Here is a 60,948-nt window from a genome sequence, read left to right on the forward strand (position 1 = left end):
TAGGTCATGGATGGACCAATCCAGCTGAAATGCAAACTGAACTTGTATTCCTCCAAGAGGAAACTTCCAACTAAATTTCAGGGCAATATCTGTATCAATAATAAATAAAAAAAAGTCCGGAAAACTGTTTGAGATACTTATAGCCCTAAAGTAGGTCAACGATGGACCAATCCAGGTGTAATGCAAACTCATTCTTACAATTCTTGAGGGAGATATTGTGCCCAAATTTCAAAGTTGTACATACATCCGTTACGGAAAAAAGTCCGGAAAACATGACCCGGGACGGACCGACGGACAGCCAGCCGGACGGACAGCGCCATAACATAATACGTCCCGTCTAATGACGGGCGTATAAAAATGATACTAAAAAAGACTGGAATTTTCTTTTATATCCAATGAATAACACCCACCCACATCCACCCCCCCCCCCCAAAAAAAACAATATTGTAAAAGATAAAATAATTTTTCAACAATTTCCCCCCAAAACATAGCTTTCTTACATCGAACTTCCTTTTATTCGTCATTTAGTTATACACCTGGTATAATACATGTATGTATTTATGTATCACATCAAATTCTAAAGCGAACGAGTCCGGAAGGTTTGCCTCATTTGGGATGAATTTATTTGAAAGTTCGTACATTTAGCCTACCGATATCCTGCGGATTAGTGTTCAACCCGAAGAGATACAGCGGGCGAAATAGATTGAAACAGAACAAATGAAAACTAAGGTGAAGTTTACGATTCATAGTATGAGGAATTAACAGATATGAAATACCTAAAAGGCTAAAGGACAATTTATGCTTGAATGGAATTAAATAGTCCTCTCATTATTAATTTAAATATTAAGATACAAGTATTTAGTTTAGAAATAAACTGCTAGAAGTCCTCCATATTTAGGAATGTAGTGCTGCGGTCACAAAGTCTGTTAGTAAAAAAATGATATAACAAACACAAGATATTCAACTAGCAGACTTAATAAGATCATGAATTGATATATACACTGTACATATGTTCACACTCACTGTGGAGTATCACATGTAAATGTGCGTTAATGACGTGTGTTCTTTCTATTATCTACTCATAGTAGGCCTCCGTGGTTTAAGCATAGCCATGATAGCGCTCAAAATCACACGGCCTCTCACATCTGTCGGTGTGGTTTCGAATCCCGCTCGCACCGGTAAGTGAGAAAGTTTCCCGACCGGCTGTTTACTTTCGGAAGGTCGGTGATCTCTTCGCAGGTACATGTACATTGTAAGTGGAGGAAAACATCAATCAATCTACTCATAAGTGTCCCCGCTCGCTAACACGGCAACAAGTCAATGCCGACATTTCAAATTTCTTGTAAAACGTTTTGTAAATTCTTGTACAAACATTTAACTTCTCTGAATCAATTCATGATGCAGAATTTTAAAGTAAATTGTTTCCTCGCTTGTAAACAAATTTCCAAATTTTTTCTTTTTAATCATAACAAAGTAATGTCTTCCGATTTTTTGGTGTCATCTTAGTTACATTAATCATTCTAATTCTTAACTTCTGTTCCGTTTCTCGTTCCACGTTTAACAACACCTTCATTTGTACAAAAAACATGTTTTGATTATACTATGTGATTTTCATTTGTTCTTGCTTATGAAAAGGTGGTTGTTATTTGTATTATAGGAGGATAAAAACTATGCAAGCACAGGGTACATGTAATCAGCTGATTAAGCTGCATGCTTCCAATACTCACATCTCCATAATACACTACCAGGCAGACATTTACTCCCCATAATACACTACCGGGCAGACATTCATTCCCCATAATAAACTACCGGGCAGACATTTACTCTCCATAATACATACATGTACATTACCGGCAGACATTCGGTCCCCATAATAAACTACCGGGCAGACATTCGCTCCCCACAATAAACTACTATTTGTTTTAAAAACATAGATTGATGTGTGTTATTGTTTACAAAGTTTTTAAAATAAATAGATATTGATCCAAGTTTATTATATATATCCCATCTCAAGTACACTTTAGGTAAAATGTGTCATTTAAAAGTTAAAATTGCGATTGTACAAAATGATGATGCTTTAAATTATAACATTTCACTGGTTTGTTTGTTTACATAAATAGACTCGCGTCTTTGTTTACATAACACAGAATCAAAGCTAAAAATTTTGCATTCAGATGGTCCAAATTTTTGGGTTGCCAACTTCTAATGAGTTATATTCTTAATTTGTAACATCAAAAATGAAAAATATTTCTTTTGAAAAACGTGAACCAATCCCTTTAAAAGAATGAGTTAAATTACTCAATATGAGGAATGTCATTTCCATTTGTAGTATTGAATACGAGCAGTATATCAGTATCTGCATTTAATACCATCTTCACTGATTATGCTAATTGATCCATGCTTGCTTTGTTTCTATTTTCCAATGCACATGTTAAAAAAAAACAGGAGACTACTTCCTTAAATAATGTGTTTCAAATTCCACACTTTAGTCAACAGTATTCAAACTCTGGTAGATCAATAAATGAAACATGAACCTATGTGCATATCATGTTAATTAACAGTGCACATTACCTATTAGATCAAGTTTTGATTAAACAGTATTTGCAAATTGACAAAAGTTTATTTTGATTTAATCTCATTTATCTATCATGTACTAGTATTAATACTACCATACACTGATAAATGCCACAAAATAATGTACAAGTACAAATGATGCAGATAATGAAGATTGGGAAATTGAACATGAAGACATTGGGAAATTAAACATGAAGACGTTGGGAAATTAAACATGAAGACGTTGGGAAATTAAACATGGAGACATTGGGAAATTAAACAGAAGACCATTGGGAATTAAACATGAAAAATTTGGGAAATCAAACATGAACACATCAGAAAAATAAACATGAAGACAATGGAAAACTGAACATGATGACATTGGAAAATTAAACATGAAGACAAAGGCCTGGAAGCCATGAACAGATCACTTGTTTTGTTCTCCAACTTCTATATGACAGTCTAGACTATAAGTAGAGGGTACTGTGTTTTGTATGCAGGTCCACAATTTGTTTCAGGGTTTCACTGGCTTTGGAATTTTTCTACAATTGATAATAAGTAACATCATTAAAGATACTAAACAAGTAATATACATCATCAAATTATAGCGTATCTTCATTTTGCTTGGTTATTCCATCTATGACAATAACAGTTCACCTTGAACATTTCACATTGAATTTCTCGTAAACTTTTTTTTCCAAATTAAAAAGCCCCATACCTCATGGATCAGATTGATGGGAGTGGCTTCAATGAGGGGTTGAAATTTTTTCATGGTGGCGAAGTCAAGATGAATGGAGTCTGTGTAACACACATATAACACAGCCTTGATTTTGTGTATGTGACAGTAAGTCAGCACTGCAAGATCAATTCAATTCCATATTATATGATTTATATACATGTGTTGTCTCCAGTCTAGTGGGTATCAAACAAAACTGAAAATGGATATTCCAGAAAAAAGTATTTTTGAGTAACGTTTTTCTTTCTTCTGAGATTCAGAATAGACATGTATAATCTTTCCACCCCCATCCCCTTAAAAGAAAATTCTACTGCCGAGTCTCAAAATCTACTAGTCCTAAGGATTTAATCATCAAACATTTATTTTGACCAATAAATAATAAATAGATAGTACATATTAATGTCTCGAAATATACTAGTCCCAAGTATTTAATCATCAAACATTTATTTTGACCAATAAATAATGATGGTACATATTAATGCCTGGACTGGTAAATCATCAAAATGACAGTTATGTATGAAACAGATTTTGATAACTCTACACTGTGATGCTGGGATCTGCAAAGTGTACAATGTAAATACAATTCACACCAACAAGTGACTGAACTTTCAAATGTTCCCATACAAGGTATTGATAATCATTATTTCCAATTCAAGTTTCTTAATTACCCTGATCTTTTCCTCATACATGTAATGACCCCTAGACTCTGTCTGAAGATCTGAGGTCATCAATGATGTTTTAATGATCACCAACGAAGTTTAACTGGTGACGATGGAGCTGGAATGACAGCTCCTTGTAAAAGTTAAACCAGAAATAATGACTTCAAATTTTAAGACAGTCACTAAATATTCCCCTGTTATCAGTATCCTGCTTGACTGTTATGAGTATTTCCTTCATACTTTGCTAAACGTGTAACAAAATGACAACTGACTTCTATGCTGTGATAACACATTTCTTCTGTGCATCACTTTTAAAAGCATTGCATCTCATCACCAGCAAACCTCGCTGATCAAAATCTAGATTACATATCTATTGCAGTAGAACTGTGTGTCTCTTACCTTGAGCAGGAAGTCCTGTTGCCACGTTTGGCTGTTCCAGATATGGAGCTAGAGGAGTCCCAAGAAATTGGACAGTTTTCAAAGCCCTCATAAAAGGAGGGTTCATGTCTGATGTGGGTATTTCCGACTTGTATTCACTGGTGAAAGCTGAACTTAAAACCAGAACATGGCCATCGTTTATGCTGAGAGAGGACATCAACTAAATAAAACATGTACAATCACTGACACTGAGAACTAGCTACAATCTGTCACATTGAGAACCAGTTTAATTAATAAAATACAAAGCAGTTTTGCTTAGAGATTTGTGGTAGTTGTACAAAATATTTGTTTTAAAAAAATTGCATCATGTACTTTAATCATATAATAGATGAACATATCAAAACAATCTTAATTAAGTTTAAAAATCTACCAACAGATTCATGAATTGAATAATAAAAATATATATCTCATAATGAAGATTTGATATAATACATGATTAAAGTATAATCCTCTTTCGTGGATTTTATACCTGATTAACGAACGAATGGGCATACTCAGGTCTTATGTCATAATTACACTCGCATACTAGAGCACTGTTGTAGTCACATTTTCTGTAGATATAACATGTCTTGTCTGTGAGGGAGTGTTGACTGAATGTGTTCACATCATTCTCCTTCATCCCACAAAAGAGAGCACCAATCATCTCATAATTCTTGTGTGTCACATATGTTTGTGTGAAACCTATGGGAAAATAAAAACTACAACATTTTAGAATTCCATCATTGCCATGAAATTAAAATCACATGCTTTGATTCACACATTTATTTTGCTACTGTAATTAACTAGCGAGTTGATCAAAGGAGCAAATTTAAATTAAGCTATGTTCACATTCATGAATGGACATTCACATCACTGATTAAATATTCTGAATTATTTTGACTCCAATTAAGCCAGCGCAGCATAATTTTACAAATGCTCATATGGCAAGAGTCATGAGTAGCAAACTAAAGTGAATAAAAACATTTTTTACTATTCTTACTAAAATAAAAATTATGCCATCAAACACAGAAAGAATTTTTTTTCTCTTTTAGATCTCCTGAAAAGGTCTCTTTTTAGCTCCAAAATAATGCTGGTTTTTTTTTTCTTTCTTCTAAATATCTAAATATCCAAGCATACTCATACATTCATAGAATCCATTAATGGTGAATGGAGCAATTTTTTTTTCAGTTAAGATATTTTTTTCACTTCACATTAGTGTAAGCAATACAAATATTCTACATTTATCAGTTGAAATATTTTTGAATGAGCATGCTTCAAGATTCATGTGAATTACAGTTGTGTTCATTTGTCATCAACATATATTCAATTATTCAACATCTTATCTTATTAAGTACCAAGTTCAGTGATTCAGATTGGAATGCAATTTGATAGGACAGAGGGCCTACCGGTAAATGCTACAAAAATTATAGGCCATTTTGGCCTAACTCCATGAAAACTTTAGGCCCTCAAAAACTAAACTCAAAACTGTAAAATTAAACTGACTTTTTATTTTTCAATTCTTCAATTTAATTATCATGACTGCAGTCAACTGTTTCGGAATTCTTCTTGGTCGTTCCTGTGTTGCAATGTGTTGTTTGTTGTTGTTTGATCGTTTTTCATCCAGACACCATTTGTAGGTTAAGTATCACAAATTTAGACCTATGCTGAGTGCTCAGGGCCATAGCAGTGAGGGTTCTTTAACGTACCAACGCCTGCCGCGACACAGTACCTCCGTTTTTAAGGTCACATCCGAAAGACCTGTGATTCTCACTTCTAAATCTAGTAAATGACAAGCGTTTGGCAAAGGAGCAATCACTAACAATGTTTACTTCTTAGGTTTGATGCGGCTATGGCACGAGTGGGACTCAAAGTCACGACCTCCTAGTTACGAAGCATAAACTACCGCAATAAAAAAATATTATGTTTACATGTAATAGGGTTTGTTGCCAATCATGATCATCAAACCGGACTCTCTTCTTTGAAGCCATCTTTTTCAACACTGGTTCCCCGCTGATTGTTGCAAACACAAGCGAGATCAACAGTTTATTTTTTTCTCAAAGTAATTTTGATTGGACGGGAAGTTTTTCAAAAACCAATTAAAATCTTCTTTACAAACAATCGATTGAGTACTTGTATTATGACAAACCAAGACGGATAGCGGTTATTTTCCTGTGGACGAAAAACAGTAAAAAACGATCGGCCGTACTGACCGAAAAATGAAAATTTCATAGGCCATGTTGGCCTTTCTGGGGAATTTTAGTCGGCCATTTTCAATATTTATCAGCCATTTGCCGATGGCCTACGCCAATCTGAATCACTGCCAAGTATAGCATTCTGTTTTATTCACTAGCGATAAATAAAATGCAGTGTTGGATTGCTAAATGTAAAGTGATACTACCATGTTAAAAAGTATTTTTAAAAGTTAACCTGTTGCTGCAGGACCAATAGCTAAAACAAAGGCATCGACAGGCAGTTTTTGGTCCTTCGTTAGCTCCATTTCTTCTTCGATTTCCTTTTTCCATTTCAGTTTCACGTACCTTGAAAATAACTACTTGATATACTCATTGCAAGTTAACTATACGATGTATCGTAATGCAAAAACATATCGGAGTAAATTCGCGTTCAACATCCATGTTCTCATTTGTTGGCTTTAATTCATATTCATTATTGTACAGATTAATTTATTTTTTTGACAGTGCTTCCACTTCAAACTATACTTACGTCTCTATATTTTCAAACGACTCCTCTTCGTCGTCATCATCGACAGCCCTAGATATGACTGGCAAAATTTCGCCAAAGTATGTTGCCATTCTACAACTAGTGTGAGCTCAATGTTAAGTAGGTGCTTACTTGTATTGGTTAATTCGTACTTTGAGTGTTCAAATTTAAGAGTATATATCGTCAGCAGTTTACTGATAGTGTACTATCTATTGACTTAAATTTCACATTTCCAATGAATTTTGCAATTATTTTATTTGTTGCAGATTTTGTTTCATAAATTCGAAAAATGTTTCTTCTCGAATAAAAATGAAGTGAATTGTGTATAACCTTAATTTCAAACGTCATTACGACTAAGATCTTTATTTATAAACATACCCTGCATCACTTCCGGTCTGGGTTAGTGTAGAGAGAAAAAAAATCAAAACACAGATTGATAGACTGCGCATAAACATTACGGAGCAATGTTTAGCTCTGTCACTAGTTGGTTGGGGGTTGTGAATAACAAAGAAGAGGAAGAGAAAGACAACCCGTCAACGGAGGAGGAGAAAGGAAAGACTCCGTCATCGCAGACTGAACAAACAAAAGAAAAAGAGTCCGTCTCTGAGCCAAAGTCCGATAACTCACAAGAGACAGGTGGGGATGAACAGGAGGAGGAAGAATCCCTTGAAAAGAAGCTAGAAGATGCGTCAGCTGCTGCAATCAATACGGCGAAAGAATGGGGCAGTAAGTATGGCAAACATTATTTAATATTGCGTAATCTTTTACATCAGCTGTTCAGATTTAGGATATTTCAGTGTGAGGACATAGCTATATGAAGCCACTTTTGTAATGTTAGTTTCCAGTTTAGTCACAATTGAGCACTGGATGGTAGAAAGTGTCTAAGTATTTTATCGTCATTTGATAATGTGAGTGCCTGAGGCTAGATTGGTGAGCTTGAGGAATTTATTCTTGCATGTACATACAGCATGGCTCCTACTAAGCTTACGTTTCTTTATCATTGTCTACTTTCCACGTGTTCTTTGGCCCAGCAAGGAAACGTAAAACAGCTGTAAAAGGCAGGTATACTAGAGTTTCTGTTTGTATTAAATTAAGCTGTATAGACTATGCTCATCCATGCATGACGTACAATGTTGGCAGTATTACATTATCCTGTTACGTGCAGGTAGTAAACATCACATATCAAATATTACATTCAAATCGAACATAGAAATCAATGTTTAAGATGTTATAGCTCAATTTGCATTTCATGCTGATAATACGACGACATCATGTGTAATGTATTTAGTCTCTTGTTCTCATTTAACATGTTTATTATGAACCACGTTTGTCATGGTTTGAATTAGATATAGCAAAATGCCAGTTTGTTTTTAGTACTTTTTACATTTATTTGGTTCTTAGCTGTTTGTTTTTTTTTGTTTGTTTTTTTTTTTGGGGGGGGGGTTATCAGAGGGATTTGTATGCTTGTACAGAAGTTCTCCCAATCATCTTTTCATACATTATAATAAAGCATGTTAGTAACATGTCCATCTATGCCATCCATATATATAATACTTCTTTATCAAAACTAACTAGCCCAAAGACCAAGACTACCAGATTTCGAATTAGGCTGGACAATTTGATTTTAAACATAAAAATGGCTAGAGGGCTAGTAAAAATTTGGTAAATTATATGCAGATATCTATTTATGGTTGGTGTTTAACATTTGTTAAGCTTGTACAAATACCGTATGAACTCCATGAGCCTGATTGAACAATGAAAACAAAAAGAGTTGTAGTGATGTCTGCATTCATATATTTCTTCACTACAGCTGTAACCAATCTTTAGCTCACCTGAACCTAACGTACATCAGCATCATAATTGTCTCCATATGTATAGTTGCACACAACCTTTCATGATTCAAGTTCAGCATGTATGATATACATTCTCAGAATAAGTGACCAGGTTTTTAGTTTTTCTAGCAGGTCCATTCCATAGTAACTAGCTCTGGTTGATGCATCTTCAAATATCTTGTATCTGATTTATATTTTCTTGGTGAGTGAGTATGTGAAATTTTTGAACCGGTTCATCCCTCAATAATTGTAACTTGATATTCTCTGTATTGCAAAGATAGTGATCTTAGGATCAGATCCACAAAACCATTCGGGATTCAGACACTACATCTGGCCTCTATTTTCTGGATGAATGATTTGGTCATTTCTTATTTTAGATTTTTTTAACTGTTTGTTTACTTACATCCCTTTGAGAATTTTTCACTATTGTAGAGACATCACTAGTTGTAGAGACATCACTAGTTGTAGATGGAGTGCAAGGAAAGATCAGTTAGGGTTCTTTATTGTGCCAGTGCCTGCTGTGACATGGGGTCTCCGTTTTAAAAGTCTTACTTTTTTAGATTCCGAGGCAGAGGATCGGTCACTGCCTATATTGACATTTTCTAGCTGTTTGATGTGGCCAAGGCATAAGTGGGTTCTATCCCACAACCTCACAGTCACAAATCAAATGCTTAAACCATTGAGACACCATGATCACTGGCACATGACATTTTAATTTTAGACTGAAAACAGAAGTTAAGTGCCCATTTGCTTTGATATAATAAAGACCTATGTGCATGTGTACATTTGTAATGCATAGTGTTAATATCAATTGAATATTCAATCCCATTCTTTATAAAAAATTACAGAACACTTGCACTAAATTTCTGCTTTGATTATAGTGACTCTGTTTTTGAATAGCATTAATAGATGTTTTTGCAGCAATTAAGTGACATATACAATATCAACAACACTGGCTTCTTGGCTACAGATGCTCGAGGTTTGTTTTTATCTTGTTGTGCCTTGATTTGAAGATATATCATGAAGTTCAGTGAAAGTAATTCACAATACTTCAAGGATGAAGATTTGGATTATGAAATGTTTGTATATATATGCTGTGATTTTGCAATGTGTGTGTTGTAGTTTACAAGTCTTGATCAAAGATGTACATCTCTTTAGATATTCTTAATTTTGGGTGTGTTTCATGGATGTATGAATTAGGACAGCTCTAGATTTTTTAGGCATGAAAGGGACAGATCATCTTATGGGTATATCTCCATGGTCCAAATATTAATCATGTACCGGTATGTTAAACAATCTTTGAAAATAAAGTGGTCTGAAATTTTGATACTGTAGAAGAGTGTGTTGACTAGCAGGAAGCAAGTCTGGATATATTAGCTCAAACTAGCCCCATACTGTAGATCACTTTCATTTTATGAGACCTTAGTTTTGAATGGATACCACGGTATATATATTCATGAGATACAACTTTCACAAATTATTATTATTGCTAAAGTCTTCTCTGTGTAAGAGTTTATTCATGAGATTAGAACTAGATTTTCACAAATGGTTAGTCTTGGGAAATTATATGTGTGCGTAAATAATGTTCTCGCGAATAAAATATGATTTCCAGTGGTTACCACATGCAGCACTGAGTGGATATTTGATCTATCATTATAAGATAATCATGTTTTTAATATTATATGATGTGTAAAATCTACCAGAAAATTGTTGATGTTTTAATTCTAGGTTACCTGTACTCATTCAGTAAAACAGCAGGGAAAACAGTAGTCGAAAAAGCAAAGCAGATTAGCAAAGAGGTGGAAGAAAAGGTACAGTCAGACATGCATTAGAAGCATGAACTCAACACTTGGCATATCATGCATATGTCAGACATGCATTAGAAGAATTAACTCAACACTGGGCATATCATACATATGCCAGACATGTATTAAAAGCATTAACTCAACACTGGGCATATCATACATATGTCAGACAGTCAGACATGCATTAGAAGCATGAACTCAACACTTGGCATATCATGCATATGTCAGACATGCATTAGAAGAATTAACTCAACACTGGGCATATCATACATATGCCAGGCATGTATTAAAAGCATTAACTCAACACTGGGCGTATCATACATATGTCAGACATGTATTAGAAGCATTAACTCAACACTGGGCATATCATACATATGGTTATTTCTGCTGTAGATATATTTTAGCAATTTTATGGTCTGTGAAATAAAAAAAGAAAATTCGTGAAAAGCTAATCAAGTCTTTTAGCAACAGTTACGAAGAAAGATTAACAAATTTATATATCTATACATATATAGCAACCTGACCCAATTTAGCAAAAATACACCAGCTCCAAAATTGTCTTTGATTGGCTGATAGTGTGTGCCATGATGCCTGTGGCATTTTGGACATCATCATCACTAGCCACGCTTATTGAGTCCGGGAGTACCTACCCTACCTCAAACCATGGTTGTATGATCAGTGAAATCCTCCATCCTCTTGAATATTTATGAAATGACAAAACACATTCACGATGACATATTTTGATATTTTATTGACTGCACCCACAGGTAAAAGTTTCAGCTTTTGTTTACAAATAATAACCAAAACGATAAGACTTTTAGAAGCAGGTCAGGTATACAGTTATATACATTAAATGAAACCTGCCTTAACAACAGAGGCTATGCTTGCAAATTCTGCATCAATTATATTGATTTTGATTGGCTGCTGTGTCAGTTTTTCTGAATCAACAATCCTTGGATTATTTTTTTAAGGGCCACACGAGTGGGGTTTTTCTCCATCCAAAAAAATTAAGGGAGCTCCATGACTGGTTGATATATGAACATCAATATTCATGAAGTTGAGGACTTCCTTAATCATACAACCACAGCTATAGGACATAGGGTGAACTGAGACAATAGGTGTGGTTTGCGATGATAATTAGATACTTTACTGATTATAGCTGGTAATGGCAAGCAAGAATATCATCTCAGAGATCAAAAGCACTCAAATGCCTTATACATGTATTCAGGACTGAAAACATTACCTCCTTCATGGAGCTGAATTTGATAAGTAGAAGGACGTATGGTACAAATATTTCGAATGACAAAAAAGGTGTTATGTATTTTCAAACAAAAATATTGTGAACAATGTAATTCCTGAGTTTTAAAGAATCTTTTTACTACCTAACAATATCATATGCACATCGTTTAATATGCATACTTTCTCAGATTGAAAATTATATATAGGGAAATTATATTTATAGTGTAGGTTTATGATTATAGTGAATAATAAATGCATAAAATCATTATCATGAACAATGGTGATGAATGAACAACATGCACATTTGTTCATGAATGAAAAATACAAATCACAGAACCTCAAGCAGAGGCTTGGGAAAATGATATGTAATAGATATTATATTTATTTTTAAAATAGCTGATAATCAGTTGCTAATTGAAACTTGCATCTTCAGACATTCCTAGGAGATTTCAGTAAGGAGCAGAATAAGTTTGTGTCTGAGAAGAAGGAGAAATCCAAAAATGCAGAAGCTGCTGTGTCTCCCTGGGTGGGGTATAATGAGGAGGAGAGCATGAAGACACAGATCCTTGCTCTGTCACAGGTCAGTCTCACTTTCTCCCTCCACTCTCTCTCTCTCTCTTTCTCTTTCTGCTGTGTCTCCCTGGGTGGGGTATAATGAGGGGGAGAGCATGAAGACACAGATCCTTGCTCTGTCACAGGTCAGTCTCTCTCTCTCTCTCTCTCTCTCTCTCTCTCTCTCTCTCTCTCTCTTAAAGAGGCCTAATTAATCTTATACATGTATATGCATTTCTTTCCCTATATAGACTTTTCATTTTTGAACAGGACAAGAGAAATTTCCTCAGAAATCCCCCTGCAGGTGTACAGTTTCATTTTGACTTTGAGAGCATGTTTCCTGTTGCCATGGCAACTTTACAAGAAGATGAAAACCTAAATAAAATGAGATTTGAGTTGGTTCCTAAACAGTATGTATCATTTTATTACTTATATTTATATCATACGAATACTCTGAAGTGCATGAAATGAAATTATTGTTGACCTGTAAGTTATTTAAATATACTAGTTCACCTGACCTCCACTCTCTCCATACTTGGTAATCGTTTCCATATTTGAACAACAGTAAAGAGACATAGTCCACGAGGGACAAACTCTAAACTCATAAAGTAAACCATCATATAATATAGGTAAACATTGTTTATTACACGAACTTCAAGTAAAAGGTAAAAAGTAAACGAAAACATATTTTACAACAAATCCAACAATGCTGCAAAGTAGGTCATGGAGTTCGTGAAATGTGTATATTCACACACAGACAAAAACTAGATCTGACTAGACTTACTCAAAATCTATCTTCATACACTGTAGTTTCAAATTACAAGCAATAAAGCTCGAATGCAAATAAAGCAGAATACATACAGTGAATTTGTATATAACAATTGTGTATTATCTCAGTCAGTTCCTAATTTTTGTTAATGAAAGAAAAAGATTAAAATAATCAATTTAAAACCATACAAAATAAATTTCTCATAGAGTATCTTGCAATGATTTTAAGACGGATGGTGTTAGGTGCAAATTCTTTCATGTATTTGACCCCTTTAGTACATACATTTGAAGATCAGGAAAACATGGCTGCTGTGTACATATATTTCAAGAATACTTTGGCATTGTATTTCTGTTGATGTTTGATTGTAAAGTCCACACTTACAAAGATAAGTTTATCATTGAGAATATAAACATAGAACAAATGTGTGTTCATAGATGACAATATTGAGTACAAAATGAAGCATAAAGCCCTACATTTGAGTTATATATCATTATGTTATGTGATTTTACACTCTTAAGATTTTTCTCTTTGGTTTTTTTTTTCAGAATTAAAGAGGAAGCATTTTGGAGGAACTATTTTTACCGAGTGTCTCTCATTAAACAGTCAACACAACTTACTTCACTTGCACAAGAAACAGGTTTGAGAATTGAAGTCATTTATTACAGCATTTTTATTGATTTTATCAATAGATTCACAATTATCGAACATTTCTGTATTTCAAATTGAGTTAAAATCAGTTGATTTTATACGATTTTATACGATTGTTGGGAAATTGTCTTAAGTATGAAATATTTAAGCCTATGCACATATACATTTACATGCATATCAGGTGCAGATACAGAAATTGCTTATATATATATAATCATTTTCATAATTGACAGTGTTGATTATACATAGCTTGTGTGATAGCTAAATTTATAAATGTTCAATAATTTAATGCTGAGTAACTTTATCAGTTCATATTTTCCTGAAAAAGAGTCTAGAAATCAAGTGCTATAATGTTATTTACATCTTATAAGGGAAAATCTCCATGATAGATTTTATTTAAGACCATTAACAGAACATAAATAAAAAAAAACTTTTGTAACCAGTTCAGGGATAGACATTAACTTTTCTTCTTACTTTCCCTTCGGGCAAGAAAACTCAAAGTTTTACTTGTTTGAATGGAAAACTTAGTTGTCTGAAATATTTTAGAATCTATTAAGCCTGTCAACCAGTAACTCTTATCTCTCTCTGTCAATTGGTGATACAGTACCATCTACTAGAATGGGCCTTCGCTATAAAGAAAAAAGCAATATATAGAGTTGGACTTTATGTTCTAATATTTGATATTCATCAAGCTTAATACAATTATTATAATAATCACATTTCCTACTCAAATAATCACTTGCCCCATCGGGCAAGTGTGTGTCGAGTTTCACTTGTCCGAACTGGGTTTTCACTTGCCTCGGGCAATCGGACAACCGTTAATGTTGATCCCTGCAGTTGGGGGTTAAATGCAAACACATTATTAGAAACAACTAGTAATCCTAATTGTTCGCGAACAATTAGAGGTCTTTCCACCTTTTCAGACATTCAAACAATGTCTCTGAATACAAAAAAATGTGTACTTTATATGCTTTAGACGGTATAAAAATTGCTTATTTTCAAAGTTTCCAGATGACCTTTGACCTTGACTAATTTTCAAGGTCAAAGGTCAGGGATGTCACTTCAGTTGGTCCTGTCTTCCTACAACAAATACTTTAGGAGTTGTAAATTTCTACGCTAAATTTAAAATTTTTAAGGGCATTAATTCCCGTTAGGGATCAATGAATCATCAAAAACAGGAAGTCATCTTTTACAATTGATCAGGCAATAAGTTTAGTGAACATTTCGTGTTCGTCCCATTTACGGTTTCCATACTGAAGTGATAACAATGGTTTTTACGCAAGTCGCTGTAAATCGAAGAAAGGTCAAAGTTCAGAGTCGTAATGCAATGCATTGACTTAAGTTGCTTCTTGACATATTGTGCATATTATACCTAATCTGCACTTTATATGCTTTAGACGCTGTGAAAATTGCTTATTTTCAAAGTTTTTAGATGACCTTGACCTAATTTTCAAGGTCAAAGGTCAGGGAAGTCACTTCAGTTGGTCCTGTCTTCCTACGACAAATACTTTAGGAGTTGTAAATTTCTACGCGAAATCGAAAACTTTCAAGGGCATTGATTCCCGTTACGGATCGAGAAAGCATCAAAAACGGAAGTCATCTTTTACAATTGATCAGGCAATAAGTTTAGTGAACATTTCGTGTTCGTACCATTTACGGTTTCCATACTGTAGTGATAACAATGATTTTTATGCAAGTCGCTGTAAATCGAACAAAGGTCAAAGTTCAGAGTCGTAATGCAATGCGTTGGAATAAGTTGGTTTGTGACTACTTGTGCATACAACACTTTATCTGTACTTTCTATGCTTTAGACTGTATGAAAAGTGTTTATTTTTAAAGTTTCCAGATGACCTTGACCTGGTTTTCAAGGTCAAAGGTCAAGTATTCCATTCCAGTTGGTTCCGTCTTTATACGACTTATATTTTAGGAGTTTTGAATTTTTCCGTAAAAATCGTAAACTTTCGGGGCCATTAACTCCCTTTAGGGATCACCGAAAACTTAAAAGTAAACACTACAACGCTTCAGCTTGATGGACTAAAGAATTTAGTGAAAGTTTCATGCTCTTATCATTTACGGTTATCGAGGTGATCCGATAACAAGGGTTTTTTGCGTAAAGTCCCATAAGTTCGTTAGGGGTCAAAGATCATATACGCAGGGTGAGATCTGAGCATGTTTCGAGATGTCAAATATGATGGTCTACATTGTTTTTCGATAAGTCTTAAAACGTCAAGAGCTTCTCGCGGCGGAAAGAAAAGAAGACAAACAAATAATAAACAGAACAATATCAAAAGGTCTTTCCACAGAAAGGTGGAAAGACCTAATAATGCACAAAAGTTTAGGGTGGGTTTTTTTTGTCATAATGAGTTACCTCTCTTTGCTCCTGTCCTTCATTTACCACACGGTACTCTTTCCCTTCATTAAAAATTCAAACAGGTGATTTTTAGTTAACCTTTTTACATAATTTTATGTCAAACCCCCTCACTTTACACCATGTGCACCACAGGTTTTCGCATGTGCACCAAGACGTAAACAAATGTTTGTTTTATTTAAAGGTTGCTTAATCCAGGAAAAGTATTGAAATTCTTCAAAAAAGGGTGGAATATTGTTCATTTGTCGATAAAAATGTCACCAAAAAAATGTAGATAACTCTTAAAATTAAAATACTACGTCTATGCACCTGCTGCATGTCTTCCGCCACAGCTATTTAATGGAATCAGTGCATGCCATCTTCTTTTACATCATGGAATCGTAGAATGCAATAGATATTGGCTGGAAATATAAAAATATGAAAATTTCTGATGAAATCAAATGACCCTGTAAAATTGACAAAGAGCATCCTTGGGTGAAGGGTTTTCAAGTTTGTTCAAATGAAGGCCCATGCCTTCTCCAAGGGGGAGATAATCACGGAAATGTAAAAATTAGATGAGGTCATTTAAAAATCTTCTCGAGAAACACTGGGCCAGATGAGCTGAAATTTACACAAAAGCTTCCCGACATAGTGCAGATTCAAGTTTTTAAAACCATGACCCTTGAGGGTAGGTTGTGGCCACAATATCTTCTCAAGAACCACTGGGCTAGAAAAGTACAAATTTACATGAAAGCTTTCAGACGTAGTGCAGATTCAAGTTTGTTAAAATCATGATCCCAGTGGGTAGAATACAGCCACAATAGGGGATCAAAGTTTTACATACAAACATATTGGAAAAATCTTCTCAACAACCACTGAGCCAAATAATGCATTTCTATTATGCTCCTGACTGGTTACAAAAAAATTATCATTTTGATAGACGAAACATGTGTTCTTTATTAATACAAATAGTTCAAATACAAGGTGTTCTATTTTCATTGGTGTAAGATATGCATAGTTTGTAAAACTATTTTCAACATTTCATTCAGGGAACATGATTTCAGTATGTGGTGGTAGCCTCAAAAAAAAAATTGCCAGATTTTAAAAAAAATGTTGGAATTTGAATATGTGATATCCAAAAGTCAGCAATGAGATTGTTTGATAAAAGAGTTCTTTATTTTGAATGATAATTATGTCACACTTTACTAATCTGATAAAACACGTCATCATAGGTAGCACAAGTGAAAGCAAATCCAGTGATGGATCTCGAAGATCGTCGACAGGAAGCCAGGAGAAAGGTCAGGATTTCAGATTACAAATAGAAATCATATATTTATATGAAACTGAAGGATGGTAGAAAATCAAGACAAAATATGGGATCAACGGGTCCGATAATTAAAGTTTGGAAACACCCATCATGAAGTTTCAAATATATGATTTTTATGGCAGCTTACTTAAGCTTTACACTATCTGTTTTGGGTTAGTATAACAGGTGGTGAGTGAGGAAGTGTGTGGGATCCTGGTCCAAACTCTACTTCTGGCATATTTTAGAAGGATCAGATTACGATTTGTTTGTTATTTTTATGTCCCTTTCAATTGGACATCACCAGCTGTAGCTGGAGTGCCACAAATTCTAACCTTTGCTTAGTGCTCAAGGTCATACAGTACCCGCAATGTTATTCTTGACATGATAAACAATAGAACACGATACACGCACGATAGGATAGGATACATGCACGATACGATAGGATACACGCACGATACGATAGGATACACGATAAACCTGATAAACGCAAAACCTGATAAACGATCTTCACGACAGACCTGATAAACACAAAACACGATAAACGATCTTCACGATAAATGAAAGATTAGAAATGTTGTAAATTCAGAATCAATTTAAACAGAATGAAATTTTGATACCGACAACATAATTACATTATGTTGGTAATAATACTGAAGGATTTCAATATTCATTATACACCTAAAACGTATAATTTCTTAATACACGGTCGTACTTGTAAAAAAAAATTATTTCAATTTTTTACGCCATCACAGCTAAAATCAGAAAACTAAACTGTATACGGTATTTAATTCATTATTTGATATCTATTTGAATTTTCCCAGCCAATGATTCTAAAATTATATAATGTTTAATATATAAATCATACTGGGAATTAATTGAATGTAATATAATGTTGTGATATCATGCTTCAGTAGCTCTCTAATTATAATGTCTATTATCTTGAATGTGAAATAAACCAAGGAATATTTTATGTGTTGCGAGGAGGGGGTTATTTTGCATCAAACTCTAAGTTCAGGGTCTTTACAATCTCTTGGGGATCTCTACAGTCTCTCTTAGGTATCTCTACAGTTTCTCTCAAAGATCTCTACAGTCTCTCATGGATATCTATAGTCTCTCAGGGATCTAACCAGTCTCTCAGGGATCTAGCCAGTCTCTCAGGGATTTAGCCAGTCTCACAGGGATCTCTACAGTCTCCTAGGATCTCTATAATCTCTCAGGGATCACTACAATCTCTCCCAAGGATCTTTACAGTCTTTCTGATGGATCTCTACAGTCTTTTTGATTCAAGGATCTCTACAGTTTCTCTCAGGGATTTCTACATCTCTCAGGGATTTCTTCAGTGCCCCAGGGATCTTTCTCTGATGGTAGTTACATAAAGCTGTTTCTATTGATTTCTTAAGGTCTTTCAATAAGCCAAGGTAACTCAAAGATCTATATAGATCAGCATAAAACATGACGAAAATTGTATTTCTGATTGCTTAAGGATTTCCATAACAGTAAAACATAAAAAGTCTCCTTTTATTTTGAGGATTCTAAAGATTGATGAAAGTTTGAGCCACATTTTGGTTACTCATTGGTCACCAAATAATACCCATGTTAATAAGGGGGCATCAGTCCATGATCTCAAACTGAATAGTTAAATGGTAATGCTGCTTAAGATCAAGCAATAGGAGGAAGGTGTTCAAAATGTCCACTTACTGCAGTTAAACGTGTGCTGATAATGGAGTTACGCACCTTAGACCATTGACCATATGAAACAATTCTTTAACTGGTAATCAAATATGAATTGCTTGCTAAAAAACTAATTCGAAAGTAAAATATTGAGTATTGGAACAATATGTGTTAATTTTAATTATTGAAGGCCTGAGATAAATTCTTTCCATATTGGCAGAAATGTTTATGTACTAAAATAAATATTCTCTACATTGTAAAATTTATCAGTGTCATGGAAAATCCATAACTTTCTTGTGCTCTTTTAATAATAATAATTATTTATATAGCGCCCTATGTGACTATAAATAACCACTCTAAAGCGCTGCACACAATAAAAATGATACAGCATGTTATAAAAGTAGTAAAAGGAAATTATAATAGCTTTAAGAAGATAATATCAAAACAATGCTAGAAAAACATCAATAATGTGAAGTAAAATTACTAAAATCTGAAACATGATATGCATGAAAAAAGTTCCACGCCGTACAATCAAATGATATAAAATACAATAGTTGAAATAAATTATACAATTATACACTTGAAAAAGTCATGTTAAAATGATGGTAAAGAAACCATAAAGATTTAACCACCTATAATACTAATAATATGCAAGTCTAAAAAGATGTGTTTTTAAATGTTTTTAAGAGTGTTCAAATTCTGACAACGGCGGAGGGTATCAGGCAGAGAGTTCCAGAGTGTAGCTGCTCTTTTACTAATACTCTACAAGTACTCTATTATAGTTTTAAACCTTTGTGTTGTGATTTCATATAACATTAAAGTCTTGTTTCTGCATGTACTTGTTTTGAAGTTTTAATGAAAACACAATGTTCAAGTGTAGGGTGTCTCCCCTATTAAACATTCCAAGCAAGGACAGTCATTCATAATATCAGGAAATTAGGGTCCCGCCCTGTACCATAACACACCTTTGCATTTTTTTTCTCTCCTCTGTTAATTCCTATTTGATAAAGATGAAATTCCATGCATTCATAAAGAGACATTTTTAGCTGGGTTGCTCAATGTGCAAATGGCTTGTAGAATGGTGAATGATGGGCAGGTGTCCCTGTGAAAGGGTACCTACTTTGTGTAATCAACTCCTCTCACAACTCTAACTTGACATTCCTCAAACTTTCTACAATTGTTATGGATACATTGAAGGTCTGCATGTGCCTTTTTGAAAGTGATCAGTCATTTTTCAAAAAATTTGCATGTAGTTGAACTTTGTCATTTTTTAAGCATTTCTTGAATAGACGGTACACATTTTGTGTAATCAACTCCTCTCACACCTCTAATTTGATGTTCCTCACACTTTGTACAGTTGTTACGGATACATTGAAGATGTGCTTGTGCCTTTTTAAAAGTGATCAGATATTTTTCAAAAAATTTACATGTAGTTAAACTTTGTCATTTTTTTACCATGTCTAGAATAGACAGTACATATTTTTGTAATCAACTCCTCTTACAGCATTTATTTGACATCCTTCAGACCTTGTACAGCTGTTATGGAAGCATTGGAAAGTGATCAAACATTCTTTGAAAAATTTACATGTACATGATGTAGTTGAACTTTGTCTTATTTTTTTAAGCATGGTGCCTACTTTGTGTAACCAACTCCACTCACAGTTTTTACTTAACATTTTTCAGACCTTGTACATTATAAATGTTATAAAAAAACATTGAAGATATACATGTGACATTTTAAAAGTGCTTAATGCACTGTTTTTTGTTTGTTTGTTTTTTGGTGTGTTTTTTTTTGTTTTTTTTTGAAAAATTCCACATTTAATATGTCAATTCCAATATGTTTTGTACTGCTGTTTCTATGATATATAATATTTTAAAGTAACCCGGCCATTCCTGTTCTTGAATCGATCTTTCAGATCTATCATGACTGAATATTTTTCACTTACTGTGAACTAAATCCTGTTTGTGTAGTCATATTTCCTAGAGGGATGATCCAAAATATGTTTCACATTTTAAGTCAACTTCTTTAGATATTCTTTTTTTTAAACTTTTAACAAAAAAGAAAGTGTACTATAAGTAAACAAATGCACAATTTGAAATTTAAAATTTATATAGATTGACTTTCAAGCCAGAGGTGCATAAAAATCCAGAGAGAGAAATTATCTTTATCATATAGGATTCTTATAATGTGAATTAATTGTAGTTTTGAAATACATGCAAAATGTATTGTGTCAATCAATGGGAATGTTTTATGAGAATTCTAGTTGATCATGCTATATTGTCATGACCCAGTGTTGGTCATAATGCAAGAATAAGAATGTATTCTGGAGAAAAATTCATCATATATATGCATATACATATAAGATTTGGCAATGATAAAACATATACATTCTTTGAAATATTCCTTTAATATCCACTGTCCTTAACAGTTAAATATGAATTGTACAAAGTAACAATGGTGGATGTACTTCCCAGCTCATATAAATCATTCTGACGTGTTTCATACCAATTGTTAGGCCGTTCTATACACACTGATTTTGACCACCGATTAATCCGTATGGACTACGGCGGGTATGACCAGTCAATAAAGCATGTTAGGCACCTGATCCCACCTCTGCTGTTTCCAGGAGCCCGTGTTTTCCCAACTCTTCACTTTCTATTCCCTTATAGGAGTTGTAAGATTAATCACTGTTCGTTATCTTCATCTTTTCAATTAAGAAATATGGTGTTTAAAGTATAATTCAAAACTTGCAAAATATGGTAAACATGGATGAGTGTAATTTTTCACTTATATGAAGATATCACCATTGTCGGTGAAGAGCTTCAAAATTTAAGCCGATGTGCTGTGCTCACAACCTTTGAGCATGAAGGGATCTTTATCATTCTACATCTGCTGTGACACGGGGCCTCAGTTTTATGGTCTCATCTGAAGGACCACCCCATTTAGTTGCCTTGTACGACAAGAAAGGGGTACTGAGGATAATTCTAACCCGGATCCCTATGAAAACCTTTGACAGAGGGTGGTGAAAGAATGATGTTGAGAAATTTGTGATGTTGAAGTAGAAGTATACAAGGTAATTGTCAACAACTTATAGTTTTAATCTAAGAAAGAAAATATACAGACTGAGAGTTACAGAGGGTATGTTTTGGTAGATTTTGTTTTCTCCAAATCTGTTGTAAGAGTGTAAACCAATATCGTTTATAATATGATAATTTATTATATATTTGTTATGTAATACAAGATTTCTGCATGTTTGATATGAACACAGCCATGCTTCCTTTATCAGCACCCTTTATCAGCACCCTTTATTTTACCCCTTATCGTACGTTTCTGGAAGACCTCTGTAGTTTTCATTTGGGGTACCTTGGAATTTTTCCGCTTGGAAACAGACGAATAATTTTGTAAACAAATAGAGAAAGATAGGGGTGGGAGAGAGAACGTTGAAATCGTTAGCGAGGAGAATTGGAGAACTGGAGGAATTGATAGAGTTGGTCAAAATGTGTCGATATTTTTTTTTAACAAATACAAGTAGTAATGTTCAACTTTAAAGAATTTAAACAATTTATTTGAATTGGTGTCTTTTGTCATATACCGGTATATTATTAGATATCTTAAATCGTTCCAAAACAGTAATCGCTGTTTTTAACTTTTATCCGTTAATGAGCCCATAAAATTTACTTTTTTCAAATATATAATAAAAACAATAATGCATGGCAAAATCTGTATCACACTCCATATCAACCCTCGACCAATATCAGCCCTTAGGCCTACGACCCTCGGGCTGATATTGGAGTCTCGGGTTGATATGGAGTGTGGTATAGATTTTGTCATGTATTATTCTATATGTATTATAGGAGAGAAAGGAAAACAAACATTTCCCGCAGAAAATAGTCTAGACGTTTTATTTACACCAACAAATTCCCTGTAGATATTATGTAACAAGGACGCTTCTTTTTATCAAGTGCTTGTGTGTCTGCTCACGGATAGCGACAAGCAAGGCCAAGATCATAATTGAGCTGTGTGTTGAAATGAGATATGATTCTGCATTGAGAAGTAGATTGTTAAGTGAAGTTATTCTTTGCAGCTGGGAAGTTATGATTTGGCACCAGTTTTAAAATGAATGTATTATCAGTTGCTCAGAAAAGTATTGTCCATGGGCTAGCATGTCCCTTTCTCGCCCTTATAAGAAATTCCCTTAACGTTTTTAGCCGTCTGTCAGTAGTATTATATCTGAACAAGGCGTGATTTTTTCCAAGTCTCAATAGGTTTTGAGGCTGTGTTGGTGTATGACTGTCATATCTTGAAGATAGTTTTCCTTGCTGAATATCAGTTCAATACTGAAGGACTTCTCAGTTTGGGAAAACGCCAGTTTTCATAAGGAAATTAAGGGCTAAGAGCGAACAGGGAACTTGAAGTTTGTGTTGAAAGTTTTCTTCTAATTTCTTCATTTTTTGATAGAATCAATTAGACTAAGTGTGTACATTGAAACTAGGAGATCCAGGGTCCAAACCTTGACAACTGTGTTAGACCAAAGCTGATGACTTTTTCTGCGCCAAAGTCCAGCCTCTAGCAGTGAAAATTTCGATTCCTTTGGATGATATACCTTAAAAACCAAGGTGCTGTCTTAAATGGAACAACAAACAAACATACATGTATTTGATAGGTGTTTCAATTTTAGATTTTAGATTCAGTCTCCACCATGGTTTTGGATCAAAAACCTTTTTTATTATTATTTTCAAGTATATGTTTTTGGTTTCTAAGAAGTATAAATTTATGTAGTTTTTGCCTTTGATTTTTTTTTTTTTTCAAATTTTAATGATAGACATTTTCCTCATGAACGTGCTGCAGTTGTAAATTGCGCGTATGAGTAGAGAACTACTTGAAAAATATAGAGGGTCTGTTTCAACGAGTAGGAATTCAAAATAGAATAAAAGTAGAATGCATACATAAAAATAGATAAATTTCATTTTTTGAAAATACATGATGGTATGAACTGTAACATTCACGCCGGTATACTTCTCATGAAGCGCTCTATGAATTAAAAATGTTTAACATACTTCTAGTGCCACTCAAAATTATAGCACATTAAATCTTAATTGTGGCTGTTCGTTTTGTCAGTTAATGTTCTATGGATTTTTTTTTCTATTTTCAACCAATCATTTAGGCTTGGATTGTAATATACATTTAAATACAATTGGATGAAAACCATTATTGTAAGTAAAAATTGAATTTGAATGTGTTTCAAAACGTGTACTGTAATCAACCATTATGCAAATGTACACAAACGTCTTTTTTTAAGTCTCTCATTTGACCTATTATGAGCACCATCAGTAGTCATCCAACATACATTAAGATATATTTGTGAATTGCCTTTTCTATTTTAAAGTCCCTGTGGTGGACCATAATGAGCCTACTCTTTTCAAACACCACAGATGTATTTTGTGTTTTAGGAGATTGTGGTCTTGACAAAGGACCGCTTTGTAACGCCCTTTTCATTGGACTTGGAGTCTGAAAAAGAAACATTATATATGTAAGGCGTCGATGTTAAAATGATGCACACATTTGCTTTTAAAAAAATTTAAATAGTACGTTGTACTTGTATGCTAACGGGTCTTTTCCAAAACATCCCATGTATACCTGACAGAAGGAGTTTTTATTTCCTTATGAACAGGAGGAAAATCAATATCAAAGCCATTGTTATAAAATCATAACTTTATTCAAATCTCATATTTGCATACGATTCATGATAATGCACAGGAAGTTAGGAGTGATTTGTTGTGATTGCCTCTCATCAATCAGTTTTGATGTCCTAGATTTATGATATTCGGGTAGTGAATATGATGCATATATTGCCTTGTTCAGCTTGTAGTAATAAACGGAACATTTCATGCGACGTAAAACCTATATTTGCAATCTTCCGGTTTATAACATGCGATACATGTTTTGTCAATGTATGCTATATTTATTTTGACATGTGACTAATTAAATAGCATGATATTTTCACAATATATATCCAACTGTCTGAAAGTTAATAATCAGGTATTGTGATCGACTTTACTGATAGTATTTCATACATGTAAATATAGTTGATGTTTCCACTTTGCAATATTGATAAAGGATGAAAATATTCTTCGAGAATATGTTCATTAATTGCTCAGAAAATTTTCAACAAACTGCTATACTGTGGTGTACATGTCTATTTTATACCTCTGGTGTGTCCAGGGGTCCGTGTTTGCCCAAGTCTCTATTTTGTATTGCTTAGAGGAGTTGTGAGATTGATCACTGTTCGTTATCTCCACCTTTCATTGTTTGTGTGGTTGGATGGTTGGTTACTTTACGTCCCATCGAGAATTTCTTTCACTCTTATGGAGACGTCACCAGTTGTAGGTGAAGTATCATATAAAAATAAGCCATAAAATGTAATTTATCTTATTAAATGTATTGTTATATTTTCTAATAGTAATTTTCAGTATAATACTCAGTTACATGTATTATGGAGTTAATAAGAAAGTTTTAGGAGAGAGAGAGAGTAGAGAGAGAGAGAGAGAGAGAGAGAGAGAGAGAGAGAGAGAGAGAGTTAAATGGCAAGTTTAACATATTTCCCCAGGTGATATGGTAAAAGCAATTTGTGAATATTACACAATGATACCAAGGTTGTAGATCTTGTTATCAATATAAAACTCCAGACTTTAAATTCATAAATACAAACTACAAGACTGAGGTATCGTGTCTGATAGTCATAGATGAAAATAGAAATAACGCATCATGCACTTGAGAATAAAAAAAAAAAAACAATAAAACCTCCATAGTATTTATTGTATCAGAAATGTAACATTGTTTCGTGCCAAACTTTTGACCACTGGAAATGAAGATCACAACATTTAGCTGTGTTACAACGCAAATTTGAATAGTGCATAATAATAAATAATTCACCAAAATATGAGTGCAAATAAGAGAACAGTGTGGATGTTTTTAAACGTAGTTCTTAAATGCTTATCCATTGATTAATTTACCAGTTATATAAATTGCTATTTGGATGGTACACACCTTGTTGAAGACAATAATGAATACGGACAGTTTTGTATTTGACTTAGATGCTGGGTACATTATGCTTATGAACTTTACCCCACAATGTAATAAAATCAAAGTCTTGGAAGTGTTTATATATTTCATGAAGAAAGTGAAATGAAATGGTGAAGATTTTTCAGGTAATGCTAGGACAATCTTATCAGAATCAGTATATCTTATGGGATGTACATGTATGTCGAAAAATGAGTGTTTTGCTCCAAATGTGTAATTAGGATTATTAACGGTTCGTTGAAAAATATATATCCTGTATTTTTATGCATATACATGTAAAATGTGAACTGGTTGTTAAGGTCACAAGAAACTGTTCACCAACGTACTTGTAAATATAAATTCGTAGATAGGTCGGCTTAACATGTACAAATTTATCGATTTTGTAATAGGGGATGTTGAATAAGTTTTAGATAATGAATATCGCGCTTGTTAAAATGAAATATAATTTTGATGTAACCTGACACACAAAGTATTTATAACGTGTTCAAAGAAAAGCTGTAGTGCAGAAAACTAGCAAAGTATTTTATACCTATACATTCCTACACGTAATTTTCATTGACAGATTCTGCTGTTAGCTTCATATGAGTTATGCACATCGAAGTTTAGAAGAGTAATGGGAGACACTGTTTTTGTATCAATGTATTCTATTATTGTATTTGTTGAAATCATGTGACGATGACTAATTTTGTCACATGCACTTGGTGTAACATATGCTTCATATATTGATTCCGTTATCATTGTTCAAAACTACAGCATTCAAATCGTATGTCCACGTGAAATATGTCTTATTTTAAACTTAATCCATATGGAGGTCATCATTTCTACTCGTTATGACTAACTTGTGATTTGCTTGAACCCTTGGTCTCTGCTCGTATCTTTATCTCACGGAAAACTGGGTAGAAGTCCCATTGTAAAACAAACAACGAAAATGTTTCTCTTCATAATTATATGATTATTACATGTATATATAACTACCCGCACTTGCCTTTAATAAACAAAAGAGAATCACAATTTCTTGTGCAAAAAGATGAGAGAAATAGTGAGAAGTGGTTATATCTTCCAGTTGGTATCTATATCGGATAGCAATACTGGTTTGCATTGATTTGAAATTTTAGTATTTACTTCTCCGTGGAGAATGTTTATTATGAGATGGAGACACCAATACCCGCTTTCATAGTCCTTGACATCCGGTGCTGCGTAACATGAAGCCGGAAACAGACTGTTCCCAATTTGGCTGTGACTCATCCCCGTCTGTTGTCTGCAGTATTAATAATGTTTCATCTCACCCAAGACTTCATTGATCATAAGGACCCGTATTTAATCAGAAATCAAACGCTGGTGTTTGTTACTTGAAGCACGCAGCGACGATTAAACGAGGACACGGATTGAAGACATCCATCTATAATACATTGTTACATAACTAGCCTCGACGGTTGGCGTGGTTTAGTGTCATCCTTTTACTCGGTGGTGCGTAACAATAATGTTCAAACAAAGAGAGCAAAAAGTGCATATTCGTTGCCATATTGTCTTTGCCGTTTTCCTTTTCTGTGTTTATCTGTGCTGTGTAGAAGTTATGCCTCTTTGATTGGTTTATAATCCTGGTAGACAAGCCATAGAATCAGAGTGCGATGTTCAGTATCATTCCTCTAAATCTCATAGATTTAACCTATTCCCGAACCAAATTTGAAATATCAAGAATTCTTTTTTAAGTTTTGATTTATATTTGTACATAATGTACAAAAATTAAAATCCATTGCGGGAGAAGACGTATAAATATTGAACTAATCGCCCATGTGATTTTATGTTGTCATGTAGAACTGTCGATTGATTGAAATGTCTGTCGTTTCTTCTTTTTATGTTTGTACCGAGATCTGTAACCTCCATCACGATACCAAAAATGGATGTTGCCAATATTCAAAAAAGTTAATTTAAGCTTAAGTGTGCATATACCCCATGGGCACGAATTGTGCTCCTGTTTAGCTGCCCTGTTTTTATATAGTTTTGAGGCAAAATATTTTCCAAAGCCTCGTCCTTACAAAAGGAAAAAAATGTCTTGTTGTTGCCTTCAACTCAACATTTAGATACTTCGACGTTTTATCTATCAACAATGTTCATTTTCATACATATGTTGATTCGACATATCCCATTCAACTTTATATAAAAGACACCACATAGTCTTCCACATCTGCTTCATATTCCGATATTTATTGAACATAAGATGTTAACGACAAACTGCACAGACAACTCAGCTAAATGACAAACGGGTGGCTTCACCTTTCCATCGTCAACTTTCCATATTTATGTAGCAATAATCAATTATCACCTGTATATGATATTTATATCTCTAAACTTATTCGATACACGAGAACATGTTCTGCTTATGATCAATTTTTATATCGAAGTAAGCTACTGACAAATAAGTTGATGTTAAAGGGATTTCAACAGTCTTGTTTGAAGCATTTTTTAACGTCTATGGTCGTTATAATGATCTTATTTGCAAATACAATCTGTCATGAGGTCGAATGCAGTCTGATGTGTATCATACCAAATGATAGATCGTTCTTTACTTATTGATTTTGACTACGGATTACTTCGTTTTACCTGATCAAGATATATAGGGCTTTCGGTTGGTATGACGGGTCAGCAGGATATACTTACTCCTAGGCATCTGATCCCATCTCTGGTGTGTCCAGCGATTCTTGTTAGCCCTATTCTTAATTTTGTATTTTCATAGGATCCATGAGGTTGGTTGCTGTTCGTTATGTTCACATTTCATGTATGTATACATGTAATTTTGAAATTGCAGATTTTTTGAAAATAAGTCTCTGTTTTACTGTTCTATGAGGGATGGTATCCGTTTATTTGTCTCATACTTTGAAGTTGAGTTACAATATATGTATAGTTTGACTCGACACTAAGGCTCTATTGGAGTACTACAATTCACAAAGATAACGTGTCGCAAACCCAAGCTAAGAAAGTTTGATGACTGAATATCGGAAATTTTACCCGCCCGAGGTCGTTGCGCGGACAGAGCATGCGGGATCCGCATCCCCACAACGATCGGGAGCGGACATATTTCCCGATATTCAGTCAATAACCTTTTCTTCTAATCTTAGAAGTACATATTCGGTTAAATTTTCGGTGGTAGACAAAGCGTTTATGTCCATTATTGTTTGTAAACAAATGTGACATTACACTCGGTCGACAGGGGATGATTACCCCTCCTAGGCATCTGATCCCACCTCTGGTATACCCAGGGGACTGTGTTTACCCAGGTCTCTATTTTGTATTCCTTAAAGGAGTTAAAGAGATTCATCACTGTTTGTTATCTTCACCTTTCCTTATTAAAGACGTGTGGCGTCATATTCGAGGTTAAGTAGCTCCCGGACATTTACAGTGTGGCATTTATGGCTTAGGAAAATCCAGGTTACTCTATATAGAATCTATAGGGAAAATGATAAGATATGTAATAATGATTATAAATGTTCCCTTTGGCATTTGTATGATTAAAAAATCGACTATATATCAATACAGTTGGGCAATGCTGTAAAAATTTATTATTAACTCTAGAATCGTGTGAGATTATGTGAGCCGTTCAGACTTCTGTATAACTGGAAGGAACGTCTATAACTTTGGGATTTCAATTTGTTTCTCGATTACTTTGATGTGAGATGCAAGTATGTCATTTATTGATCAGACAGAATAATGCGTCTGTGAACTGTTCGGACCATTCATAATCGATGTAGTTAATGGTTTCTTCAGGCAAGTTCCCAATTATTATTTTTTTTATGAAATTCATGAAAACTCAAACATAATTCGATCATTGTGATGCATTAAAATGTAAGTTTAGTTACATTTTATCGAGGTTTAATTGGGTTTATCTTATCGTGAATAGTTTTTGTCATTTTTTAAATCAATTGTATAGTACGCAATCAAATTGCACACTGCTTTACCATGGGGATATTACATGGATGGTTCACAGTCTCTTACTATCAGTTTACGTTTTGCTTCATGGAGATGAATTGTATATTGTTCACGCATTGTAAAACATTTTAAGCTTGATTGTCCCTATATAAAATCTGTGTGCGTAAAAAAGAAAATAACGTGAAGGACAAATACAATGATTGTTGATGTATTAAATTAATGCTGGACTCCGAAAATAAGGCAATTCGAAGTGAAAGAGCCTTGAGAATTTTGTTGGCGTTGTTACAAGATTTTGTTTGACAACTGTGATAAGCTGTGGATCTGTTTAACATTCCTGCTTGTTTACAAATTTTAAACTCAGTCAGCCGCGGAGGAAGACCTCGTTTATTTTCAAATGACCCAAATAAAGCTAAGTGACCTATTGTGCGTTTGGTAAATGTTCTAATCCGTTGAATGACTGCTTACCTTGTCACCTTACATACACCTGAAGAATGGGGTCACGTGTCGATCTGGAAAGATCCCTTCGTCTTAATTTTTGACCATTGTTCAGTTATATAATTGTTTGTGTAATTGTCGATTCATTATTGGACCTTTATGTCTAGACACCACTGTTTACAGTTCATTCTGATTTTGTTAAAATAATGGACATTTTTGAAATTTTAAAGTCATATTCCTGTTGTGGATTTCATTTGTTCGTTATCCAATTAACGAGGCTGGGTGGTTAATGAAAAGTGCAATCCATGAGTTTTCAAATTCACAAAAATACTTCTTTAAAATCATAAATGAGAACTGGGGAAGATAGTTCATGTACAAAAAATCCAACTAATTCGGAGAAACATCAGCTGTTTATTAATTTCCTTAATATTTGCAGAATGTTTGTAACAATTATCAAACAATTGAAACATGAGCATTTTAGTTCAGTAATAAAAAATGCCGCCCAGGAACGTTTTAAAATGAAATGCAACATTGACTCTGGGGTACATTGTACATGAGGAAAACTGAGTTATTACTTTCTAGATCAATAGTCGCTGTATGCTAGCAACAAGGTACGATATGATGAAATGGGATTTTTTATTTTCAACACCCTCAGGTTGGGTTGCGTGGCTTGGGGTCAGTTTATGCCAAGTAAATATGCATACCCTCTCAATCCCATTGGTAGTGTATCAAAGAAGACCTTTTGATAGTGCAATTATGATAGACTTTGTAAGGGCTATTAATAGCCTTGCATTATTGATTGTCGCCTAACCCAAATTAGATCTAACTGGGAAATTATTCTCAATTGTTCTGTAATCGTCAACAACAGGACGTGGCATACATTCTGCTTGGCAAGATGCCATATTGAACATTGCTGGGTGTTTAACTGTTCGTGTAATTTGTATGAAAAGTTTACAAATTGACATTTGTTGCAATTTTCTGTTGATGGCTTTTGTATGCTTTAACGTTCATTGAAATAATAATTATGCCTCCCCTTCCCAGAAGGTGGACACATTTTAAGTGTGAATTCCCTTTCCGCTTCTTCTTTTCCTTCTTCTTCATAACCTTTTTTTTTTCTTTTTTTTTTTTGTCTTTCGACATAGACCTCTTATATTTGATATGTGGGTATATCATAAGACAGTATGCCGCGTGTTTTTCATTACCTCTCTCATTACCTTTGACCTTGTCCTTTTATATAAAGGTCAAATAATTGAATTTTTGGGCTAGACATTTATATTTGGTATGTTGGTATACCATGATTAGACAGTCAGTATCATTTTTATGACATTTACCTTTTATGTAGAAGTCAAATAATATAATTTGGGGCATTTTTGTCCGGACCATAACTCTTTTGTCTTTTGACATAGGGCTTTGATATTTGGTATTTTTGGTAAGTTTAATTTACTATCATATATTCACAACAACGTTCCTTGGTTGAAGCACATATACATATAGGTGACTGTTATGTACCGTAACTCTTAATTTTCCGATGATGCACTTTAAATATGTCAGATCCCTAAAATGTTTTCAAAACTATGGAAAATGGAAAGGGAAGGAACAGTTTTTAAATTGGTGTTTCCGAAGTGATATTTAAGAATTGTTTACACATTCCCTCAAATTTAGCATCTGCATTGTACAAATGATTCAACTTTTATTAGCTGTTTGAAAAACTTCATTCTGCACCAATGCATTGGCTGTGCTAAAAGATAAGCATGTCATCATGTATTGTAATTCATTTTTCTTCCTGCATAACAAGTGAAAACTGTCGATGTGATAGTAAGGACCAAGGCAGTCTCATTAGAATGCAAAGATGCATTTTGTTTACGTGAGCAAATTATATCCTTATCAACATTTTCTAAAGTATATACTTATCTTGTAGTGTAACCTCACATTCTTGAAGTTTTTGGTATTTTTATATATGCAGATCTTTCCAAGAAAGTGGATGGCGGATCCAGGGAGGAGGAGTTTGCACCCAGCAGTCCAAACGAGAATGAATTCGTCAGTGACAGCTTCCAAGGAGACGAAATCAGTCAGGAAGATTTGAAGAAAGAGATGCAAATGCTAGGTGTGGATGACAGTAAATCAGAAACGAAAACAGAGAAAGAAGAAGGTTTGCCTTTAGTTCAGACTTGTAGATTTCTGATGTGTGATGGGGTTATTTTTTTATTTTTTTTTTTAATTTCGGGAAGGCACTCAAATCCACTTGTTAGGTTTTTAAGGAGGAATTAGGAATTCTTCCACACATACATGTATACATTAGTAACTGTTGAAAACACATACCACTTGTTAAACCTTGCCTACGTTTCACTAGGCCTGAATAATTCAAACCCATTCATTCCCATTGTCCATGCTTTTCTAAAATTTGAATTTAATATTTTTTCTTGTTCGCTCATTATAAATGTATTATATCAGTGTTATCTGATGTCATCTCGGTCGCAAAGATTCCCACGAGTTTGGCAGGTGTAGGTATTACTTGCATCTAATTCGAAAATCCGCGACCCATTTTTGTAACTTGCAGAATTTTGACGAGCATAGTGATGAGACTTTTACATCCTATTATAGATATCTTGAGATGTTGAATATGTTTCATCTTTTTAAAAGTGTGTAAGACGTGCATTTTTCCACACATACATAGTACTAGTGAAATGAATCCTTATATACATGTATATACCCAGTGTGTAATTGTATGTGTAGTAATATGATGAAAATCACACAAGACATTTATATTCTCATTTCATTCTTTTGCACTTACTAATACTAGATACCTGTGTGATATGACCTTCTCTTTAGTGCCCAATAAATGATTTATGTAAATGACTAAATAAAATAAGATTGCCATTAGCTGCGTTTTCTGTAGTCCGTGAAAATTTCCTCCTGTTGCGTCATCAAATGTCTTGTTTTGTTGACCTCGAATCTTATTATTTGGTTGTCTTTTTTTTGGTTTTCTTTTTTCCTTTTGATTCAATAGCATTAGCATCATTTGTAAGCAAACTTGGCATGATCTGTATGCATGAATAAACAGGATAAGGGGCTCTGCTAACCTTTTCTGTAGGGGCTTTATAAATTTTTTGTTTTTAATTTAAAGGGGAGAACCATTGCCGTAAACCGTATGAAAGGAACTACTGGAAAGTGTGTTATGAGAAAGATCTAGACCCCAGTAAGATCCAGGCGACTGTTGTTACACATGTTTCTGGTGATGGATAGTGCATGCAGCTTTGTATCCTTGCTTGCTTTTCCCATAATTACTGTAAATTCCTTATTTTACGCGAGTACTTATTATCGCGAAATGACTCGCGAGTACTCTGTTGATCAAATGGGTTTTTTTGCATATGTTTTAGCAATATAAAGAATAAAAGCGAAAAATGTTTTTTCGCGAGTGATGTTTCTCACAAAATTACGCGATAATAAATTTCCCGCGTATATTTAGGAATTTGCAGTATGTCATTTCATTTGTTACAGGTTTTATTCGGGGATGCACTCAAATAACAATTAACAATGGTTTTTATTTTAATAATTTTTTTTTCCAGATTCATTCCTGTATACTCTGCATATATTATTAACACTTCTCGGTAAAACTTCCCGTGGGGATCCGGGTTAGAATAGGTCCTCAGTACCCCTTGTTTGTCGTAAGAGGCGACCAAATGGGGCGGTCCTTCGGATGAGACCGCAAAAACCGAGGCCTCGTGTCACAGTATGGTGTGGCACGATAAAGATCCCTCCCTGCTAAAAAGGCCGTAAGCGCAGAGCATAGGCCTAAATTTTACAGCCTTCACCGACAATGGTGACGTCTTCATATGAGTGAAATATTGTTAAGTGGGACGTTAAACAATATACAATCAATCAATAAATCTCGGTAAAACTTTTACATCACCAACAATTTTTGTTATGGAATAGAAATGTTTGGGGATTTTCAACTGCCTGTACATATTTAATTGTACTTAATCCAAGTATATGATAATGAACATGGATTATCAGGTCAAGGATGGCTCGACAAATATATCAACTTCCTTTTCAAAATTCGAAATTATATAAAATCACGCCTTAGTTTTAAACACATTTTAAAACATGCGCAACGTTCCTCAATAATATACTTGTTCGTGACATTTCACATACAATGCACTTGCATTCTATCTCTTTTATGCAAAATGTATCAGGGTATAGTACCGTGTCTGTTTTGTACTTTTTCATACTTCCTGGTTGTTTGCAAGTAAGAATGTAAAGTCAGCTATGTATTACAGTATTAAAAGTTGTATAAAAGGACATTATTACATGTAGAACTGTAGCAAAGATGGAGAGAACAATCTTTGTAACAATCGGATATTGAACCCGGTATCCTTGTATTACTAGTTTAGTGATATAATCACTGAGCTACTCGTGTCGATATACAAAGTATGGTAGTATTACTACAGCATAAAATTTAAACCTCGGAAATCATACAGTAACTCCTCATGTCGAGATGAAAAAATATTTGAGAGAAAATGTCAGAAACATCGCGTATGTCCTGATATGCCAGCTGCAGTTCCCGTGGGGATCCAGGTTAGAATAGGTCCTCAGTACCCCTCCCGTGGGGATCCAGGTTAGAATAGGTCCTCAGTACACCTCCCGTGGGAATCCAGGTTAGAATAGGTCCTCAGTACACCTCCCGTGGGGATCCAGGTTAGAATAGGTCCTCAGTACCCCTCCCGTGGGGATCCAGGTTAGAATAGGTCCTCAGTACACCTTGCTTGTCGTAAGAGACCAAATGGGGTGGTCCTTCGGATGAGACCGCAAAAACTGAGGTCTCGTGTCATAGCAGGTGTGGCACGATAAAGATCCCTCCCTGCTCAATGGCCTAAGCGCCGAGCATAGGCCTAAATTTTGCAGCCCTTTACCGGCAGTGGTGACATTTCCATATGAGTGAAATATTCTCGAGGGGGACGTTAAACAATATACAATCAGTACAATCCCAGCTGCAGTCAATGCGACGAATGGATTTTAGTTACCGTATTTACATTCGATTCCAAAACTTCATAGGAATCCTTTCATAGATATATTTCTGGGTCCAGTAAATGTTCTGTCAGTTCTTCGTTTACAATATCTTAAATCTTTGAATAAAAGACACCTCGGGGTCTTCCACATCTGCTTCATATTCAGGTGTTTCATCGAATGTAAGATGTTAACGGTAAATTAACAATTCAATTACATTATAAACGGGATAACTTAAGCTTCTACATCGTCAACTTTCAAAATTTATGTAGCACTGTTTCATCATAACTGTATATGTTGTGCATGTCTCTCAACTGATTCTTTACGCGAAATCACGTTCTATATTGTACGTATGATCAATATTTTAATCGAGGCAGGATACTGGCAAACAAAATGAAACTACAAAGGTTTAAACAGCCTCGTTCAAAATCAGCATTTCGCAAATTATATGGTCACTATAATGGTACAGCCTGGGTAGATCGAATGCTGTCTGACATGTACCATACTAATTGTTAGGCCGTTCTTTGACGACGAATTACTCCGTTTACCTGATCAAGATAATCATAATGTTCACGGTGGGGGAGACCGGTCAACAGGAGATGCTTACCCCTCTTAGAACCTGATTTCACCTTTGGTATTTTTAGGGGTCCGTGTTTGCCCTACAAAATGTAATTGTGTATTCCTTATAGGATATGTAAAATCGATCACTACGTTATCTTAACTTTTTTTTCATCATTAAGATTAGTGCTTCTTCTCATACATGATAAGCATATTATCCACTGAAAATTTACTTAGAAATTCTGCTAGGTATTATCATGATTTTGAAATGGGAAGTAACAAAAACATCGAAGTAGTAACGTTAAAAATAATCGTTGTATCCAATTGATGGAAGATGTTGAAGAAGTAGACTATATGGCGATGGGAAGGTATAGCAAGTAGCTGACTGAATTGGGTATTTCTTTAAATAATATTTAGGTTTCTCCAGCTCCGAAATTCATACACACGGTTACATATACACAATGACATACATACAGGTCTAAAATGTAAATGTTACTAAATTATGTATTTCAAACGGATCATTAAACGTATCGGTTCCTTTGACAGAAAATCCGGATATTTAAAATTTATGGTGCTAGAATCATACGCTGTATTTGTCGGTCGACAGATGCATAATTTTGATGAATATGATATTTTATCTATTGATGATCAAATCCAATCAATATATCGTATTTTTAAAATTTCATTTTAACCTATAATTACACTCTAATTTCACAAGCAATTCAACTAAGTTGTCGTTACTCTATACCATGTAGAAACTGCGCTACTACTTACAACCCCCGTAATAAGTTAATGCAGAATTATTATATGCATGTGAAATATAGACGTATGCTAATCCTTCAAATCAACACTCGCACACACAAATATGCATATTTGTTTATTTTTTTTCAATAAAGCATATATTGCAAATATATTTAGTTCATCAATAATGTATTCATAGAATTGTACATATGCCTGGCCTACTCTTACACAGATACAGAGGGAATACCACAGTGGGAACAAGAACTGCAACAGGAGCTTCAGGACTACGAAATGGTGGACGATAATGTGGACGATGCTGATATTGAGAACGAGATTTTACAACAGTTAGAAGAAGAAGCGACGGACGATAAGTGACGCAAATACCAGTTTATTGTGACTGTAGTGGGGACCAGCCAAGCCCAATGTAAAATTACCATGGCTAGTATCATTTCAATATATCGTTTATGAACATTTTGAAGTATAGTATCATTGCTTCAAAGTTTGGTACTAATGGGTGATGTAGTGGGAAATTGTGATATTTATGATTGATTTCATTTAAAAATATTTTTCCTTATAATTTCGCAGACTAGTATTGGAACATCTTGTGCAATTTTGTAAATAATGATGAATTCACTTTAGTACACACTTTTGTTTGCTTTCGAGATATTGTTAAGGGATGCAATGTGTTAAGTTTCATTAACAAACTAATCGGACAAAGATTATTTGTTCTGTTCTGTTACGTGTAAATATGTATTTATAAATGATTGTTAAATAAACATGTATATAATTTATATGTAGTTTTCTGTTATATTTTGAATTCAGTGTCAACTGCCTTTCATTCTTTCATTTGATAAGGTGTTGTGTGTACTTCTTGTACAAATTAATTGGTAACAAAATTGCTATTTCATTGCTTGACAGAAATGTTTGAGACGTTAACAGACGCAATTCTCCACCCAGCATGTCTTCAAGCACTATTTTATTAAGCCTCTTTGACACAATTTATCGAGAATTAGGTTAATGTTTTAAGTTTTTATCAGACAATCATCTAGAATCAATTTGGGTTTTAAATATTTACTTCAATCTCGCAAAACATTTCCCTAGACATAGAGCTTTTCTCTTTTTTCAAATACATAATTCATCACGATTATATCGCTTCTTTTTAATTTCAGTAGATCGTGAACAATTTTTGAACAATTCATAATTTTTTTATCAGAATCACTATCTTTATATTTAAAAATTGATTGCCTGCGCTTTAGCAGAATTGGTTCAAACCACTTTGTGTGATAACTTGCATGGTAGAAGTACTCCGATTTCAAATGCAATTTTTGTGTAGTTGCATTTGGTGTTTCCTTTATTTAGGAAACAATTTCATCACAACTCTACTAGCAGCGTATACAAAGGAAATTGGGAAACTACTAGTAATCTACGATATATTGCATTTTGTTATAAGTCATTTGCGAGATTTCCAGCGATTCAATTTATGAATGCACAAGCTAATCGATATCCGAATGCATTTTAGATTTGTTACATGATTTAAAGTAACTTGAAACTGAAGGCTACATTTTAGCGAAGCCTTGAGGCTTCAATAAATGAATTGGAACCGGACAACACAATGCTAGTATGCTTGGAAACATAATGAATTGCCTATTGTTTGTACAAAACTAATGGTGTCCTACCAGGACATTCTGAAGGTAACACGACGGAAAAGTAAGATCAGCAACGTAGCAACTTAAAGCCTGTTTAATTATTGACGAATTTACGTTTTAAAATAATTTGCTCTAACGGTATCATATATCTGGTTTCTTGCTATTTTGGTTCATTTACTAATCCACTTGAGGCCATGAAAATCAATGATAAAATCTTTTACTATTGTATTGCAATTTTGAGTTAATGAATTGTATCGGTTCAGCGTTAATAGCTTTTCGTTATACGGGCAATCTAATTCACACTAAGTGACTTGCTGTTCATTTGGAATGCTTTTGTATCCTTGACATTAGTCTGTACGAAAGTCAAGAAGGCAGCAACTGTATATTTTCGCCCTGAATGGTAAATCATCTGCAAGATAGTTCAGCAGGTGTGGTGACGGATTTAAGCATAATTGTTTAAAAAACCAAACTTTTGCTAAAAAATGAATTGATCAGATTGAATGCGCATATGGAGTTGATGATAAAGAGATGGTTGATTTAGCAATGCTAAATTCGGAATTCGTCAGATAAAAGTGTAAATTTGCAGTCGTTGACTGCTAAATTGAATTATACTTGTATATTGAAGACGTACTTTGGTGCTTTTTTAAAACTCATTTTATCTTTCTTTTTTCCCTTCTTTTTAAAAAGTTTTTTGGGCTTTTTTTTTTAGTCATTTAAAAGTTTTTTGGGCTTTTTTATTATTTGTCATTTTAAAATGGCTATTGTATGAATGCCACATGGCGTGTAGTCAAATTTTATACAATGTGTTGGGGTTTTTATTTTTTTTTTCAAAGATTCATTCAGCCGAAAAATTGCATATACGGTTCAGCAGGTTAATTAGAATATATCCCCATTGTTGGTGTTTAAAATGGCAAAAAAAAAATTAGATGATTTTGTAAATCGTACATTCATTGGCCTAGATGCCCAAAAGTTTGAAACTTCAATTGAAGTCTCTCTTATTTATATTTCCTTTACAATTGTGCATTGAATTCAAAGATTTGCGTAGTACATTACTTCCGTTTTAAATTCCCCGGATGTTTTCTTTGGATTTCCACTAGTTGTAACTATGTAAGTGATGGTTTTCCTTTATATAATGTTTCATTATAGATGCTGTAAGTGACGCTGATATTTAACATGCGATAGGTTGTTTAGTATATCGTTGTAATCAATTGATACTTAGCTGCACATCCTCTGAATCGAAACGATCAGATTTTTAACAGATATAAAATACCACGCCAGTCTCCAGGTGAGAATAATACAGATCTGATGTCAAATGTTATGATTATTGTCAATGTATTTCCGAATTAATACACAGCAAGTTTGTTTTGTTTTTTTTTTGTTTTTTTGTTGGGTTTTTTTTTTTTGTATACTTTACTTTAGACAACAGTAAACAGTCAAAACGGAGACAAATTTAAACATTGGAGCTGAAGGTGAATACCCTGTATGCTAATTATCTATTTCGCTTTCATGATCCCAAAAAAATGATCCCACTTTCTGTAGTATGTAATCACAAAATAAAAACATTCGACAATACCTTTGAGGAGAATAGATAAATTGGCGTATTGGATGACCAAGATGTCACAGGCGTTCTTGTGAGAAGGACAGTGGAAGGCCTTAACATGCCAAATTTCACAGAGACTAGCAAATGTTCTAAAGCGTTGGCATTGTCGGATTTTGATATCGTAGTCATAAATCAATACAAATCACATTTAATGAAAAGGAAACGTCACATTTACGATTCACTAATCCAAGAGTTATAATATTTTAAAACAATGATTGACGTCTTTTAGATCAATACGATGCCTTAGTTACCTGAGACGTTCAATATTTACCACAGCCCCCGGGCTTAGTGAGTATTGTACTACAAAGGTACAAGTCGCTAAGGCATCGTATTGACCTAAACTGTCAAGAATTGTATACTGCTTACCTTTTCAAATTTAAAATGTAACGAACTTTCTTATTTTAAAGTTTGAAAAATAATACTTTTTAATCTCTTTTCATATCATATACATCATAGTGTAACAGTCAGCTGTTTTATTAACCATGTGGTTATTGATTTTTAGATAAAGAACATTAAAGGTACTTTTTGGCCAAAAACTTAAGTGTTTACACGTATCTACATCAGATTTTTATACTACGTGTATTTGACTGCGGATGGCTCCGTTTACCTGATCAGGATAAGGGGCTCACGGCGGGTGTGACCGGTCAACAGAGGATGCTCACTCCTCCTAGGCACCTGATCCCACCTCTGGTGTGTCCAGGGGTCCGTGTTTGCCCAACTATCTATTTTGTATTGCTTGTAGGAGTTATGAGATTGATCACTTCGTTATCTTCACCTTGCATGTATTTGTTTTTTTATATACCGGTACATGTATATTAATAATCAGATATACATGTAGTTATTTTCCCTTTATGACGATGATGTGGAAATCATATAATATGTGCTATCCGTTTTGTGAGTAGTAAAAGAAAGTGTTTATAAAAGCAATTTCTTCAAAATCCTGTGGGGTTTTTTCCTGAGTAAACTCAGGTGACCTATTGCAATTGGTTTTCGTCGGTCGTTGTGCGTCGTCCGTCGTGCGTTAACAATTGAACATTTTTAACTTCGTGATAACTACCATTCCAATTCTTTTCAAATTCGGTATGAAGCACCATTGGGACAAGGGGGGACATCAAATGTAAATTTCAGGACTCCTGCACCCCTGGGGCCCTAGGGGCAGGGCAAAAACTGCAAAAAATTGAACAATTTTCAAAAATCTTCTTTTCAAGAACTACACACTAAATGCTAAATGCATGGTGATGTACAACAGGAAGGCCTCTACCAAAATTGAAAATTTCATGATCCCCGGGGTAGGGGTTCTGACCCCAGGGTGGGGTCAAACTTGGTATATAGTGTTTCTGTGTAAAATACTTAAATAACATCTTCTTTAGTGCTATTGATACTAAATTGAAAGTTAATATATATTTAGAAAGAACAAGTAGTCCTTTACCAAAATTTTAAATTTGATGATCCCAGGGGTAGGTGTTTTGGTATAGGGGTGGGGCCAAAATGGTCAGTTATCAAATCTGTGAACAATAGACATTTTTAACTTCTTCTTGATAACTATCATTCCAATTCTTTTCAAATCTGGTATGAAACATATTTGGAACAAGGGGGCATAAAGTGTAAATTTCAGGACTCCTGCACCCCTGGGACCTGAGGGGTGGGGCAAAAACTGCAAAAAATTGACCAATTTTTAAAAATCTTCTCTAGAACTGCACATGTGTAAGAAAACCTAAATGCATAGTGATGTAGAGCAGGAAGGCCTCTATCAAAATTGTAAATGTCATGATCCCCGGGGTGGGGATTCTGACCCCAGGGTGGGGCCAAACTTGGTATATAGTGTTTATGTGTAAAACACTTAAATAACATCTTCTTTAGTGCTATTGATACTAAATTGAAAGTAAATAGATATTTAGAAAGAGCAGGTAGTCTGTTACCAAAATTGCAAATTTGATGGTCCCAGGGGTAGACGTTTTGGTATCGGGGTGGGCCAAAATAGTCAGTTATGAAATGTGTAAATAATAGACATGTTTAACTTCTTGGCAACTACCATTCCAATTCTTTTCAAATCTGGTATGAAACATATTTGGAACAAGGGGAACATAATTTTTAAATTTCAGGACTCCTGCACCCTTAGGGGCGGGGTAAAAACTGTCCAAAATTGATCAATTTTCAAAACTCTTCTTCTCTAGAACTGCACACATGTAAGAAAACTAAATGCATAGTGATGTAGGGCAGGAAAGTCTCTACGAAAATTGTAAATTTCATGATCCCCCGGGGTAGGGGTTCTGACTCCAGGCCGGAGTCAAACTTGGTATATAGTGTTTATGTGTAAAACACTTGAATAGCATCTTCTTTAGTGCTATTTCTACTAAATTGAAACTAAATGGATAGAGCAGGTTGTCTTTTACCACAATTGTAAATTTGATGATCCCCAGAGTAAGGGTTCTGACCCCAGGGTAGGGACAAACTTAGTATATACTTTGCTGATACTGTATAAAATCCAAATGCATACTTGCAGATGTTTTAATGTTAATACACCTATTATTTAAATCCTTTCATCAGTGTATGCACTTTTGAGGGCAGTGAAGTTTTAAGAACACGTCCTGTTTTATACTGTTGCTGAACATTAGAATTTAGCTTAGATATTCAAAACAGGAATTTTTTTCTAGATTCCATAGCCCATGGAAGTAGTGATACTTTTTCACTAGTATTCAGGTGACCAATAAGGCCTGTGGGCCTCTTGTTTGCATATTTAGGTCATTTTAATAACCTCCCAAGAAGAAATATACCCATCTCTAACAAAACTACAAATACATTGTACATATAATGCTATAAAATTTATGTTTATGGATTTGGAAAGAAGTGGTATGGTTACTGTATGAATTTATACCATCCAAGGAAAATTGTGTTTTATGCAGCATTTCCAAAATGTACCAAAACTATGAGCAGACTCCATGAGATTGGCTGAAAGATAGATCAGTTTCAAATACGTGTCGTATTGCACTTTCTTCGTTCTTTGCATGATTTGTCAAAAGACTCCATAAATAAGATCACTTTTCAGGAATCCAGTGACTTTCTAATATCTTGGCAGGGCCGTAAATTACATGGAGGCGGAGGAGGCAGCTGCCTCCTCCAACTTTTGAGGCAAAAAAAAAAATAAAATTTAAAGTTCATTAGAATTTATGTTGTTTCCAATAACTAAGAACATGATACCTCCCTTAAAAAGCATTCCAAATCTTTCTTTTAGAATGAGTTAGTCAAGTAACATCTTAGAAGGCCCTAGAATCAAGGATTTTGCACGAAACGTGTTCAGCGTGCACAAAATGTGCTCAGGGTCTGGGGGCCTGGGTGGCCCCCAGACCCCCGCCTAATTCCCTGCCTCCTCCAAATTGAAGGTTAATTTACGGCCCTGCTTGGTTTAGATAATTTTTAAATTTACAAAGAGGGCAATCTTGCTAAATGATTGATATAATTAATAATGGACGTATCTCTACATTTATTATATAAATGCGGTTACAGAAATTGCTCAGTAGTTACGATTGATCAATATCTTTTGAAACTGATGACATCACAATACTTCAACGCAACCTTTTTATCAAAATTGCGCATTTCACCGTATGTCTGTGTTTTTGATAATTTGTATTACATTTACTATCTTTAAAATATGGATTTAAAAATACATAAGGGGTATATACTAAATTTATCATTACTACAGTAACTTGATCTGAAGCTTCGCGTCTCGTGTGATCTGATGATCTGCGCCCGTCAAGTCGACATGATCCGACTCTTTGGGTTAAGTTACTGTAGTAATAATATAGATTTCAAAAACAAGGAATGAATAATTTGTTAAGTATACCTCACGTTCAGTTGAGATTATCGTAATACAATGTCGCTGGGAGCTAACAAACTGAACATTGCATAATACAACCTGTCCAGGTCATATTTCATCAAATTAGTTCATGCATTATCTGCTGTATAATGTTATCATCTATGATCTATGTCGTGCCCGTTTTCTACCTTACTGGTTTTAGTTATTACAGCAGCCAGATCAATAGTCAGTGGCTAGGATGGAGGCGAATATAGCATTTAGAATGGAAGATGTCGACGAAATTTCACGTGTGTCAACTTGTCATTTCTCCTTCATAACTCAGAATTTGATTCCAAAATCCGTGGTAGGTTTTCACAGAATAGAAGCATTCGACAATAACTTTGAAGAAAATCAAGAACTAAGTGCACTGAATGATGATGATGTGACAGCTTTACCCGTAGGTAGTGCAGCAGAAGGCCTCAATATGCCGAGAATAACTCAAATTACTAAAGGATACCATAAACCGTTGGATTTGTCGGATCTGGATATCATGTTAGTCTTGAGTCAATACAACATCACATTTGATGAAGAAGAAAAGTCAAGTTTACGGTTCGCTGATCCAAAAGAGTTGTTTCCGTGGGAGTTTTTCGCTTTAGCAGAGACTTCGAACATCCATCCAGGATATGTGCGCCTTAATCGTTCCAATACAAAGTTATTAAATGAATATCAAGATAGAGAAATGCTTCTTCTAAATTTTCGTATGCATACAATGGAAAGGAAAGAATTCGTCGACGTGGTAGAAATAAATGGTCCGGCCTTAACCATTCCTGTTTTTGCTTCAGACCGAAACATTGGTGGAAAACCTTTACCAGTTGACAAAGTGCTTGCAATGCCTTGCAACAAATGGCCTCCAACGGCCAGATCTTGGATTGGCAGATCTAAAGAAAAAGGATGGCTCCAGGAAAATCTCATTCAGGAAATTGTTAAAGATGGTTGTCATATTGTTCCTGCCAATCATCGACAAGTAAGCAAAATGAAATCAAAAAATGAATGGAGGATATCTTTTGCCTCAGCTGAACGCAAAATTGCAAGAGAGGCTTTAAGTGACGTTCAAAGACAGGCATACATTGTGATCAAAACAGTATATCACCAAAGACTGAAAAACCTAGAACTCATTTCATCATACCATTTGAAAACTGTCTTCTTTTACACGTGTGAACGAATACATGGAACATGTTGGGAAGAAAATGTGGGTTCCTGTATTTTGTACTTTCTTGATATCTTAATCGAATGTGCTGAAAAGGGAAAAATCCCCAATTTCTTCATTCCAGAAAACAATCTAATTGACTATTTAACTGAAGAAGAACTTGCCAAACTTTTGGAATCTTTAAATGAAATTCGACAGAATCCAGTTGAACAGCTACTGTTATTTTTTGACGATAAATATATAGAGGAAATAGGTGGTAATGTAAGCTTCAGGTTTCTTTTTAAACCTGTATTTGAAGATATGGAAAACTATTTGCAACATCGAAATTACAATATTTCTGTAAAAAGGGCATTCAAACCATTTTTAGAAAAAATGTTAGCTACGTTTCTAGAAGCACGGAATTACAGAGAGGCTGTACGAACTGGAGAGGCTCTTCATTCTCTACAGAACAAATGTGGAATGACAGAAGAAACATTAGACAGATTTTTCCTCTCTGCAATACCGGAGATGATTTCTGAAGAAAATGTCATGATTGGCTTTTTTAGTTATCTTACAAATCTGTACCAGAATGATGAAAGTTTTGTATGCTGCAGAAATCATTTGACATATCTGCTTTCAGCTGTAGAAGAAGTAAGCGTTTCCAGTGAAGATTGGACACTGTGTCAGATTGTCTAAAGATTTCGGTTTTCATTGTACTCACAATTGACATTTTATCAAACATGCTGCTAGAATCGTACTATTTCCTGTAGTACATACATGTAATTACATTTTATTATCTCAAACATTTCTCAACTTTTTTCACTTTACGCCAATTATCGAGTAAATTATGTTGCAGCATTTTCCATGTATACAATATTTCTAATCTATATTTATGACGTCATTATTCTAGCATTTCGTTTCGTTGTACACTACTATCATCAACCGTCGTAAAATTTTCAACAAACCATTTTAAAAAGAACGTAAAGATAACGAACAATAATCAATTGCATAACTTCCACAACGAATACAAAATTAAGAATAGCCCTGGACATACCAGAGGTGGGATCAGGTGCTTAGGAAGAGTAACCATTCTCTGTCGACCGGTCACGCTCACCGTAAGGTAAACAGAATAATCCGTAGTAAAAATCTTTGATCAAAGAACGGCCTCAATTGAAAACATGCCAGACAATATTTTATCCAATGTCATCTTGTATTGGTAAATTAGATCGTTTTAACAACCATATAATTTGCGAAATGCTGATTTCAAAATGAATTGTTGAAACCTCTGTAACAACAACTTGTTTGTCAGTAACCTGTCTCGATCTAAAAACTGACCATACGCGAACGAGCTCTTGCGTATCGAATCAGATGAGAGACATAAACACCATATGTAGGTGATTATGGAAATATGGGAAGTTGAGGATGGAGAAGCTAAAGTTATCCCGTTTGTCATGAAGTTGAGTTGATAGTTTGCTGTTAACATCTCTGTTCAATGAAATATTTAAGTACGAAGCAGATGTGGAAGACTGTGGTGTCTTTTATTTCGAGTCCATTTGGAATGTATGCTTACTCCTCCTAGGCAGCTGATCCCACTTCTGCTGTGTCCAGGGGTCCATGTTTGCCCAACTATCTATTTTTATTGCTTGTGGAAGTTATGAAATTGATCACTGTTCGTTATCTTCGCTTTTCATCCAATCGATATATATGAATGAAAATAATTATTGTTGATAGATAAAACGTCATCGATATATTCAAGATATTTTTTTGTTCTCGTACACTAGCTTTTTAATAAATTCTCCCTTTTATGAAACACGGGTCAGCTAGTAAAGAACATAAGTCGAATATTGTCCGCCATGTTTCATACCAATTGTTAGGTCATTCTTTACATATTGATTTTGATCAAGACTCAGAGCTCACGGCGGGTGTGACCGGTCAACATTGGATGCTTACTCCTCCTAGGCAACTGCTTCCACCTTTGACGTGTCCACCAGAGGTCCATGTTTGCCCTATTCTTACATTTGTATTCTTCTTAGAAATTATATTCAGGTTTTTTTGTTCACTTAATGTTATTTTTGCATTTACATTTGATCATACCTGTCTCTTAGTTAATCCTATTTGAATATTACAAATGTATATGTTAAGCTAATTTGGCGACATTCCTGCAGAAAAGGTAAATACTGTCTGCATACGTGTGTTTCCTTGTAAACGTAATTATAGGATAGATGCAATCAGCATGCATGGTTTGTACAGTGTACGCTTACGTCCTTTTATTTTCATTTCTTATTCAAAAGGACAGTTTCTTAGAAAATGAGTTTTTCTTTCATATCCTATTTCATGTTTAATATCTTTGTGCAAGGTGAAGATAACGAACAGTGATCAATCTCATAACTCCCACAAGCAATACAAAATAGATAGTTGGGCAAACACGGACCCCTGGACACATCAGAGGTGGGATCAGGTGCCTAGGAGGAGTAAGCATCCCCTGTTGACCGGTCACACCCGCCGTGAGCCCCATATCTTGATCAGGTAAACGGAGTTATCCGCAGTCAAAATCAGTGTCTCATCATTTAATATGTGTTCCTTTATAGTCGCCTTGAAAATAATATAAACACACCTTTTTAAAAGGATAACATTTATATATGATTTATATCTCTTTATAGTCTCTCTCAAACAAAAATATTAATACAACATCTACCTCTTTCAATAAACCTTCCAAACAAGATTGAATCTGTCTGAAATGAAAGTATTTCTACGATTTAAACCAAATGAACTAACATTGTAAACATAGATCCAAGAATTCAACTCTCCTTTCCCAAGATGGTCGTGGAAGTTTTGTGGGACCTTTTTAATTATCCATTTTGTATTTATTTGTTTGTAATTCTTTGCTATGAATGATTCACTTGGTGTTTGATAATTTAATAGCGTTACTTGTGCTACAAGTGCTGTGTCTTTACCACTGTTTTGTATGGATGACGATACCTGTATCTATCATTTAGGCATTTTTTAGATTGAAACTAAGTTATTTTTAACTCGGAGTTTAAGTTTTAGTTTCCAGTTTAATATTGCAAGGCCTACTACAATTACAGACACAAGGAATTGTATGTTAGAAGACTACTGACCCGTGATGATGTTTTTCTTTTCTTAATCTGTTTTTCAAACGTCACATTTATCTATGTATACTATTCATGTTTCTTCATTACTTTCAAAGTTTACACTATACTTGTTCATGAAGACATTGATTAAAAAATATTATCTAATTATAACACCTATTGATTGTATATTTGACATTTATGGGACATCATTAGAATGTAAGATCATTATAAGAATAATTAGATTAAAATTATTAGAATGATGGACATGTTTACATTTGGTATATGTCAATAAATATATCATATTTACATCAATATTGTAGTTCAAATATGCGCATGACACCAAATATATGGCGGTACGGAAATCGCATGGAATGGCACCTTAATTGATTTGTGGTTTCACAAACACCATGTTAGGTAAATGAATATAAACAATTGTGGCTTCGCATATTCTTAGAAATCTTTAAATATATTCAATCTATCTGTAAGATTGGATAAAGTAACAGGACATTGTAAATTACTAACTGAAAGATAATTAGAATATATATTTCAATTATACAAGACCGCAAAAAAATCTCCTTTATTCCTGTGAATTTGTAAGGGATGCTACAGCATTTACAAACATATTTCACGGCGTTTTTTATGTATGATTTTAAGAAAAACAAGAAAATAAATCAACTATATTTTTATACACTTGCCCCAATTCCATACGAACATGTAGAATAAACTTTAAGGTTAATGTTGACGTAAATCTACATTTTTTACCTGTGAAATGTCATTATAACTATGTGTAAGAAGGAAAAGCGTATGATATACTGGCAAATTGTGTTCATTACTTATGCATGTCCTCCGTTGTAAAATCCCTAGGACATTATCCAATATACACAGATAGATAAGTGGGCGTTTTCGTGATGTAAGGTGAGTTGCCCACTCTTGTCTCATTGTCATCAGTTGCTGATTTATGTATCAAATGACTCCGTTTTGAATCTGAAACAAAGCACTGTTGATTGTAGGGATGCCGAAACCTGATCTTCCTCATTTGATAAATACATGTACTATAAGTGTAGCCCACTAAATATTAATAATTGGGACCTACGATTAGCATATGATGTTCATCCATCCTCTGTACAATTTATGATATACATTTCATTAAAAACTGTACAGTCGCGGTGGCTCATTGAATAAAACGTTCACTTCCTGACGGTAAGGTCGTGAGTTCGGGTCCCGCTCATATCAAGGCCGCGTCAAACCTAACACGCAAACATGGATAGAGACTGCTCATTCGCTTAAATTTTCGGTCTTGAAGTGAGGATTCCGGGTCTTTCAGATATGACCTTGACAAACGAGGTGGTGTCTTATGGTAGGCGTTGGCACAATAAAGAAGCCTCGTTGTCAGAGGCTTGAGTATCATTCATTCGTCTTTATTCGTGGTACTTCGCCTAGGATTCCTAACCTCTCGATATCAGTGAAATATTAATCTCGAAGGGACAAAAAAATCATAAAAATCAATTTGAATTATCACTTCAAATATATCAAAAATAACAGATAATATACTGTTGAAAGAGGAAGGGGATTCTTTATGCATGAAAACCTCTTTGCACTTTACTGAATCGATGCACTACTACTTTCATGCATTAACCATTGGCTTTTTATCTCTTTCAGTGGGCGAATAGTCATTATATATGTCGCGGTGCACTTTAAGACGTTTTTGTGTCTAACTTCAACAACGGACATCGATTTTTAATATAAAATATCTAATCATATTATGACAGAGTAAACAGATTGGATCTCACACACAGATATCTGTATCTATAAAGGGGGGGGGGTTTAAGGGGAAAAAAACAATTTACCGAGATCGATTTCAAACTGTGAATCATTATCATATCTATTGTAAACGTCATGGACGTAAATGAAATACTGATTATTGTTGGAGATGTTTTAAACAGTTTTTGATCAAAATTAGGTTCAAATTAAGTTGAAGATACACTATGCATGTATCCCTTGTAGCTAAACATTGTATGGTGTAAATTGCCAGTATTTCAGTCAGATATATGGTCCTGGCCTATATTTCTGCATTTCTTTAATGCTTTCTTTTGTTCAGATTCAAGAAAATATGCATACGGATATTGCATGCAGCAATTGTGATTAAGTACCATTAACAGTATATATAGTTACAATTCGGATATCAAATTGAATGCATCATGCAGGGGAAATGTCCTATCATAATTCATTGAATGAGATACAAATATTGAGTATGATAGTTACTATTATATCACCACACTGTAAAGCCTTGCAAGATTTGTTTTCTGACTTTGTGTAGTTCTACGTGTTTCAGGTGATATGATTATCCTAGTTATGTTCAAAGCAATTCCTGTCTGAATTTGAATTTCCAAAAGTAGAAATCAGTATAAAGGAGCATTATAATACATTAAGCCGTTCTTGGCACACTGATTTTGACTGCGGATAACTCTGTTTACCTGATCAAGATATAGGGCTCACGGTGGGTGTGACCGGTCAACAGGAGATGCTTACTCCTCCTAGGCACCTGATCCCACCTCTGATGTGTCCAGGGGTCCGTGTTTGCCCAACTATCTATTTTGTATTGCTTATAAGAGTTATGAGATTGATCACTATTCGTTATCTTCACCTTTATAGGAGTTATGAGATTGACCACTGTTCGTTATCTTCACCTTTATAGGAGTTATGAGATTGATCACTGTTCGTTATCTTCACCTCTGTAGGAGTTATGAGATTGATCAATATTCGTTATCTTCACCTTTATAGGAGTTATGAGATTGATCACTATTCGTTATCTTCACCTCTATAGGAGTTATGAAATTGATCACTGTTCGTTATCTTCACCTTTATAGGAGTTATGAGATTGATCACTGTTCGTTATCTTCACTTTTATAGGAGTTATGAGATTGATCACTGTTCGTTATCTTCACCTCTATAGGAGTTATGAGATTGATCACTATTCGTTATCTTCACCTTTATAGGAGTTAGGAGATTGATCACTGTTCGTTATCCTCACCTCTATAGGAGTTATGAGATTGATCACTGTTCGTTATCTTCACCTTTATAGGAGTTAGGAGATTGATCACTATTCGTTATCTTCACCTCTATAGGAGTTATGAGATTGATCACTATTCGTTATCTTCACCTTGCATTTAGCACAAAGTCATTCTAGTGTCATTCTTAACAACTATCCCATTCCAAATATAGCATTCGTTCCGCGGAATGCGTGTCGTTATTAATCAATACTTCCTCTGTATCTGGGTCTTCAAACACCAATTTTCTTCCGCTCTCCATCTTACTTTTTCATCTTTTGTCCTAGAAGCAGCAGTACGGATATAAGTTATTAGACTAAAGAAAATATGTGATTTACCCCAATATTCCCTGTGCTTAATCCTAATATTTTCTTTACTTAAGGCAGTTATGTTTATCTAAGTGTTCATTACAATCTTCGTGCTTTATAAATGATTGCAAATGCAATGTGTATTTTGTATGATATTCTTAAATCTAAGTCAAAATGACTGTATTCCATTTGCATCCCCAATGACCGTGTGTCACTCTCCCTGAACGAATAGAAGAGTTTTGCATAATTAAGATATGTACAAAAAAGCTAGCGCTAAATCTGCAAATGTATATACGATCCATAAAACGCGAAGTGATGATAATGGGTGACATGATTATTCTTAAACGGGGACGAGTTAATTTATGAGGTGGAAGGGGACAGTTCGTTTGGTTCTGAAACATGTGGGTAGGGGGTATACATCAAAGTCAGATTATGACAAACTAATGAAAAATCATGTTTCCCTTTTATGTCAATACTAGTATTTATATTGGTGTAGTTAATAAATTATGACCCTACATTACATGTAACCTATAAATACTGGTGTTGGTGCACAAAACATGCTCTGAGCAGGTGCCCCTTTTTTTGCTTTGATTTTCTCTCATTTGGGCTAATCCGCACCACCCATACACCATCACAGTATCAAGCGTGGGGATTTAGACACTGCACAGTCAATAACCCTGTCTGCCCTTCTTAAAAATCTACCTTTCATATGGGGCCATCCACCTTTCCTCTCAGCTACAAACATTTTGCTGGACCATGCATGTTTTCACCACGTGTCTTTGTTTCGTATTTGCACCCATCTATATGCTAGGAATCATGGTCACACTTACATATTGTATATCAACATTTTTATTAAGCACTCAGCTACATTTGACATGTATCCTAAAATTATTCTATACATTTTTTTTCACATGTAATAACACTTCAGATATGGGGTATTTCCATTTTTTTTTTTTTTTAAAGTTGCGGGCCTATATAGTGCGAAACTGCCCCCTGCTACCTGAGGTAGCAGGGGACAGTTTCGCACTATAGGCCCGGTCAACTTTTTCAAAAAATGGAATTACCCCGTATTTGAAGTGATATTACATGTGTAAAAATGTATACAATAATTTTATAAAAATTATAAACTATGACCCTACATTACATGTAATCTATAAATACTGGTGTTGGTGCACAAAACATGCTCTGAGCAGGTGCCCCTTTTTTGCTTTGAATTTCGGAGCAGTCCTTCATAATTCATGTCTGGAAATTTACTTTCAGCTTCGACCGGTTCTAGCAATTAATATGCACTTAGGTAACACTGCTGTTCGCATCAAATCAGTTATTTGACTATCAAATCAAATTTGTATCACTATTAATGCTGTATTACTTACCGTCTAAGTATGTAAATTCCATAAAATAAATCATCACTTATTTTTCCGTTCAAATGAAAACTTCTTTAACTCCCAAAATTGAAGAGTTCCTATGGTTTGTTTTTTAAATTAGCGAAATGCAAGTAGGTATGTAGAGATACAATGTATCAGTAATTAGATAAAGCAGACTATAGGAACTCTTCAATTCCAGGAGATAAAATGTTGTGCCATGGATGTCTTCATTTGTACGGAAAATTTAGTGCCTATTTTCATTTTGGAATTTTTATACCTAGACGGTAAGCAATACAAAATTTATAGTGATAAAGAGTTAGTTGATAGTCAAATAACTTATTTGAAGCGAACAACAGTGTCACCTAAGTGTACATGAATTGCTAGAACCGGTCGAAGCTGAAAGTAAATTTCCAGACATGAATTATGAAGGACTGCTTCCGAGATTGGGTGAAGGCGTCAGTCCAAATATTCACCCCAGCCGAATCTCATCTGAGATTAGCCCTCCAGTATTTTCAAAAATGAATTTTTTATCTTAATGATGACAGCAATATGGGCGTTCGGAGACGTTGAATAGATAGTACTAGTATCTGAATTGTTAAGTAGCAGTCCACGTAAGAATCATGCAGAAGGTGGCATACTGATAATCTTGGATTTTCCTGAAACTTTCCATAACTCTTCATAATAATGATATATGAAGACATGCAGAGTAAAAACATTGTGCATCAATGGTTGCTATGGAAATTAAAGCATTTGTGTTTCCATAGCAACCAATGTATTGGGTTTTGTAAAGTGCAGAAATACATACTTCTTAAAATTTGTATAAAAATGAAAATAATCATTTTTCAAACATAATGATAATTTATTTAGGCGAGGTAAAGGTTACTTCAATATAAAAATGTACAATACTAATGAAATACTATTATATGGTATCTGTAGAGGACTTTGGAATAGGCATTGTTTTAATATTTATCAATTTTCTGTAAATTCGACAATTTTAGGGTATTTTAAATACATATTACTTTAGTTATCTGAAAAGTGCCAAATTTTGATACATATTTTCTAAACAATCAATACTAAGTGTACACAAAATAAAAATCAAAAGAGTCGGAAATGCACATAGTAACGGTTGCTAGGCAACTCTTTCAGGCCCATTTCCAACACAATAAAACAAGAATATCTGCAATATATGCATTAAAATGATTCCATTAACTGAAAATAAATACAAATCATCTGGGTTCACTTTAATTTATTGACATTTCAGACCAATTGGAGAAATCAGACTTCAACCATATCACCATAGCAACTGATTTTCCTTAGCAACGCACATAAAATTTAAAGTTGTATGATTAAATTGCACTGGAATGAGAACCTAATGCAAATATACCAATATATGATTTTCTACTGATATGTTGAATCCAATGAAGACATCAGGTTTAACTATATCACCATAGCAACCAATTTTCCCTAGCAACAAGCAAACATTTCAAACTGTACAATTCCAATTGCCTTCAAATGAGAATATAATACAAATATATCAACATGTAATTATTTACTGACATGTCAGACCCATGGAAGACAATATGTTTACACATATCACCATAGCAACCACTTTCCCTAACAACACTTAAAATATTTATTTGTACAATGCCATTGCACTGAAACGAGTATATAATTGAAAAATATCACCATATGAATCATGATTCTCTACTGACATGCCATACCCATTCAAGACAATGAGTTTAATTATATCACCATATAATTCTCTCTTTCTCTCTCTATACTGTATCTTTATAATTATTCTACATTCATGCTTGAGTGAGTCTCTCTTTATGTACAATTTTGCTGCAAGTAAATTTTCCTGGTACTCCTCAAGCTATGCAAGGTGAAGATAACGAACAGTGATCAATCTCATAACAATCTCATTATCTGGTTAATAGGCCTCCATGCTTCTCAGAATTCCTATGAGGATTTCAAACCATGCAGTTCCATCTGCAGCCAGATTGTGAAGTCTTTTTAAGCTTGTGATGCATGACAAGTAGTTAAAATCCTAAATAACATGGCCCTTGGAAGATGATGAAATAAGTTTCTTCACAACAGGACTGGTAAATTCATATATGTACAATGGTTGAATGGCAGGCAGTCCCAATTTCTTGTCGAAAGGTTATAAGTTGTCTGCTGTGAAGGTACATTTCTTTTGTACTCAATGATGTTACCTGAAAATAGTTTTGTTGGTTCAGAGACATTGTTTTTAAAAACAAGAGGCCCATGGGCCACATCGTTCACCTGAGTCACCTTGGCCCATATCTGAAGACTTTCCATATATATTTGCATGTAAAACTTTAGTCCCTATTATGGCCCAAACTACCCTTTGCAAACTTGAATCTACACTATGTCAGAAAGCTTTCATGTAAATGTCAACTTCTTTGGCCCAATGGTTTTTGAGAAGAAGATTTGTAAAGATTTTTCCTATATTTCTATGTAAAACCTTGACCCCCACCCCCACCCCCCACTTGTGGCCCCATCCTACCCCCAGGGGGCCATGATTTGAACAAAATTGAATCTACACTATGTCAGAAAGTTTTCTTGTATATATCAGCTTTTCTGACTCAGTGGTTATTTAGAAAAAGATTTTAACTATATATTTGTGTGTAAAACTTTGATCCCCCTTGTGGTCCCATCCAACCCCCGGGGCCCATGATTTGAACAAACTTGAATCTACATTATGTCAGGAAGCTTTCATGTAAATCTCAGTTTTTCCGGCTTAGTGGTTCTTGAGAAGAAGATTTTTAAAGTTTTCCCCTATATATTTGTGTGTAAAACTTTGATCCCCCCCTTGGGGCCCCATCTTATCCCTGGGGGCCATGATTTGAACAAACTTGAATCTGCACTATGTCAGAAAGTTTTCATGTAAAAATCAGCTTTTCTGGCTTAGTGGTTCTTGAGAAGAAAATTTTTAAAGATGTTCCCTATATATTTGTATGTAAAACTTTGATCCCCTATTGTGGCCCCATCCTACCCCAGGGGCCCATGATTTGAACAAACTTGAATCTGCATTATGTCAGGAAGCTTTCATGTAAATCTCAGCTTTTCTGGCTTAGTGGTTCTTGAGAAGAAGATTTTTTAAGTTTTTCCCTATATATTTGTATGTAAAACTTTGATCCCCCCCTTGTGGCCCCATCCTACCATCGGGGGCCATGATTTGTACAAACTTGAATCTGAAATATGTCAGGAAGCTTTCAGGTAAATTTCAGCTCTTCTGGCCCAGTGGTTCTTGAGAAGAAGATTTTTAAATGACCCCACTCTATTTTTACATTTTTGTGATTATCTCCCCTTTAAAAGGGACATGGCCCTTCATTTGAACAAACTTGAAAGCCCTTCACCCAAGGATGCTTTTGGCCATGTTTGGTTGAAATTGGCCCAGTGGTTCTGGAGAAGAAGTCGAAAATGTGAAAAGTTTAACAGACAGACAGACAGACGACGGACAAAATGTGATCAGAAAAGCTCACTTGAGCTTTCAGCTCAGGTGAGCTAAAAATTGCACAATGTTAAAAATGCCTATTCATTGAAACAGATATTTTCCATAAATGTATGTCAGTTGCTATTAAAAATTCATTTTACATTGGGTAATCATGGGATGTATTTTTTTAGAGTGCAGTGCGAGTTATTTCAATGAATGTTAATCATATCCATTGGATGAAGACATAATTTGGCATTGTTGATAATTTATTGTGTACCTGATAAAAAAGCAGGATTTAAAGAAGTCTAGTGCATGCTCCAATTTTTCTTTATCCATCTTCCAACAAATACGCTTCCCCTTTTCCTGAAGTGCAACACCTATTTTGAAGAAGAAGAAAATATATAACATATTTCGAAATTAATTACAACTCATCATTTGTTGTCAAACAAAGGGGTCTAAAGACATTGAACAATATTTCTAATATCATTATTGATTTGACCTTTGTCTTGATTTTGTGGCCTCAAATACCATCAAGAGGCTCATGGGTTGCATTGCTCACCCGAGTCATCTTGACCCTGCTGTAGTGATTTTTAAAAGGTTTCCAATCTTTATTCCCATGAAAATTTTTAACCCTATATTGCGACCCAAATCTAGCCCAAAAAGTTGCGATATAGCCTACTTGAATTCACATATGGGGATGCCTCAAAACCAATATGACTAACATGATCTTGCTGTTATTGAGAAAACATCTTTTTTAAAGATCTTCTTTCAAGCATATATGTCCTATAAATGTAAATTATGATTCATTGAGTAACCATAAACCAAGGGTTCATTTTACTGAGGGAAAAAACTTCAAATGAACTTAGGAATGTTGGTATTATGATAGGATTTAGTGTGGCTCTGTGACACTTACACTGTCTTAAACATTTGTTTCAATCAATTTTCTGAATAGTCTAATATAAATCTCCAATTGTGTTTCACACCTACCCCTAGGGCCCAGAATTGAACACACAGAAATTTGAAAACCTGTTCATGCATGCATATTGATATGGCTAGCCTAATGATGGTCATCTGTTATTGAGATGAATATTTTTAAAGATGTTCCATACATATACCCAAATAAAACTTAGATCAATTATTGTGCCATACCCTACTTTCTAGGACCACAATTTGAACAAACTTAAATTGTGCAATATCTGTGAGTTTAACCTGACTACTAGTAATACCTGTCTTTTATGAAGATTTATTTAAAAAAAATTCCAGTATACTTAGATCCCCTATGGTGATTGAATCTACACTATGTTAAGAAAGGTCTTTAGGTAAACATTTTAAATTTCATCTATGTGATATGAAATCAGATATGAGATCAGAGACATAGATAACATGTTACTTAGTCATGTAAATATTCCATATTTCTTGATCATCTCCCCTTTGAAGGGAGCATGACCCTTCATTTAATTTGAACAAGCTTGAATCCCCTTTTCTCAAGGATGATTTTTGCTAGATTGACTGACAATGGCTCAGTGGTTGTAGAAAAGATTAAATTTTGAAAAGTCTACAAACAGATGGACAGACAGACAAAAGCTCACTAAAATGTTCAACTCAGGTGAGGTAAATAGGATAATATGCTCTGTGGTTTATCAGTATACCAAGTTTGTTGTCAACTAAGCAATTGGTGTGACTGACGGGTGCAAACTTAATTAATATTCCAACTCACATAAACAGGACAATATAACAACCTGAACAATACATATATTACATGTAAATATATACATGTGTATATTTACAATAACAACCGTTTTTCATTTTCATCCATGCAAAGCAGATATCATGATGTATACCTTTAATATTGCTACATGACTTTGCATGTATTCAAGTCTGACCCATTCAAGTTCTAATTCTAGGAATCACGTCCATATTCTGTTGTTTGTTGTATGGCAAGCAAGTCATGGAATCTTCTTGGAATTTCAGTGAATAGATTCCTTGTATACTGAAATTTAAGTAAATATATTTCATTCAATGAAGCTGAACTACCAACTATCAATTTGTGGTGATGGCAATGATCTCGATACCTGCAGAGGTGTCAATAATTAAATTTTCAATCAAGTTAACAAGTTACCAAATTCTGTAGACAACAAGTATAACGGACATTATGATCAAAGAAAAATGGTGATCAGGTAAGCTATACAGACTTTTGGTTAAAAGACCCGTGCTAAATCATTACATCCGATACATTTTTGCTGATAAGAAATATTCATTTGATTAAAAATTATGTTTGAAATTGTTCATCTTATGCAAAATTAACTAAAATAGATTCTTAAGGTCTTCATATTTGATGTGATAAAAATTACTAATGAAGAGCACTTTTAATATGTATTTTCATGTGGGTTGTGATTGAATTTTAAAAAATGCACCTATACTGGTTATAAGAAAATTAAAATGATTTTGATATAGAATCAGGTGTCACAAATAGTGTTTCCTATTTTAATTATTATTCCATGGCTAAGAAAATCAAAAATCATTAATTTTGAATTTCCACTGTGATGACATCATGATTAACAACTATGTGGAATCAACATTTGTACTTTTCTCAAAAATCAGATACAAAAAGACTCATGAAAATTCATGGGACTTGTGGATTTTCATGGGATTGAGGCTGCTCATAAACCATGAGTCTGGGGCTTATCTTTAAAAAGCCCTAGTAACAACCCTGATGTGTTATGAAATTTGAACCTGCGGTACATGTGTTAGATTAGAGTTGTGAGGATCAAGATACCCCAACATATCACCATGTGGCATATGTCATTGACTTGTCTAAACAATGTGTAACTGTTGACCCACCAGGTTCAGTAATCATGGGGTGGGGTTATTGAATCATTCATTGAAATAACATGAAAAAAGAGCAATGATTCATTAGTTTCATTTTAGCTGATGTGTTTTGATTTTAGCCTGTGGAAGAAAAAGTTACTTTCAACCACTGGTTGGCAGAGGGAAAACAGAAGTGTTTCTAAAATGGCCTACATTTTAAAGTATAATATTTTTACATAGTTTTCACCCCCCCCCCCCCCACACTGATACTATTTATTCATTAGTCGACAGCTTATTTATGGTACAAAGCAAAATAATTATTAAAATATAGTATGGTGAAATTAGCTTAAGTAACCAATACATATTTATGATTTATTCACACAAACTTACCTGCACCGCCACCCATACTGGCCGTAGCATTTTTCCACAAGCATGTTGCTCATCCCAAATGTTAATGATATGTGCCGATATCCGGTTCGTATATCCAATACAACTGACCGAGTGATCTGGGAAAACACATGTAGTATTCCTCATCCACTCTAAAGAACTCTGATGATATGAAACAACCGAAAAATTCCAACGTGTGATTGTGAAAATAGACACAGGCGCAGGCGGGCCTTGTGTCATGAATTTCCCGCAATGTGATTTGTTTAAGGAGCATAAATATCTAGCTACCGATTTCTTATAGTCATTCACATAAATTGTCTTTGAAACTTCTTCACATGGAGTATTTGTCCATAAAGAAATGTTACAAAACGGCATCGTCTGTATTCAAACCGCCAACTCGTATGACATGTTGTCATGTTTCCCCAAACAATCGTATCTTTAACACTAAAGAGTTAGCAAAGGGAGATAATAAAATCGTCAATCTGCTAGATCGTACGTAGTTTTTAAAAATCTGTAACTAATTTGTAAACATGTTTCCAAATGATGTTTGTTATTTCTTTTACTGTCCATACTATTGACTTTATGTATCTATTAATCTTTAATGACAGAGTGTCCGATAATTAATTTTTATGACCATTTTCATTAGTGCTCTTTATAAAGAAAACAACGGGAAAATATTTTTGAAACCGAATATCCTTTCAGCCGATTAAAAATCTTAAGAAGGATTCAAGGTGAAATTTTTTATTGGATCAAGTTCAAAACATGATTTTCTTCAAAATTAGCCATTTTTCAAGAGATTTTAAATTTATAGCTGTGCCACTTTTTTTTTCATTCTGCATGATTCTTACGTGGACTGCTACTTAATGTTATCAGCGAAAGGTGAAAATAACAAACAGTGATCAATCTCATAACTTCTATAAGCAATACAAAATAGAGATTTGGGCAAACACAGACCCCTAGATATACTAGATGTCTAGGAGGGGAAAGCATCCCCTGTCGACCAGTCACACCCGCCGTGAGCCCCATATCATGATCAGGTAAACGGAGTTATCCGTAGTCAAAATCAGTGTGCCAAAATCGGCCTAACGATCGATATGAAACGCGTCAGACGGCATTGGCAAACTAGATCATTATAACGACCATCACTGTGAAATCGAAATATAGATTATAAAATTGACTGGCTTCTCCAGCGGGTACTATTAAGACATCTCGGTATCTGAGATCAGTTGTTATAGATATGACGGCAGTTAGTCACTATTTGTACT

At 34.5% G+C, this 60,948-nt stretch overlaps 3 protein-coding genes and 1 long non-coding RNA gene across 8 annotated transcripts; 2 read left to right on the forward strand and 2 right to left on the reverse strand.

Annotated features, from left to right (window-relative positions):
- Window positions 1-2,600: 2,600 nt before the first annotated feature.
- LOC125675619 (proteasome assembly chaperone 1-like) lies at window positions 2,601-7,214 on the reverse strand. The gene is made up of 6 exons (XM_048913380.2): window positions 7,087-7,214; window positions 6,793-6,902; window positions 4,856-5,067; window positions 4,348-4,546; window positions 3,272-3,408; window positions 2,601-3,095 (listed from the first exon to the last, which is right to left on the reverse strand). The coding sequence occupies exons 1-6, from the start codon at window positions 7,173-7,175 to the stop codon at window positions 3,021-3,023; spliced, it is 822 nt and encodes a 273-aa protein (XP_048769337.2). The 5' UTR covers window positions 7,176-7,214; the 3' UTR covers window positions 2,601-3,020.
- A 220-nt stretch (window positions 7,215-7,434) lies between these two features.
- LOC125675618 (synapse-associated protein 1-like) lies at window positions 7,435-37,786 on the forward strand. 4 transcript variants are annotated; one of them, XM_048913377.2, is made up of 10 exons: window positions 7,450-7,809; window positions 10,644-10,726; window positions 12,393-12,539; window positions 12,782-12,921; window positions 13,826-13,917; window positions 17,508-17,573; window positions 32,488-32,556; window positions 32,656-32,841; window positions 33,817-33,888; window positions 37,228-37,786. In XM_048913377.2, the coding sequence occupies exons 1-10, from the start codon at window positions 7,548-7,550 to the stop codon at window positions 37,368-37,370; spliced, it is 1,260 nt and encodes a 419-aa protein (XP_048769334.2). In that variant the 5' UTR covers window positions 7,450-7,547; the 3' UTR covers window positions 37,371-37,786. The 4 variants fall into 4 exon arrangements, with proteins under 4 accessions (XP_048769335.2, XP_048769334.2, XP_048769336.2 ...); XM_048913378.2 differs by lacking the exon at window positions 32,488-32,556 and having other exon boundaries at window positions 7,435-7,809; XM_048913379.2 differs by lacking the exon at window positions 33,817-33,888.
- A 6,414-nt stretch (window positions 37,787-44,200) lies between these two features.
- LOC125675614 (nucleotidyltransferase MB21D2-like) lies at window positions 44,201-48,618 on the forward strand. Its single transcript, XM_048913374.2, has one exon. It carries the CDS (start codon window positions 44,294-44,296, stop codon window positions 45,914-45,916), a length of 1,623 nt encoding a protein of 540 aa, XP_048769331.2. The 5' UTR covers window positions 44,201-44,293; the 3' UTR covers window positions 45,917-48,618.
- A 5,251-nt stretch (window positions 48,619-53,869) lies between these two features.
- LOC125665679 (uncharacterized) lies at window positions 53,870-60,533 on the reverse strand. Of its 2 annotated transcripts, XR_007366323.2 has the most exons (4): window positions 59,687-60,533; window positions 58,330-58,478; window positions 56,766-56,865; window positions 53,870-55,244 (listed from the first exon to the last, which is right to left on the reverse strand). It is a non-coding gene; the product is annotated as an uncharacterized LOC125665679 (long non-coding RNA). The 2 variants fall into 2 exon arrangements; XR_008801188.1 differs by lacking the exon at window positions 59,687-60,533 and having other exon boundaries at window positions 58,330-58,849.
- Window positions 60,534-60,948: the final 415 nt, after the last annotated feature.

Source organism: Ostrea edulis, chromosome 3 (genome assembly GCF_947568905.1).
Source record: "Ostrea edulis chromosome 3, xbOstEdul1.1, whole genome shotgun sequence".
In the NCBI taxonomy this organism is placed as follows: domain Eukaryota; kingdom Metazoa; phylum Mollusca; class Bivalvia; order Ostreida; family Ostreidae; genus Ostrea; species Ostrea edulis.

Excerpts from the sequence above, each read along its gene's own strand:
- LOC125675618 (XM_048913377.2), top strand. The coding sequence starts at position 7,548 with ATGTTTAGCTCTGTCACTAGTTGGTTGGGGGTTGTGAATAACAAAGAA. Across the intron at positions 17,574-32,487 it reads GACAGGAAGCCAGGAGAAAG|TGAAAACTGTCGATGTGATA; the intron begins GTCAGGATTTCA and ends CTGCATAACAAG. Across the intron at positions 33,889-37,227 it reads TGAGAAAGATCTAGACCCCA|ATACAGAGGGAATACCACAG; the intron begins GTAAGATCCAGG and ends ACTCTTACACAG.
- LOC125675619 (XM_048913380.2), bottom strand. The coding sequence starts at position 7,175 with ATGGCAACATACTTTGGCGAAATTTTGCCAGTCATATCTAGGGCTGTC. Across the intron at positions 5,068-6,792 it reads TATTGGTCCTGCAGCAACAG|GTTTCACACAAACATATGTG; the intron begins GTTAACTTTTAA and ends ATTTTCCCATAG. Across the intron at positions 3,096-3,271 it reads CCATCAATCTGATCCATGAG|AAAAATTCCAAAGCCAGTGA; the intron begins GTATGGGGCTTT and ends TATCAATTGTAG.
- LOC125675614 (XM_048913374.2), top strand. The coding sequence starts at position 44,294 with ATGGAGGCGAATATAGCATTTAGAATGGAAGATGTCGACGAAATTTCA.